Here is a 72,089-nt window from a genome sequence, read left to right as displayed (position 1 = left end):
GATCGCCGGCGGCCTTTTAGGCTGGAACGGCATTCTTGTTTTCGATGGTGCTAAAGGGCATCTGAAGGCTGTTGGAATGGATGGTGCCAAGGCATTTGCCTGGGTTGGAGCCTGCATCCGATCGACACTGACAATTCCTATGATCCCCCATCCTAGTGGAGATTTGATGGCCACTGGGTCGTCTACAGGGCCGTTGACTGACTCGGAGAAGAGAAAGGTGCGGGGGGCATTATTTCCCAGCAAGAGTAGGATATCAGCCTCCAGATCTAGAGTGGGGAAGTGATGAGCCAGGTGCTGTAGGTGAGGCATGCTACTTATGACCTCAGGTGTTGCTGACTACGGTCGTTCGGCACCCCATTGCATTCAAACACGGGCAGCAGTGGAAACTGAGAACTTCTATCTAATGACTCTTTTCAGAGTCCAGTAGCTCTCCACCCCGCCATGCTTCTTGGTCCATGGCACGTTGATACAGTGAAGGGAAGTTCGTCCTGTTGCACCTCAAAGAGGTAGAAGAATGCAGGTCTGGCCAGAGTGCAGGTGCTTTGAGTGTCTATTCACACATACATTTTCATGGCATCTTCAGGGCGTCCTTGAGGGTACACTTTGGCTAAACAGATGGGAAGACACAAACGAGGGCATGGTGAGTCAGTGCACAGTGCTATGCAGTTGACACTCATCCTTGGTTTTGGTTGCGGTTTGGCAATCTGCCGAGGAGCCCTGCATGCTTCTGTGTTATGTTGAGGCTCCTTGTTTGAAGGAGGGCTACAAGATCTCTGCAGTGGCGGCTCGGAGTCTGGATGCAAGGCGATCGGGTGCTGGTCACTATTGCATAAATTGCATTGCACCTTGGCTGTGCAGTACTTGGACAGGTGTTTGGATTCGCACTTGTAGCAGTATTGGTACTCCCTTAGCAACTCTTTTCATTGGGTCAGTGATTTTGCTGCAAACCCAGTGCAGCTGTTCAGTGAGTGACGAGTGTGGTGCACAGGACAAAACTGTATTCTCCTTGTGTTCAGAGATCTAAATTGGGTTGTATCTGATGAGTCCTCTCCCCAACTGTGAGTGGAGGAGTCGATGTCAGTTTTATGGACAACCATGAAGGGTCTTTCTCTGGTAATGTGCATAGGGCCTGAGTGTGATATAGGGTTGCTGTTGTATCTTCTGTCATTAGGACTAACAGCTCTGAGTCCATGGGCCTGGTGTGTGTTGCAGACTGTTGCCTGGTGACACAAATTCTTCAAGAAGTGTGAAGAGTATAAAGCAGTGGTGACTCTTGGCCATGAAGGTGTCAGACAACTGGAGCCACTTTTCAAGTAGCACTTGTGGAAGTTTTCAAACAATTTTGTTCTGCGTGTCAACATGATCGAGACAGACGAGTCCCAGTAAGTTGGGATCCCATTGTGCCATTCTCAGCTGGACAAGTATGTTAGCGAGGTCTATGATCCGGTGAGGTTTGTCAATAGGAATTTTAGGAAAACTGTTGAGGCTATCCAAGAGTGTTGCTTCTATGTCCTTGAAAGCACCAGTTCGTCAAGCCTTTTCCATGATAACCATAGGGCAGTGGCCGGGTCATGTAAGTGGGATGCACAAAGTGCCCTTGGTATGTCAGCAGACTGCGGCCCTAGCTATGCTATCAAGTGTCCGATTATTTCATCAGGGTTCAGGCATGTTGCCTGAATGGGGAGCAGGAAAACTTTCTTCCATACTAGATACTCGCCACCTGGCTTGTCAGAGAATTTGCGAACTCCGTTGGCATGCAAATTTAGCTTTCCACTCTGAACAGCCAAGTTTCTCCAGTAATCTTCAGCATTTGCTGAGTTGGGAAGAGGTATTGACATAGAGGGTTCTTTCCCTAGATTCTTGTAGGGTGGGTTAGGATTGTAAGTCAACAACGGGTTGTAGTCTTTCTCCCAGTACTTACAGAGGATGTCATTCTCCCATACTGAGGATGATGGTCGAGTGTCATGCTGCTGTGTAGGCTAGGCGTGGTTACCTTGTGGTGCCTGGGAGATGGATTGGTGTTGAGGTTGTGGCAGGAATGCTGCTGCTTGTGGATTGAGTGTGGCAGTTGTCGTTGATGGCATGTCGACTCATTGAGAAGTCGTTGTAAGCACTGGTGGGCTAAGTTGCTCAGCCAGCAGGGTATGAGACGTTGGAGCAGTGTTGTTGATTCTGGGAAGAGAATCTTGGACCTTAGTACGTACAACATCAGTTAGGGAAGTTTGCTGTTGGTGAGAAGTGAATCTCATACTTTAGGTTGTACAACGTCAGTTCTTTAACTGACATGTAGAGTCTGTGGTTTAGATTCATCCCTGTGCTTCCCTGGTTGTGGGAGACTGTTAGGCAACTGAAGTGGTTCCATCTGCTCGTTTTGAAGTGAGTGTTGCTCATTCATGTAGGCCTTGACCCGAGTATCTGGGCTCTCTTCTCCCAAGTTTTCGAGGTCGAAGTTGAGGGAGGCAGTGTTGGCTGCCTTCTGCCATGCTGTGGCCCGTGCTGTTTTCGCTGCCGTCTCTCTTTGTCGTTCAAGTAACTCCACTTGGGCCTGAGCTTTGGCTATTGCTGCTTGTTGATTGGCCTGAGCTTTGGCCATTTCTGCCTGTTGATTGGCCATTTCAGCCTTCTGCCGTATACGTAAATCTGTCTTAATACGTAAATCTTCCTCTGCTGCTGCAGCTTCAACTTGGGCTTCTACAGCTCATTTGGCATAACTTGCTGCTTTGGAGGCCTTAGATGCACCGCTACAATGGGATAATGATCTGGAAGGATATTGAGAGCCGGCAGCAGAGAATTGGTGTGAGACACTAGAACCTGCCTGCAATCTAGCCTATTTGGGATGGAGGGAAGAGGCTTTCTTTGAGTGGTGGGAAGAAGCTGCTTGTGATTGAAGACCTCTGTCGGATGTGGTCTTCTCCCTTGGTAGTTGGTTCTCCTGTAGCGCATCGAGGAGCACGGCCTGGAGGGAGTTCTTCTCTTTCCAGATGCAGTCTTCGTGTTCTTTGTTTGCCTCCTTGAAGCATTGAATGTGTTCTTGGAGTTCTGGTTCTTCCAGGTTCGACTGTATGTACTTAAGCTTACTTTCACTGTCCCTCCACCATGTGAGATGCTCCTGTAACTTCTTCTGCATTAGGAAGAGCCTCTTGAGGGGCAACTTGCTTTTGGGTGTGTCACAGATCTTGACCAGCTCTTTCCATGCATTTGCATGATGGAGATACTGCCTTTCCCAATCCTCTCTGAAGCGTGTCACCGTGGGTGAGGTAAGCTTCCTATGTTGTCTGAGGTCCTAGGCCTTCTGAGGTATTGCGTCTTCTCCTGAGGGTTGTTTTGCAAGGCACTAATGACGTCCACAATTTGGCTAAATCAACATTTATTAACTAGTAACTATTAACTGTACAAGTAACCGTAAGAATAACTGTAACCGTGGTAACCGCAATAGACATTACTGTTGCGAGTTGGCTGGCAAGCATGAGCAATTAACCGATGCAGTCTGACAGCTCACTTTTATATGACTTGCTGTCATACTGTTCAGCCAATGGGAATGGACTTCAGTTCCTGCTCAGCTCTGCTGAACGTAACACCCCTTCCCGCCAGTCAAGTGCATTCATAGTCATTCAGATAGGCGGGGCGTTGTCTATTCCGGTTGGACCTATGCAACTCAGCTTGCCAGGTCATCTGAGAATGATGGCCTGCTGGGTTAACATACGATGATGGAAACATCGCTGGACCCCTCCCCTCTGCTGACTCGGAGTCAGATGGAGGAACTTCTAAAGGTAGGTCTTCTCTCCTTGGCGTGTCGGCCACTTTGAGTTCGCATTGCTGTGTATTAGCTGACTTGCTGTCAGATGGGTCCTCTGATAACTCAGCCCAATGCCTCCTTATCTGGTCTACATGTCAGTGCCAAACTCGGCCATCCAACTGAGTTATTTTATAAGATTTTGGGCCGGTAACTGCCTCTATTTTCCCTGGCAGCCACAATGGATTACCTACAAAATTCCGCGCATAAACCAAATCCCTCACTTGGAAAACTCTAACACCACTAAAAGAATTTAAGGGAACATTTGGGGCAAAACTAGGGTGAAGTCTGTCCATATGATTCCTTAACTTTCGGCCCATTAATAACTCCGCTGGGGAACGATTGGTCACTGTGCTGGGAGTAACGTGTTGCATTAGCAGGTACTTTGCCAACTTAGAGTGCCAGTCCTCACCCTCTAATCATCCTAGCACTTCCTTGGTGGCCTTCACAGCCCTCTCGGCTTGACCATTAGATGCCGGGTGATAAGAAGTGACAAGAGCATGCCTTAAGCCCCAGCGTACCAAGAATAACTCAAAGTTCACTGCTGTAAACTGTGGGCTGTTATCTGACACTAAGATGTCGGGAAAACCATGGGTTGCAAAAAGGCGATCTAACGCCTTGATGATCATCTCTGATGTGGTAGACTTCATGAGGACCAACTCTACCCCCTTCGAATATGAGTCCGCAATGATAAGGAAGGTGTGACCTTGAAACGAGCCAGCCAGGTCAATATGGACCCTGACTCATGGTGACTTAGCAGACTCCCATTCCCCGGAAGTAGCTGCTGGAGGTGCCACTCTAGACATTTGGCATGTATGACATGCCCTAACTCTTGTGGTAATATCAGAGTCTATGCCAGGCCACCAAACATAGCTCCGAGCTAAAGCCTTTCATACGGGATATTCCTGGATGGCCCTCGTGCAAGCTGTTTAAAATCTTAGGTCTGAGGATATTGGGAACTATTACTCTACCTCCCCACAGTAGGCAGCCATGTTGGGTGGATAATTCATGCTGCTTTGCTCTGAATGGCATAAATGGGGCATCTACAGCCTGCTCTGGCCACCCCCTTATCACCCAGTGTAATACCTGTAAGAGAATAATATCATTAGAGGAGGCTTTTGTGACATCTGCAGCCGTAATAGGTAATTGATGATTGTCAATTAGTAGTATAGACGAGGAAGGGGCAGGGTCTATAATTTTGTCTGGCAAAGGGCAATGCCTCAATTCGTCCGCATGTCCTAGGTGCTTTCCGGCCCTGTATTGCAAGGTATAGGAGTATGCAGCCAAGAATAATGCCCAGTGGGTCATCCTATGGGACAAAATAGGGGGACTTTGTTGGTCGCCAGCCAGGATACTCAGGAGAGGTTTGTGGACCGCTATTAAATGGAAGTGATGGCCATAGAAGAATTCGTGGAATCGTTTAACAGAGGCAAGAGCTGCCAAAGCTTCCTTATCTATTTGTGAGTAATTTCTTTCTGTTGCTGATGTAGTCCTTGAAAAATAAGCTATAGGGGCTTCCAGTTCACTAGGCAATATGTGAGCTAAGACAGAACCTATACCATAAGGAGATGCATCGCAACATAAGATCAAAGGCAATTGGTTATTAAATTGCATCAATATACTGTCAGAAGAAAGCATCGCTTTGATAGCGTCAAAAGAATCCTGTTGTGATTTGCCCCATGACCATTTAGCTTGACAGTCTAATAATCTGTGAAGTGGTTCTGCAATAGAAGCCTTGTGCAGAAGAAATATAGAAATTAGAGGCATAGAAATTTAGGAGACCTAGAAAGGCCTGCAGCTCCTTTGTGTTGGTAGGAACAGGTACTTTTTTATGGCTGTAACTTTAGAGACTGTAGGGTGAATTCCTTGGGCATCAATGCGATATCCTAGGAAGTCCACTTGGGAAACACCAAATTTGTATTTATCTCTTTTTAATTTGAGTTCTGAGTTCTTGAAGCAAGTGAGGACTTATCTAAGGCATTGCAGAAGGTCTTGTTTGTTTTGTGCTGAAATGATGACATCATCAAAGTATGGTATAACGCCAGGGATACCTTGCAGCAATCGTTCCATAAGGCATTGGAATATACCAGGAGCCACAGATACCCCAAACTGCAAACGTTTACACTTAAACACTTCCCTATGTGTTACAGTGGTTTGGGCCAGAGCAGTTTTTTCAGTGACTGGCAGCTGTTGATATGCTTGAGCCATGTCAAGCTTAGCAAATATGGTGCCCTTTTCCATTGAATGGAGATGTTGAATTACAGGCACAGGATAAGCGTTAGTGTGCAAGGCCTTATTTAATGTGCTCTTATAGTCCGCACATAATCTGATAGAGCCATCATGTTTAAGAGGGGTCACTATAGGGGTTTCCCATAGTACATAATCTACAGGCTCCAGGACCCCTTGGGATATCAACTCATCAATTTCTGCATCTGTGATTGTGGTGTTCTCTTTCTAGATTTGCAGACTCTGGATATATGGCTTTTTGCTGGCAATTTAAACAAATAGTGTTTCTAAACTGGCAGACAGGTCTTAAGTGATTACCCCCACAACTTAAACAAACGATCTGTGTTGTAGGGAGCTGTTGTGGTTTGCTCCTTGGGTTCCAGCCTTTTTGTTGCTGCAATTGTTGGCAATTGGAGAGGTGATTAACATCTTCATCATAATCTAATAATTCAACAGGAGCAAACTCTTCAAAATGAACAGTAGCATTTGGTTTAGCCCCTGGATTGCTAATTGTACCTTGGATCTCACCCGCAGAGAGATTGGACATCTCAGCAGCTTGAGCCTCTTCAATTTTTTTAAAGTGGACCTAGGCTTGGGCTGAAGAAGCTGTCAAAGTTTGTCATTTTTGTCTTTTTTTCCAACTTCAGGCTTCCGGTGGGATGAAAAGGGTTCTGTGAAGGAAGCTCTGGCTTCTGGCACTTTATTTGCAGGAGCTCCCATCCTTTCTGGGCCACTTCATGTTCCCCCAACCCCCCTCAAATGTTAAACAAAAGAGAAAACCAGGAACTTTTGGGTTCCATGCATCACAAAGATGACTGGGATGTTAATTCAAACAAAATGTCACCACCAAACCAAGGTTGTCTACCCTGCTGCTCTATATTAATGTTTTTCAAACTTCAACTTCCAGAATCAGCATTTTGAGGATTGAACTCCGCACATCTTAAAGTCGCCAAGTTTGAAAAACTTGGTTCTATGTAGTTGGGTAAGTAGCTTATTTGACCTCAGTGGGAGCATCAACATGGAGCATAATATATTGCAGGAACATGTTGACAGAACAGAACCAAAGGAATGCAGTGAGATGAAAGTCATAGCAATACAGGTAGTCTTCAATCTACGAGCACAATTGGAACTGGAACATCCATGGCTAAGCAAGACGGCCATTAAGTGAGTCATGCACATTTCATGACCTTTTTGCTGTAGTTGTTAAGTGAGTCGCCATGGCTGTTAAATACATCACATGGCCTTAAACAAATTCAGCTTTCCCCATTGACTTGTGTAAGAAGCTGGCTAGGAAGTTTGCAAATAGCAATTACATGACCCCAGGATGCTGCAACCATGAGCTGTGGTAGCGCAGTGGTTAGAATGCAGTATTGCAGGCTACTTCGGCTGGCTGCTGGCTGCCGGAAGTTTGGCAGGTTCAAGATTGACTCAGCCTTCCATCCTTCTGAGGTCAGTAAAATGAGATCCAGATCATTGGGGACAATATGTTGACTCTGTAAACTACTCAGAGAGAGCTGTAAAGCACTGTGAAGCAGTATATAAGTTAAGTGCTATTGCTATTGTAAATATATACTGGTTGCCAAATTTTGATCATGTGATTGGGAAAATGCTACAATGATTGTAAGCGTGAAGATCAGTTGTAAGTTATTTTTTCCAGCACCATCATAATTTCAAATTGTTGCTAAACTAATGGCTGTAAGACAAGAACTATCTGTACCATATCCTAAAACCATTTCTCACAGTGGTGGCACAGTAATTAAAATGCAGTATTGCAGGGTGATTTTTGATCCTGACCAGCTCAGAATAGACTTAGCCTTCCATCCTCCCCAAGTCAGTAAAATGAGGATTCAGATTATTGGAGGACAACATGCTGACATTGTAAACTTCTTAAAGAGTGATGTAGAGTACCATAAAGTGATATATATCTAAGTGTTATTGCTATCAATATCATATCTAAGACTGGGATGAAATATTCTGTCACAGAGGCACCTGGTTTTGCATATGTGTTTGCATGCATGGATGTAGGTGTGAAAGGAGTCAGTCTGATAAAAGCAGAAATGTATTGTTGCATTGCAAGCCTTGCCGCTTTTGCATGTGTGGTATAACACCATACAACTGAAAGAGGCAGAATTTGCAAACCAAGAACACAGCACTGTTTTTGTCATTTTGGCCAAACGCAGCAGGAGTTTGCAGATATATTCCTGCTCCTATGTGACTGCATCTCATGATGTTGCCTTCATCTCATCTTCAGCCCACAAGAGAGACAGGTTTAAACTGTCCTGAGCTGTATTAAAATCATGTTTTGCCCCTTAAGCCAAAGGCAACTCTTGGCCCTTCCAAAGTATGTAAAATCGAATGTACTTTGCTGATGATTGTGTTGTATTGCAGCCAACTGACTCATGGGGTGAGAGGAGAGATTGGTACCTACCAGTGAATAAATAGGCATTCTCCCATCCCTCAGCTCCTAGCAGTTCTCTGCTATTGTTCTTATTTCCCCTCCTGGCAGAAAAAAACTCCCTGCCACCTGCCAAACAAGTGTTTGATGGTTATGGAGGGGGCTGCCAGGTGTTGGGAAAAGCCATCTCTTCCCCTTTAGCATATAACTCCCCTAGGCTGTCAAACAGATGCTTAGTAAACTGTGGGGAGATGTGGGGCTTTAAGAGTGGGTTTAGGTTTTGGGCAGGCAGCCCCTCCTGCATCGATGCACAGAGAGAAACAGGTGAGGGGGTAGGTCAGCTGCCTGTCAAAACTCAGCCTCTGGGAAGCAAAAGGCAGAAGGTGGACCAATTGTTTTGTTTACTGTGGCCTGTACATTGGAAATCAGGACGCCGCCATTGAGGGGCAAGACAAAAGAGGTCAACAGCTCCAGGCAAAGAAGCCAGTGTAATTTCATGCTGAAATTCAAAAAAATTCAAGGATAGATGGTGAGCAATTTAACTCCACCTTCCAACCAAAACTGAAAGGCTTTAGAAGTCATGTTACGTTCCTATTACTTGATCTGTTCCTTTCCGCAGGAGATTCCGCAATGCTTCCAGAACAGCTCTGCAGCTCTGTGATCCCACCATACTGGCCAAGTTTGAGAGTTTGGGGGTTGAGCTGTGGTGTATTACACCAAAGAAGTCATCTGCCCTTTTTTTTTTTTTTTTTGCTATAGGGAACCTCTGCAGAACTTGTGGGGTGTTTGTTCCCCATTGTGTGTCTGTTTGTGTGTGTGTGTGTGTGTGTGTGTGTGTGTGTTGGTTTCTCTGGCTTCTAAGTTTTAATGCTGGAGTAAATTCTTTAAGGAGAATGAGAGCTTGACTTCACTGAAATGGATTAGATTTTGATTGTTCTCTTCTGCCGGGGAAGAGTGGATATGCAAACGACAGATGAAGCACAGTAAAAATGAAACATGCCCTAGCAACTGAAATAGCACCAGTTCAAAAGTGTTTGAAGCTGTGCAAGGAAGGAACCCCAGGAGGAAGGAGGCAAATTTAGAGCTCATGGAGTGGAGTTCCTGAGATATTCCGGTATTTCAAAAAGGAGGGGGTCAATTTATTTTCCAAAACACCGGAGGACAGGACAAGAAACAATGGATGGAAACGAATCAAGGAGAGAAGCAATTAAGGAGAAACTTTCTCACAGTGAGGACAATTAACCAGTGGAACCAGAGGTAGCATTCAGCTGGTTCTGACCAGTTCTGGAGAACTGGTAGCAGAAATTTTGAGTAGTTTGGAGAACCAACAAATGCCACCTCTAACCTAACCCCAACCCATTTATTCTCTGCCTCCTGAATCCCAGCTGATTGGCTGGGTCTTCTTTTGTTGACCTGCACAGGAGATTCAGCTAGAAAGCAGATTAGTGGGGTAGGGAGGGAATGGAGATTTTGCAGTATCCTTCCCCAGCCACACCTACCAAGCCATACCATGCCCACCAAGCCACACCCACAGAACTGGTAGTAAAAAATGTTGAATCCCATCAGAGTGGGACAGTTTGCCTTCAGAAGTAATGGGTGCTTCATCACTGGAGGTTTTCAAGAAGAGACCGGACAATCATTTGTTTGAAATGGTATAGGGTCTCCTGCTTGAGCAGGGGGTTAGACTAGAAGACCTCAAAGGCCCCTTCCAGCTCTATTCTGATTGATCTGAAATGTCACCCAGGATTAGATCCCTTATGGGGAACGATTTTGTCCACAAATGCAATTGTCTTGAGTTAGGATTGGGATTTCTAAGGTTCTCAGGAAAATATTTGGGGGTTCCTTGGTGCTCTCTGAGCTTGGTTATTTTCCTACAGGTGTTTCATTACCCAACCTGGTAACATCATCAGTGCTACTTAGTGTTATCTGGTTGGGTAATTAAATGTCTGCAAGAAAACAAGCAAGCTGACAGCATCAAGGATCCCACAGGTTAATCCTGAGCTACATCTATTCTCTTAGGACAGTGCTTGTTGGGAAGCTGTGTAAGGCACAAGTCATTTTCCATGGATCTCAGGAGTACTGAGAGGTTTAGGAAAGTAATAACCAGGTTGTCCACAAATTTTAGGACTGTCATCAAATTATCTGTTGCAGATGGACTGTCTCTTGCTTAATCTAACAGGGAGAGGAGTGACATTAGCCTCCATCGACATCTGTCTGTATGAAAGGAAGTGTTTCTGGGCTGAAAACTTGAAAAGTTTTGAATGGCAAAACATTGAGCTGAATCAAACGGCTTGCCTCAAAAGATTTAAAGCCCCAGTGAATTGATTGGATTTATCCCCGTCGTCACTTTTGTTACTTTCTTCAATTGATTGGCCTACTCAAAAAGCCGCCAAGGAAAAGGCTGGTCTCTTGGGTGATTCTTCTCCAGAAAAATCCCCAATATGTTTTTTATTTTTTATTTTTTTATTTGTCAATTGCCTACAAGATAATAGGTATAAGTAAAAACATAGTTATGAATACATGGATACATATAAGAAAAATAAGGAAAAATAGAGGAGGAGGAGGAGGAAGAGAGGAAGCAGAAAGGGAACTGGCACTAAATCCAGGGCAGGCGTTACCTAGGTGTCCAACGCCCACATGCCAATGATGGCAAGAAAATTATCCTTTCAATGAAACTTCCTGCTAAGACTTGCCCACTTTACTTCTCGCTATAGGATCTGCTTGCTGTGTGCAGAATTTTCTCATGATGAAAAGAAATGGGAGGAGGGGCTTGTGTTCCCCGCAGAGGCAAAAAGAGCTATGCCCAACACCATCCCTGGGATTGCTTCCCACTCCTGTCCCTATGTAGCTCCTTGTGCCAGCATGGCGTAGAGAAAAGTAGGTAGTGAAAAAGAAAAGGGGCCCTGTTGGTTACCGCGGCACTCCCCATCCCCATGGCAACCAGATGATATTCCTCACACTGGGAAACATCAGCTAATTGAGCCCAATTCCCAGCCCCCTTCCTCCAGGCCGGATAAACTTAGGAATGGGGTTGAAGAGGAAGAGTGGAAGGAACAGGCAGCCATAAAGCAGGAATGCCTTGCCTGGCATCACCATGTGGCTGTTTCTCGGTGGGGGCGGCTGTTTATATGCAGGAAGAATGTCATGAAATGCGATTCTGGGCCTTTCCTGTCTAGGAGAGATGGCTGAAGGCCAGGATTAACAAGAAAAAAGGAGCTGAAAGGAGAAAAAACATACAGAAATCTTTGGGAAGGAGAAAAGTGCAAGGGCAGAACAGAGATGGTTAGGCTGCAGCCATTCCTCCTCTAGCATCTCAGATAATTAAATCTGAGCATTTAATATATAAATATACAGATATTGGTGTTTTTGCCAAGGTTACCACCCTATGGCCTTCAGAGATGATGATGATGATGACGACAATGACGATGATAACGTTGGAAAAAGTGCAAAAAAGATCATTTTAAGATGATTAAAGGTCTGGAGATTAAAACATATGAAGAACGGTTAAAGGAACTGGGTATGGCCAGTCTAGAGAAAAGAAGGACTGTGATGACAGGATAGCCATATTCTAATATTTGAGGGGCTGCCACAAAGTAGATGGGGTCAACTTATTTTTCAAAGCACCGGAAGGCAAGACAAGAAACAATAGTTGAAAATTAATCAAGGAGAGAAGCAACCTGGAATTAAGTAGAAACTTCCTTGCAATGAGAACAATTAACCAGGGGAACAGCTTTGTCTTCAGAAATTGTGGGTGCTTCATCACTGAAGGCTTTTAAGAGACTGGACAACCACTTGTCTGGAGGGGTCTCCTCCTTGAGCAGGGGGTTGGACTAGAAGATCTCCAAGGTCTCATTCAGCTCTATTTTGATTGATTGATGATGATGATACCCATTCAGTCGTGTCTGACTCTTGGTGATTCTGTGGGCCAGGTCTCTCCACATCTTCCAATCTGGCACTACTTTTTAATTTTTCTATGCTCTGGCTGGTGTCAGCTTTGATGGTGTCCAGCCACTGTGTTGTTGGATGGGCTAGTTTCCCTTTACTGCTAACTCTCACAACATAATTGTTTTCTTCAGTGAACTCCCCCTCGTGACATGGACAAAGAAATTGAGACCCTCTGGGATCGTTTCAGGCAAAACCTCTGGGTATGGCTGTTCTTCAAGAAAGAGCTTAGGAAAATTAGTAATAGATCTCTAATTCTCTCTCTCTCTCCCTCTCTTACACAAACACACACACACACACCACACATATACACATATACCCTCCACACACAGCTCTTTATCCAGTCTAGCAAGAGAAGCAGACTCCCATCAGCTTAAGGCAAGGAGCCAAGCCACCTCTGTGAACATCAGGTGCCCTTTTACCTTCCAAGCTGGTATTCTCCTGAGGCCAGGCTCTTAAGCGACTGATTTTCTGCATCTCAAGTTTCCTCTGAAATGCCAGGGATGCCAAGTGCGCACAGCCTCTTTTCTACAGCCCTGTGGCACAGTCTCCATTTTTAACAAATGCTCAGAAACCACCAGGGTGATGCTGCTGTTTGAATTCAGCTGTGACTGGAAAACCGAATAGTTTGAATAGCAGGAGCCTTGGTCAAATTTGCTGCATTTGCAGACATAGGACCAATATATGAAGAACAGAGGCCTGCCACATCTGTACTGTGACCCACTTTGTGATGCACAATCCTACACCAAGATGCTTGCAATCTAATGCAACTTTCACCTTGTCTTTTACCTGGCTCCCATAGGTAGGTGATAGGGGAAGAATGTATATATAACCTTCTTCAAAATCCTGGTGAATTTGACATTTCAAAGGAATAGATGCTGCACGAACGAAGGATATGTTGTCCGCTAGATTTTGTAAAGAGATACCCAGTCAGGATAATTATAGAAAAGGGGAGGAGGGAAATGTTGACATTGAAATGGGCCAGCTGTAACAAGTGATTAAGACAAACAATTGTGCTAGTATGAATAACTTGACAGCAAACATACTATATAGCCATGTTATTTCTCTATGTTATTGTTTGGTCTCTGAATTGCTTAAGGACATGTTTACTACTACCCACTGATTCTATGTCAGCGGAGTTTTTAAAAAGAAGTCCTTTTTGTTTTACACCCTTTCTTTTGATTTATTCTCCCGTAACACCTGAGGGCAGGACAAGAAGCAGTGGGTGGAAGCATGTCAGAGGGAGATTCAACGTGGAACTAAGGAGGAATGTCCTGACACTAAGAACAATTAATCAATGGAACAGTTTGTCTCTTGGAGTTATGGATGCTCGATTGCTGGAGGTTTCAAGAAAAGATTGAGCAACCATTCCTTCAAGTTGGTAAAAACACTCCTGCTTTGGGTAAGGGGTTGTAATAAAGCCATCCAGGGTCCCTTTATTTATCTATATTTCATATTTCTTAACCATCCATCTCCCTTCCAGCTCTATGATTCTATGATGCTTTCAGCCACTGTTTTCTAATCTCAGCCACTTTAAGATGGATGGTTTCAATGCTGGCTAGGGAATTCTGGGAATCGAAGTGGCTATCTTACAGTGGCTGAAGTTGAGAAACAAAGCTTTAAATAAAGTAAGGGTCAAGTGAGGATTTGTGTACGAATGTGGGCTTTCAAGTCATCTTGACTCCAAGTGATAGTCTAAACAAACAACATTTTTCAGATATGATTTGCCACAGCTTTCTTCAGAAAGAGTGACCCTCATCTAGTTTCATGACTAAAGCAGGACTAGAACTCATGATCTCCGGTTGCTACCTCAAGTCCTTTAATCGTCACACCAAACCATTGAATACAGGTAGTCCTTGATCTACAACCATTCATTTAGTGACCAAAGTTACAACAGCACCGACAAAAGTGACTTACGATACTCACACTTAACAACTGCCACAGCATCCCTAGCTTGTGTGATCGAAATTCGGATGCTTGGCCACTGCCATCATTTATGACATTTGAAGCATCCCAAGGTCATGTGAAGGTCACCACCTGAAGCCTTCCCAGATGAAATCTCACAAGAAAAGCCAATGGGGGAAGCTGAGTTCCTTTAATGACTGATTCAACAGCTGCCTTTTTTAGTACACGGAAATTCGGATCCCAATTTTGGTCATAGGTCAAGGACTACCTGTAATCAGGTAGAACTTATGAGACCCTGTATGATACAGTGGTTAAGTTGGTGGACTAGAAGCTTGGAAATCCAGGATATATTTCATTCTCAGGCCCAGAAACCCAGAGGCAATCTCTGAATCAGTGAATCCTTCTCTCTGATGAGGTTTTGTATATATAGGTAGTCTTCGACTAAAGTCTAAAGACAGTTGTTAAGTGAGTTTGCTGCATTTTACGACCTTTCTTGTCAAAGTTGTTAAGTGAATCACTGCAGTTGTTAAATTAGCAACACTGTTGTTAAGTGAATCTGGCTTCCCCGTTGACTTTGCTTGTGAGAAGGTCACAAAAGGGGATCACGTGACCCCAGGGCACTGCAACCATCATAAATATGAGCCAATTACAAAGCATCCGTGTTTGGATCACATGACCATGGGGATGCTGCAATAGTTGTGTGAAAAACAGTCATAAGTGATTCTTTTCAGTGCCATTGTAACTTCACATGGTCACTAAACAAACTGTTGTAAGTCAAGGCCTACCGATACCACTTTGAGCTCCCGAAGGAAAGGAAAGAGGTAAAAAATCTAACTGATAAATTAATCTATTTGTTATGTCAGTATAATAGCATTCAACCGTTCTTTCATGTTTTCTTTTTCAAAGGTAGGAGTCTTAGATTTGTCCGTACCGTTCCATCTGGATTCATGCAGGCTCACTCTAATTTGAAAATTAATCTTATCAAATATAAATATAATTTTATTAGTTCTCAGTCAAAAGGGATTTATCCTTCCCCCATCAGCCTGCTGAACGTAGGGATAGAATGTACTTTGGATAGGAAAGGGAGTGTCAGAAATAGAAAAAAAAAACAGGTAGTTTCATCCAGCACTGGTTCTGTTCCATCTCTCTTTACTCTCTGTGGGTCCCAGTGGATTCCTAGCAGATTCCAAGATAATGCAGCAGCCCCCCATAAACAATATGTTCCCATCCCTTCTCTCAAGGGAAGGTCACCCGGTGCTAGTCTGCAGTCACTTTCAACCTCTAATTCTCAAACCTACATATATGCATAAAGGACTGTGTCCGTGTAGGGGTGTATATGTTCGTGCGTCTTCCTGTATGTCTCGTGTGTGTAGGTGAACATTGGTGATTTTTTTTTTATACCTTTCTTTCGATTTATTCTCCCTAACACCTGAGGGCAGGACAAGAAGCAAAGAGTAGAAGCTGTGATTAATATTTATATGTATTTATATGTTAGTGTGTAGGTATATACATATGTATGTTTATAGCATATCTTTATGTGGGTTATGTATGTGTACAGTTTTGAGAGCAGGCAACAGAATTTCATTTTTAATGTGTGCCAAGTTCCACCGGAAAAAAAAAGAACAATAAAGATTATCTTATTTTTGGAACCAAGGACTGTCACCCTGTCTTGTGGTTTTATTAATTCAACGTACCAGTGTTGGCATGATCCTTCCCTCTCATTCTGATTTCATTTCTGGGTGCAGAAAAGTATCTGTCTGGGGAATTCTGGGAGAAGAAATCCACACATCTTAAAATTGCCAAGGTTGAGAAACACTGGCTCTGTGGCCATTTCAGACCAGTGCTGCATTAGATGCACCATCAGTCCGGATGTCCCTTCAACCCTTTCTTGAACCAAGAGCGATAACTCTGAGGATCATGTCTGGTTCTTCGTGGCAAGAGTTATTAGGATTGCATTTGCGCTTTGCGGCTTGATACGAGACTCCTGTAATGCAATTCATGCAACTACTGAAGCAATTATAGCACCAGGCTGCTGGCTAATTCAGGTCCTAACTCAATCAAGGTAATTGCTTATGTGCTGATAAATTTGTACTATATGAAATTTACAACTGCCAGAGATTCTACTGGGAACAATAATTAGTTTTCAATCATCTCTTTTCTCCGTGGGGACTATTTTAAAAAGCAGAAATAATAGTTGTGGAAAGCAGTGTTATTTCTACCTAATATTCTGAAAACTGGTAGATAAATTCTGTGGCTTCCTGATCACTTACCTGGGAGAGAGATACCTGGACCATACATCCTGATCTTTTCTCAGACTACAGGTGCCAACGTTTCTCTCCCTCCCCAGAAATGCACTGTGGTTACAATAATTGGCAGATCATTGAAATGCAACAGGTGAAGTCTCCCCATCATTGGCAGTTCTTCTCCTCTAGGTAACTGGTTCATATGACAAAACTGCTGTGATTGATATGAAATCTTTTCCTCTAAAGCTGAACCAGTAATTGAAATGTAATTGAAAACCATTATTCCGTATCATGCTCAATCAGACAATATCACATGCCCTCTGTTTATTTTCTTCTCAAGGCTAAACTTTCCTCATTCCTTCTTGCTTCCTTACTAAGATCTATTTCTAGTCCTCTGATTATCCTTGCTGCTTTACTTTTTCCATATAATTTAAGTGATTTTGATTTTGGTTTTCCTGATACCCTCTCTGTTGTTCTAGGCCAGGGCTGTCAAACTACTGGTCCGCAGGCCAGATGCACCATGCACTAGCCATGCCAGGCCCGGTTTAGTGAAGGGGGGAAAAGTCCCGATACATCACATGATGGCACCATGATGATGTGAGTTTGACACTCCTGTTCTAGGCTATATATGCTGTTTCTTGGAGATATGGTCAATTTTGCATGTGTCTTTTTTTGTGTCCTTAAAAAAATAACAACTAGTGATGATATTGTTTTTTTTTTTTGGATTCTTTGTTAACTATGTTTCCCAATTAAAACTGGTTGCAACTGAGCTTTTAACACCTGTTTTTTAAGGAACTCCCTCACATTCCCCTGCCAAGGAATTAAAATCATTTTTAAAAGTCTAAAATATGTATTCAATTCATTCCCTAGTCCCTTCAGATCAAGTATTTCCAAACTATGTCATTACTTTCATCATTATTCCTGTGACTACCACTTGGTAGTACTAACTAAGCTTTTCTTAGTTGCTGAATCTTCTTTCCGAAAGTTGTCAGCAAGGCAAGTTAAAACTTTCCTGGAAGACCCATACTTAGCAAAGATTATTTTCCTAACATAATTTAATTTCTTCTTAAGAAATTAAAGTCCCCATCTTCAGCCCTTGCCTTCTACCAGGATGAACACAATGGTTAGGAGAAAAAGAATCTGACTTTACATTGGCTAGGCAAGTAAAGAGTCTACGACTTTGCTTCATGCCTTCTAACCCAAGGAGCTACTCAACTGATGTTGACAACTTCCCCGGGACTAAAAGCTAAAGAACAGTAGCATCCAGCCTCTTTGTTGACAACTGAGATACAACCCCTGCAATAAAAAAAATATCAAGCAATAAATCCACCTGGTCAAAACACCACTATCTCCCTGTTAAAAAAACAACTTGGTGAAATACTGATGTGGGCACAGGAGAACAGGAATTGTTACATTTCTCCCAGCTTCATAGAATTGTAGCATTGCAAGGAAGACTTCTGTTGATCTGCAACTGAACTAGAAGTAAATTGGTTCAGCTGCCCAAGGGCAGTGATGTCAAAGAATCCCAGGGGAGCAGATCCAACTTGCAACACCGTTGAAGTCCCTTGTAGGCATGATCCTACAGAGTCCCAAAGATGCTTTTTTCAAGAGGCAATTGGACTTTCTGATTTTTCTTTGAAGATATTTCACTTCTCATCCAAGAAACGTTTTCAGTTCTGGCTGGATGGTGGGGAATGGAAGGATGAATGCAAATGAATGCTGGTCAGAGGTGGTATTCAGCAGATTCTGACCAGTTCTGGAGAACCGGTAGTGGATATTTTGAGTAGTTCGGAGAACTGGAAAATGCCACCTCTGAGTGGAGATTTTACAATATCCTTCCCCTGCCATGCCCAGCAAGTCATGACCACAGAACCAGTAGTAAAAAAAAAATGGAATCCCACCACTGATGCTGGTCATTTGCATTATTTTAGCGATTTCATTAAGGTCACCTGGAGGTTTATTTTATCATGGTCACCTGAGTGGTGCAAATTGGTGGGGACCCTTCTTCTCCAGGTGACCTTAACAACCCACTAAAAGAATGCAAATGACCAGCTGTCTGCAAGGAGTATGACCCTTCCATTCCTCACCATTCAGTCAGAGCTGAAGAAATTTCTTGGATGAGAAGTGAAACATCTTCAAAGAAAAACCAGAAAGTCCAATTGCCTCTCAAAAAAAGCACTTTTGGGACAACCATGACTGGGATGGTTGGATGCCTGATGATAGGGTGACTGAGAATCTCCATAGACCATACAGAGGTTACAAAATAGCTGCCATCATTGGGACCCAAAAAGTAGAGATGTGGGGGCGCAGAGGTTAGAATGCAGCACTGCAGGTTAACTCACTGCTCACTCCAGCAGTTCAATTCTGAGTGTCTCAAAGTTGACTCAGCCTTCCATCATTCCAAAGTAGGTAAAATAAGACCCCAGATTGTGAGGGGAGGGCAAACGAATGACTCTGTAAATAATTTAAAGAGGTCTGTAAAGCACTGTAAAGTGCTATAAAGCACTGTGAAGTGGTATATAAATCTAAGTGCTATTGTTATATATGCAAGATAGCACAGATTTCATACCGTCAATTCTTCCCCCATGGTTTTGGCAGATATTGAAAAATTCCTTCTACAAATACAATCTAGTGAAATATCTGGTGATGCAATGAGGCTCCATCACTGAATTTGCCACTGGCTCTTTTGTCTTTTGAAATGCAATCATCTCCTTACTTTTGTAACATTTATGCAACATAACCTTCCAATATTCATCATTCTTCTTCCTTCCAGATTCTCTCACACAGTGGTGGGGAACCACGGTCCTTTTATGACTTGTGGACTTCCAACTCATTGAGTTGTCCACAAATCATGAAAGGGTCATGGTTTCCCACCCCTGCTCTAGCTCAATATAAGCATCTTCTCATTGTCTACGGAGCTTCTCAATTATCCAGTTCATGGTTGTTCCCCAGATGCTTCTCATCCAAGAAGCATCTTCAGTTCTGAACTGAATAGAACTGAAGAAGCTTCTTGGATAAGAAGCTAAATGTTTTCAAAGAAATCCAGTTATCTTTTGAAAAGCACCTCGGGGGCACCCTTCTTGGCGTGGCACCGATATTATGCAGTGGCTGCTCCCAGGAAACTTGCCTATTCTCAGCTCTTATTAAAATTTAACGGCAACCTTATTAACTCTACTTATGCTGAAGTTTATTTATTCTTGCAATTGATGACTCTTTTTCGTTGGATGATTAATAAGCCATTAGTCAATGTTGTTCTTATGAACTGTATCAGTGAAAATGGAGGAGACATATAGATTCTGTTCCGAATGACAGATAGTTATTTTTATCTATAAGATGATTTTGGGTGCATTGTAAAAAGGTAGCGTGTAAATTCATTTAAAAAATTCGTATTGTTAAATATGAAGCTATATAAAATAGTAAGCCACTGCAAAATGAAGATGAATGATTTTGTTATTTTAATATATTAGTTTCCTTAGGTTCTCATCTCCTTCCACTTTCAGTATAAACACTCCATCTTTACTTAAGGAGATATTCATAGCTCTACCATTTCTTTCAATACTTTTTTATTACATTGAACCTACCATTTCTGATTTCCTAACTCCATCAGTCACAGCAAAACCCTGTTCTTTTGAATTATTTATAGCACATTTGGGGTGGTTTAGTTTATGAATTTTAGAGATTTATTATTTGCTTTTCAAGAAAGCTCAAAATGACAGCAAAACCCTCCCAAAATATCGGGAGGGGGGGGGTAAGCAATGTAAGACAGCAACCCAAAAAAGATTGGCAGAAACAAATACAAAACAGTATAAAATCAATCAGCAGAGGAAATAAAACACCATCTGCTTTAAAAGTCTGGGAAAATTACAGAAGAAAAAAAACTTTGCTGGCATCAAAATTACATTAAAATAGGTGCCAGTTAGTCAGTGACAATCAATATGGACGCAACACCCTTGCTTTTTCAAATTTTGGAGCAAAAGGAAATTTGTGCATGCAGAAATTTACAAGAAAAGCTAAGTCATGCTTTTGTGTGTGTGTTCTTGTAAAAGAGGAGGTTAAAAAAGACACCAGAATGCAAACTGTTTCACTCTTTTTTCTCAAATGCAAGTGCTGCTTTTTGGGCGTGCAAGAATACATGGGAATCATTCATCAGATCATCCATAGTCAGACGGGAAAGTCCTCGAAAAACCAGTATTTTCAAGGGTTAGGATTATTTCGAGAAAAGTCCAAGCAGCCAGGTATGTTAACTAAAACTCCAGGTTTCCTGGATGTCTTGCAGCAAACTTTTCTTTTTTCTATACTTTCACAGAGTAGAGACAAGGGAGGAGAGGGGGGGGGGGAAGAGCTGAAACGTGGATATATTGGGTCTTCTTTGACTGACAGCTATCCCTGTCCAATCCTAGGCTTTTACATCTTTTTTTCTTTGCCCCATCTTCTGCTGGATGTTCACCGGTTTTGTTAATGAATGCTCTTCCCACTCACCCTTCTCCACTCCTTCGGGACTTGAAAGCAGTTCAGAGGAAGACACGCAGGTTTGAGTGAGGGGCTGCAGTTCCCGTCGAGTGCGTTTCCTTCACCAATCAAAACACCTCGCTTGCCTGCCATCCATCCAATGGAATTCCTCGGGCATCTTCTTTAATTCATCCCTTGCATTTCCTTTTCAGAGTGAAATTTCGTTTTTTTAATAGAAAGCACCGGCTTTGGAAGTGGGGCATTTCCCCCCTCCTCATTAAAGTAAAACGATTCCTTCTTGAAGGTGGAGAGGAACATCTAACATTTCTGGTGCTTCCCCTTGAAATCAAACAGCACTCAGGGGCTGCAGAGAAGAAAAAAAATCCTACACTACAGGGGAAGTATTTTGAATGGGATTCTTTTTTAACAGATCAAGCAAGGTAAGGTTTTGATTGCTACTCCATACTACTGGGCAACAATATCTTTGATAACCCGGGTTAGGTGTTCTGGGTGTGTCAAAACAGTGTAAGAGAAGGAGACTCCAGAAAGTTAGGTGTAGAAGTATTGGTGGGATGGTGTTACATATCAAGAGTGCCTTCAGATTTGATGATGTATGCTTGCATGTGTCAAAGTTACAAGCAGGTGTCCCCCCCAGAATTTGGGCACACTTATGTGTCTTTGGCACAAAAGGCTATCATTTCGCCTTTGATTTTACTGTCTTTCTGATTAGCAATGTATTTACACAATCAGAACAATGCGCTGTCTCAGTCCTTTTTAAAAAAGAGAATTTGGGAAGAGGAAGGGGGATTATTCAGTCTGTGCTAAAAAGGAGCTGACTATTGCTTTCGGCACCTATTCTAATGCAGCTACACCCCAGTTTGGTGTATAAGGCAAATTCAGTTGTGGGGGAATTTGAATCAGAGCCGTGACAATGCTGTTGGGATGGTGTAATAGGATGGGATTCCTGATCTAATGTGTATGATGGGACAGTTGTCATTCTGGGGATATTAGCTTTGCATAAGATTATGTCAATATAATCTTAGGGGGATTTGAGAGGGGGCTGGCTGTGAAATTAATATTTTTCTATCCACTTGTTCATATTTAATTCTCAGTCGAGCATGATTGTGTATGTTTGTTCTCCTTATTTATGCCATTGATCTAGGTAGGTCAATTATTAGATATGCAAATGTGTGAGAGAGGCTTTTTTTTTTTTTTTTGCTGCTTGGGGCTTTTGTAATGTATCCGTATGTCTGTGTAAGAGAGTGTGTTGTATTGCTGCAGTTCTGGGCATGTGCCAGTTCCTTTGTGTGGGTATGCATATCAAATCATAAACTGTGCATTACACTTCCTGCTGCTTTGTATCCGCAGCAGCTTGTGTGTGTGACAGGTTGTGAATGTGTTACTTTGTATACTTGTGTGCCTTTCTAATATATTTGAGAGTGAGGCAGTTTCAAAAGATTGATACCTGTCCTTTTCACACATGAGAATTTCTGATTATTGTACAAATCTTCCTTACGCAGAGTCACACTCGCTGTTTCTCACATATATGCTGAATGATGATATAAGATGATCTTATATTTCACAGACTGGCAAAACCAGCACAAATTAAACCACAGAACTGTTACCTTTTATTTCTATCTCCTCACTCCCTCCACTTTGCAACTATCCAGCAGAAAATGGGTGCTAGAAATGAATTTGAAACATACACATGAAAGCAACCATTCATGGCTATTGCTTAATAAGCTTTCATCTACTGAAGCCTGTTTCCTGAGTCTCCATTTGAAAAGGGTTGAGTATGCATATGCATAGACTCTGAATGTATTCTCACGTGTGAATGTACATGTGTGTATGTGTACGTCTAGTTATGTTTGTGCTTCAGGCACTAAGATTCCTAGATAATTGCTGTGGGACTATGGGATGGATTGCACAGGTGGGCGTTTGGGCATGTGTAAGAGTACAGTGCACGTGGCAGAAGTTTGTGCCGATCTGGGTGTTCAAAATGTTCGTGAGTGCATAACGATATACCTGAAGGAAAAGTGGGTATCCTCATGATTCTGCATGTTGAGGTAGATTCGTGCTGAGGTAAAAGCAGATTGGTTGTGTGTATGTGAACAAAGCAGCTAAGTAAACCCAGGACCCAGGAGCAGTGACAGATAGCAAAGATAGGCCATCCTTGTTCACAAAATTGTCCCAAGAGGTGGAGGTGTGTTGTGAGGAAAAGTTGTCAGGTGTACCCCAGGTAATTGTGGGAAAAGGGTATAAGAAGATGAAGGGAATGTGGAGAGTGAAGCCAAAATAAGATGTACGAGAAAGTAAGACAGTGTGGTAAAACAATAATATGGAACAGGTTTTGAAGAAAATACTATATTAGCTTCCAATAGCTACTAAAGAAGATTTGGGGATGAGGTGGTGTCCTGAAGGAAGCAGCCCATCAAACAGATAGTTTTCCTGTGCTTTCTCAAAGGATGTATATTCAACCCCCACCCCACCATCCCGCTTTTTAAAGGGTGATGCAGAAACCTCTTGTCTTTTGAAGTTCCCGTAATGGGTTTATGGAGGGAGAGATTGCTGGAATTGCGAAGAAAGGATGGTGAGAAGGGGGAGGAGAGAATGGACTCTGCAGTTTCCATGGCAATGTTGCCATGGAAACAGCAAGGCTGCCTGGATCAGCCTCTCAGATGAATGAGGACCACTTATAGGGGAAAAGAACAGGAGAAAATGGGGTGGTAAAGGAAAAAAATGAGTTACCCAGCTTTTTGGAAATGGCTACAGGGAATTTTGCAGTGAGTTTCTGGGATTTCTGAAGTTTTGGTCTAATTTCTGAGGTTCCATTGGTCAGCAGTGGGCTTGTGCATGTACTGATGGAATCAAACTTTTAACACATGATATTTTGGGATATTAGCTGCCTTGCCACTGGAAAAATATGGGTGAAAATAAAAATCTTAATGGCAGAATGTCCATCTAAGCATCAGACCCTAGTTGGTCATATGCATAGCGACCATTGGTCCTTCGTTATAAAGGACAGTTCTTTAATTATTTATTTTCTTGGTTTTGCTTTTGAATTTTCCTCTGTAAAGCAAAGTTATAAACATAAACAACTATTTTTTATCCTTATGAACCTCTCTCAGATTTGCCCCTTTTTCAAGTTTGTCTTTTATTTTTTCCAAGAAAATACGATCATTGTAGACATATGCCCAGTGTGATCTACAGCATTAGAACAGTTTGCAGGTCAATATTTCCAAGTTTATCAAATAAGAAATATTCCTGTGTTGTTCTTCTGGTCAGTTTACTTAAAATCATACAATGCAACAGCCTTTCACAAGATGAAGATTTCTCGAAGTATGTTTGAACTACAATTCCCAGAATTTCAATGTGTGTTCAGTGGGGATTCTTGGGCTCATTGCTACTCCAGCACATCTCTAAGGTATCAAAATTCCCTTAGCATTTATTTTGGAGTAGGCTTATGAAGAATCTTCTATACAGTTGTACTGATTCAGCTTACAATAGAGCTGTATGAGTAACTGTACCGTACATTCTTTTTAGCAAGAGTGGTGGAAGCAAAGATGTCTGAAATTGCTTGTTCTGATAATAAATTACTTCTCTTTTGTAACCCTAGCAGAAATAAATAGCTTGAGGTGTTTAATGTGCCAATATAAAGTACATCTGATACATGGGGCAATGAATCTCAGTTGGTTTGATTTGTAGCTTAACTAAAGTTTAGTTGATGAATAAGTGATAACTATTGATATTAATCAAGACTATTATTTCAGAATGCACTTTCATGTTTTTTTTAAAGCTCTGTTGTTTAAAGCTCTGTTTATGGTGGGTTTTTCTTTCTGTTTTAACAAAATTAAATGAAAAAACATTTTAAAAATAATCTTTCTTTTTTAAAAATAATCAAGTTTGTTTTTTAATTTTCACCCCTTCAATATTTTAAAATAAAAATATATCAAAATATTAGTATGAGTATAAATACAGTGAAAAATGCTATTATATTAAATATTGGCAGATTATAGAATAATTCAATATTGTATGTTTATATTTCATGTATTATGGAGACAACATGATTGAGAATATATAGGTAGCAGGAGTTAATAAGAAAGTATAAATTCAAAATCTAGATAGTAACCTGCTAGCCTGCTGCATTCCAGAAAAATTTTTTCTTGTGCTATAAGCATTTAATTGAAAGAGTACAGTTCTATTTTATACCTCCATGATTTTTTCTAGTATATTATTTGATACAGCCATCAAAATAAAGTGCATGTGTGCCTTGAATTAAATTCAGTGCTATTTGCTTACATGTTTCTATGTACCCCAAAATCAGCTAGAGTCGCATACAGTACAAATACATAATATGGTTTATTTGGTTTTGTGTCAACATGTTGTGTGAACTCAAGCACTGTGGTTTTTTTAACTATTATATCTTATTCCGAAACCCATAGGCAAATCATGACTTAACCAGATGTAAGCTCGCTCATTAACATTCGTTTAAAGACTTGGGCCATGTCATGAGCAGATGGATTCGGACTGTATTGACTGGAATAGGACTGTTGTGAGGGATATAATAAACTGATGGTACATCCTAATTATTTAATATGAAATCTTTATTCTCTTAGTCACTATGGTGCTATAAATCCAAATTTTCACCCCGAATATTTTAAGGGAAATATATAGAAACAGCAAAGATTCCAATCTGCCTATAAGTTCGGGAATGTAGAAATAGTGGTAGTTACTGTTAATTAATTAGCCTGAAACACCATAGTGTGTTATTATGAATTGATGTATCTGGTGGGAATCAGTTATTCTAAGGCTGAGAGAACTGTTCTGTAAACGTGAAATAAATGTCCCCAACTTTCACAAAGAAGAGAATAATTGATTTGAAAGGAAGGGAAGAAAAGACCTACTATTTAAACCCCATGATTGCATTATATATAGGCCTAATAGCTCTGTTCTGCAGTAGGCATTTATATGATTTCTTTCTCAGTGGAGCAATTTATCTAACTGCATTGAATTTGCAAAGCTTCTACTATTATCAAATGCAATTTTTGGGCAGTCGATATTTATTGCCTGGTGTGAAGTCTGACAGCTTCTCATTGTGCCTGTGAATTCTCCATTTTTCACATTGCACCTGGCTAATATGACTTGGAAATTGGAAGTGGGAATGAAATGCACTTTCCATGTAATAGCCACAAAAGTCTACTAGGCACACTTTAACTAGATGATGATAATTTCAGATTTGTAATGTACCCGTAATGCCTGAGTATAAGGCACCAATTCAATAGTGTTTTACAGGTCTAGTTAAACCATCCTTTCTCTTGTTAATACATCCCAGAAAGCCCTTATATATATATAAAAAGGAAAGGGACGTTCTCTCCTTGCCTTTTAAGCTCTCATTTGAATAACTCTGACTTTCAACCAGATGGAGAGGAAAAGATAGGCACCTGCTCTATCAAAGAAAAAGCACACAGTGAACTGCACAAAGGCAGACACATATTTCCACACACTCACACACACACACACACACACACACACACACACACACACACCACACCACACCACACAACACATGGCTATGTAGGAAAGGAAGTAAGGGAGGAAGTTAAATAAAGATCACATCATACATTGGAATGGACAGAACGTTGATATGTAAGACTGAATAAAAATTCATGCAATTAGAAAGTCTGGGACATATTGACTTTTTAAAAATCAAAAGTATTTGCAGAGAAATACAGGATGATGCAATGCTATCTTACTTGATATATGTAAAAAGTAAATGTGAAGTAAAAAGTAAAGGCATAGATACCATTCACAGAGTTGCAGGAAATGGCCATTTTTTCCCTCTCAAATGTCTACCAGAGTACTGATAGTAAAGAATATTTATAGCTCAGAACTGTGTTGAACTGCGTTGCAGGTCCTTGGTGCTCTCTGAGTTTGGTGGTTTTCTTGCAGACATTTCATTACCAAACTAGATAATATAATCAAAACTCCCACTTCTATCATTGCCACATTTGAGTGTCAAAGGCTTCAGAAAGCACACAAATGGGACAATGGATGATGTTACCCAGATTGGTAATGAAATGTCTGCAAGAAAACCAGCAAGCTCAGAGAGCACCAGAGACTCCACAGTCCACCAGAGTTTTAGGCCATTATAATCATAATCTCAGCTCTATGGTTTAGAAATCAGTACTGCTATACTCACACTGCAGAGACAAAATGCCAGCAAAAAAAAAAAAGGGGGGGGCCAGAGGAATTAGTTTTAAATCCTCATAATTGAAAGGAGAAATAATCCAAATTCTGTAAAAAAAGAATTATTCTGAAGAAATTGGACCAATAACTGATGCAAATTATCTGTATGAAGAACCTATGAATTATATCCAAAAGTGGTTCGAAGTTTTGGGTGCCCTTATTTATAAAGCTCTTAATGAGTGAGAAACTGATGTGGGATAAAATAAATAATATAAAAAATACCCAAGAGAAATCTAATTCTGAATGATATCACTACCCTTGTACTTCTAGTTTTTTGTGTCTCAAAAATGAAGTGCTACAAGTGCTTCATCTTAAATGTTACAACTGCCTCTTCATACAGTGTCACAAATGTGAGAATGAGATTCATTGTGAGTAAATTTAAATAACGGAATTCAGGTTTACAAGATACATTTTGAAGGACAAGAGCAGTCACATTTTTATTTATACAATGCCTAGCAATCTTAATCTGACTTTAGTCACCAAAAAATTTACTAAGCACCAATGTACATGCCGGTACATTAGATCTAAGGGCCAATTGAGGAAAGGTATTTCTTTATTTTGCCTGGTGGAATCTTATTAAGAAAAGAATAATAGAAAATAGCAGTAGAACTTTGCTGCAGTAGATCTGTGCCTCATATGTTAACATCTCCAAGGAGGACTGAGATCTCCTAAGTGAAAAGTTGCAAATCCACAACTAGCGTAGATAGTTGTGGACAGATTCTAACCAAGAATCTGACTCACTATAAAATAAATTCTTATGTTCATATATATAAATTCTTATGTATATATATATATATATATATATATATATATATATATATATATATATATATATATATATATATATACATACATACATACATACACACACACACACACACACACACACACACACACACACACTTCATGTTACTGTGCGTGATTGATTTAAAAGTCACTGGGATGAAATTACGATTTTTGGAAGTATGATATTCTTATTATCTCCACTAGACATAAGAATACAAAATTGCAAAAGTTTTGATTTTTTTTTCTCCCTTATGCAAGTTATATCAGGGTTAAACTATAATCCCATTAGATGTAGTGGTAGGACTTACTGCTCAGTAAACATATAACAGTATATGATCAATGGATCAATTCCATACACAGGTAATCCTCAACTGAACAACAGTTCGTTTAGTGACCGTTCAAAGTTACAGCGGCACTGAAAAATGTGATTTATGGCCATTTAAAGACCTATTTTAGGGGTTATAGCAGAAAACATCCCAACACTTCTCCTATTAATCAAAATCAGAAAATCATCACACTCCATTGTCTCTGTCCACCCTCAATTCAGTCCCCCAAAGCCATGTTTTCTACAGCTTCCTGAGAGTGTGAGAGCATGGTTCTTTTATTTTCTGGGAAGCCATTCCATAAGAGAAAACTTTCCATAAGATACTGTCCTTCAAATTCCCTCTCCTCACGCCTCCCAAGGAATAGAAATTACCAGCAACTCTGCAGGCATGTCTTGAGTAAAGAAATTCTGTTCGAAGTAAGCTGCAAAAAAACAAGTCTATATGTGAAGGTCCCATTGAACTCATTTATTTCTAATCATGCCTATACACAAGAACCTTCTTAACCAATGGCTATCTTGCAGCTAGGTAAGGGTCAACAGAATTTAAGGGAGATTGGTTTGCTTGTGGATACATAGGGATTCTAGGCTGATTCCTCTTTTAACTCCGCCCACAATTTCTGTCACTCCTTCTACATAAGCTAACTCAAAGGTAGCCAAGCCCCAATAGATCTTTAAAGGTTAACGCTGGTTTCTTGGACTGTACTCAGAATGCAAATGCCACAAACCGAAGTGTTCCTAGGCAAACTTCTTAAGACTGCATCTGGGATTGTTTGGCACATTCAGTACTGATGATTTCAGAATTATATCCCAGCATTTATTACTGGCTGATTGTGCTGTCCCAGCTAGTCTATGGGAATTGGATAGTTACTTAGGAATTATGAGCTGTCCCCTTAAAGGAATGCATCATGGTAAATGTAGTTAAAGGTATCCTGGGAAATGTAGTTCATGTCACCTGGCCACATCTTTAATCCCGATTGGTCACTAATTTAACCCTCCATGGGTAGGGGGAGGTTTCCTCACTCTTGCCTGAACACAGCCTCGTGGTAGCAGCTCTACCCCCTACCTCTATGACTATGGGATAGAAAGATTAACACCATGCAGCAGCTTCAATCATCATGGGGTTGAGGCCTGTTTCCTTTATCATCTTTTTACTGTTCTGTATCCTGTGCAGATGCAGATAGATAAACTCCACAAAACGTCAATAAAAAAGTACATTTATTGGTTCATCAGGTATCCTCATAACTCACATTTGTGACAAAGTTCTTCTTTAACAACCAATCCTTTTGCATATCTGCCTTGTAGTAAAGATGGTTATCTCCTAACCTATCTTGTAGCGATAGAAAGCAGATGCCATGAGAATTCAGGCAGAAGTGAGGAAAACTCCCCCAATCCATCGAGGGTCAAATTAGTGACCAATCAGGATTACAGATGTGGCCACGTGACATGAACTACATTTCCCAGGATACCTTTAACTACATTTACCATGATGCATTCCCTTAAGGGGACAGCTCATAATTTCTAAGTAACTATCCAATTCCCATAGACTGGCTGGGACAGCACACTGGTGCTGAACACTCCTGAAAAATCCTGAATCATGTCTCTGACAGACATTGGTTTCTGAAAGCAGGAGATGGTACTATGTCCATTCCTATCACCTCCCTTATGCTTGTGCGTGCTCGCGCACACACATTCACACACACACACACACACACACACACACACACGCACACACACACAGGCATTGCTTGCCAGGAGCCCTTCACAAGCCTGTTTTCTTGATAAAGGCAGTAAGGCCACACGAGCTAGCTACACTGCTAGGGAAACACGTGGGCAGCTATATCAAGGAAGCTCAGGGGGCTCAGTAATGTTAGAGATGTTCATTGTAAAATGCAAGCTTGTGATGTCATAGAATAGAATGTGAGATGATCACTCCTGGGTCTTTTGTGCCAGTGGGATGGGGGTAGGTCAATCAACCTTGTATGTGTTGTATTTTTGTTTTCCAGTTTAATCCAGGATTTTTTGCAGTGAAACTCTGAGAAGACTGCTGCAAGATTTTTGTTCCCTCCATAAAAACCTGACCTTTTCTGTAATGCCTTTGGCACAATCCTTTAGTTTTCAGCAGCTGCATCTAGAAGACAGTGTACAATGCTGGGTGCCTCATCTTGCAAAATGTATTGCAAAATTAGAAGAGGGGCAAATGAGGACAACTCTAGTCAAAAGGGGGAGGGGCATATTTATGTTGAGGAAAGGATGAAATATACAGGATTTTCTGGCGGAAGCACATATGTGCATCTTCAATACAATTTTACAAATTATTCTTGTGTGTTGCCAGTGTGACAAACCATAAGGTTCTTTTTCTCTCTTTGTTCTGTTGCTGTGGTGGAAAATATATTCTGGAGGACTGGTTCTCTCATTACGCTGAGCTAGAGTGGATGTAAAACATTTAAGATGAACATATTACAACTTTGTATATATGTAAATTTCCTTTGGCAAGATCCACATGTAAGCTACAGACTCTTAAGAGGTGGGAGCACCCAAATTAAATTTGATTGAAATTCCCTTACATCTCAGTCTGATTAAAATTAAATACCATCAATAATAACCACGGCTTGGAACTGTAATTAATAAATCCCCTATTCTGTCACATTAAAATTCACAATTGTTTAACTTTAGGAGATACTTGGGAGCTTCATCTATTTTTTATGGCCATGCATTGGTTGGATCCTCTGGGAATGTCCGTGTGCTAGAAATATTCGTTGTAGAATGGAAAGTTTGTGAAGTCATAAAATGAAATGTGAGCTTATCACTCCTGAGTCTTTTATGCCAGTGGGACAGGGATAGGGATGGGAATAGGCCGAACCTTGTAAGCCCTGTATTAACACTAACCAATAGCCAGAAATAAGTGATCCAGGGGAGAATAAAAGGACTACTACTTGCATGTGCTCCGTGTAAGCTGCTGATGGAAAAAAAAACCCTCTTTTTTATAAGCAAACTTGAAAATACTGTTGGCTACCACAATCATGAAGGGAAAATAGAGCCAGTTTGGTATCATGGTTAAGGTACTGGATTAGAAAAGAGGAGACTGTGAGTTCTAGTCTTGCTTTAGGTATGAAAGCCAACTGGGTGACTTTGGGCCAGTCACCAGGAGTTCTAGAATCATAGGGTTGGAAGGGACCTTGCCCAACTCTCCCCACCTCAAGGCAGGACCTTATACCATCCCAGTCACGTGGTTTTCCAGTCTAATCTTGAAAACTTCCAGTGATGGTGCACCCATAACCCCAGGGGGCAAGCTATTCCACTGATCAATTGCTCTTATTGTCAGAAATTTTTTCTTATTTCTAGCCTGGATCTGTCTTTGACAAGCTTCCACCCATTGTTTCTTGTACTGCCCTCTAGTGCCTTAGAGAATAAGTCAACCCCCTCGTCCTTGTGACAGCCCCTCGAGTATTGGAAGACATCTATTATGTTCTCTCTTAATCCTTCTTGTCAATAGGGTAGACATACCTAACTCCCTCACCCATTCATCCTAGGATTTAGCCTCCAGACACTTTGTCATCTTTGTTGTTTGTTCAACTCCCTCCTTAGGCAGGAAAGCCAGCTGGGTGCCTGTAAACTACTAGTCACTCCCTCTCAGCCCAACTCACCTTACAAGGTTATTATGGGGAACCTAGGAAGGGGAAAGAAGGAATATTAGATATGTTCACCACCTTGAGTTATTCATAGAAGTAATAAAGATGGAATACAAATAAATAAATAGGATTTTGCAGCTTCCATCTTTTAAGGAAAGTCGATTACTGTACTTATGAGCACCCCCACAAATGCTAAAGGAGTCAGGCAAAAAAAAAACACCCCACTTTGCCTTGAAAACTTCCTTTGTAACACAAATGTTTTCCCTTTTGAAAATAAATATTTTTTTTAACTTATTTGATTTTTTTTAGGTCACCAATCTCAAACATATGATTCTGGGTCCCTAACAGAGGATTAATAAAAAACCAAGTATTTTGAAATGATACTTTTCAGTGTGCAGCTTGATGGAGCCAAACAAAAATTGGTATCTACACATCTGGGGAGCTCAGAATTTTTAAGCAAATCTTCTGTTAACCTACTTTTTGAAGAGGCAATCATTTGGGGCAAGTAACTTAGTTTGGTTGGTAGGCTGGCCATTAAAAAGAGAGTTCCCATTTTCCTTAGCCATCACAAAAACCTAAAATCAATCAGTTATAGAATAATCTCCAAACATCTGGAACACTACTTGAATGCCACTGATATTGACCAAATCACCATCAGTCAATTGCAAAGGGCAGTTTTACTTGGAACAGCTTACATCCAGCAATCATATCTCTAATATCATCAAACAACATCTGCTTATCCCAAGTTCTTGAAAAGAGCTTGATATGTGGATAGAAATGTCAGATCCAGTCTAAACAACTTAAACATTCTTAACTGTTGTTGAAGAGTAACTAATTTAACAAAAGAACTTGAGCAGCCTTTCCTTCGGATAAAAGGAGTGACATTAGGAAGCTTTTGCATTTTGGGGGTGGGGTGAAGGGGCAAGTTAAGGATCAGCATTATAGCAATGTGAGTATTACTATTAGAGACAGTGTTCAATGGAAATTAGATACACATAATGTCAAGATTTCTATGTTTTTATGATAGTGTATCTTAGAAGGCACCAAGCTGGGGAAAACCAGATTGTGACAATGTTAGTTATTAGATATTAGCATTCCACTAGATATTTAATTTCTGAAATCAATAAAATAGTACATTGTCATTTACAAAGCTAGCAGCATTAGCCTATATTGTCTGTGTTAATTTTACACAATGCATATATATGAGGTATGGAGGTACAGATACACATTTGGATGCACACATACTTTCCAACATTTTCAAGATTGGCACCCGTTCAGCAGTGTGCTTATTTGTGCGTGGGTACAATTGAGATTGGATGTGTGTGTTAAATTTAACATCAGAGATGGATTATTCATGCCAATCGTGCAACTATTTACTAACAAGATGTTCAGAAGCAATAAAATAGTTTCGAAGTTAATAAAAGGATTGCTGTGGCACTCTGTGGTTTGGGGCTTGCTTTAATACTGTACCAAATATGAGTTGCTGAAGGCCACAGGGGAAGTGAGCAATGGCTTTTGAATCCTGCCTACTCTATGGGCTTCAGGGAGGTGGTTGACTATTGTCTTCTGTAAGAAATCAATAGAAAAGAGTAGCTAATGTTCTTTCTTCCTTTATGGCTTTGTTATTTACTGATAGGTAAACTGGAGGTTATAATTTTCTACACGTATCAGATCTCAGCTGCAAACATTTGGATGACTTTTAAGTGGTCTCAAAGTGGTCGAGAAAATTACTTCTTATGGCCATTTAGTGGTCACCCAGATTTTTGCCATCAAATGTGGGAACCCTAACCTTTTCCATATTCCACCTGTTTATTGATACGCTTTGCCAGAAAGAAGTAAAATAATCTTTGTTTTTATGGCATCCAAGTGTGGAAGTCCATGACCTCAGAAGACTATTAACTTTTCCTTTGGCATTATGATGTCCACAAAACCATTTTGTATTTTGGCAGCTTATATTATAACCAACCTTCTGATCTTTGATATTAATTCCAGCTCTTTCCCTTTAACTGATTTTAATCTGTGACTTCTGTAATTTAATTTCATCTTATCTTGCTTTTCTGTTCAACCAAGTATTCCAGAGGCCTAATTAAGCTAAGATTCAAAATAAAGAATAAAAAAGGAAGAGGGAAACAATTAAAATTAATAATAATTCATGAATCTTGGATGGTCTCCTAAAAGTTGCCATGTGTAATATATTTGTACAATGTACCTTATATAATAAACCCCAGAAGGTTTTTTTTTAGTTTTTTTCAATAGCCTAAAACCAATAATTTATAAAAAAATCAGTAGTTTAGTTTTTAAAAAAGGAAAAGCATTAGAACAAACATTCAAAATCTGTCCCAAAAGAGATGCTATCCAGAGGTGGTATTCAGCAGGTTCTGACCAGTTCTGGAGAACCGGTAGTAGAAATTTTGAGTAGTTCGGAGAACCAGCAAGTACCACCTTTGACTGGAGATTTTACACTATCCTTCCCTTGCCACGCCCACCAAGCCACGCCCACCGAACTGGTAGTAAAAAAAATTGAATCCCACCACTGATGCTATCTGACAGATTTTAGAAGAACCATCCTCAGTTCTCCCCAATATAAAGAAAATTCTCCTTTTCAAAAGGAATTTACATCTTAAATTTTAATAAGCCCTTGGTTAAAACAATCTTTGTTGTTGTTTCTAAAACTATTCAATTTTAATAAAGTGTGCTGATTAATGAGAAGTATCTTCCTAGCTGATCATTTTAAAAGAATTGTAGCTCCAGAGTACAATTTAATTTAATTTACTTTAATTAAAATAACAAATAGTTTTAATTATTTTCTCCAGATTAAACTGGATGCACGTCCTGTTAAAATCATAGGTACAATGGAAAGCTGTCATATCAAGTTTGACTATTAATGCACCAAGTTCAGTATTGTCTGTAAATTATCTGATGCAATGGATGTATGGATGTGAAAATAATGTCTCAATTATCAAGATAGCTGTGTTTGTTGTGAGAATTGCAAATTATGCACCAATAGTTTAAAAAAATGCAGGAACTAATCCAAGCAATTGCTAGGAATTAAACTGCCTGACTAAAAGACATACCCCCAAACACCCCCCCAAAAGCATTTTTCTGGTATCTTTACTGAAATGGATAGAAATGGAAATGGATAGAGAAATATTAATATGTGCCTATGTTGATAGGACAGTCATGGTTCGTGTTAATCTATGGCAAGTAATGCACGTCAGAAGATTAAAAACCAACAACAATTGCGTGTACGAGTGTGTTTCTGTCCATTAGGGTATATACAATGACAGTTGACTATATAAAAGTAAGTTGAATGCACAGGGAATGGGATAATTAAGAAACACGTGTGGCATAACAAGAAGCAATAGTGTCAAGAATGAATAGCGCTAAATGAATGTGAACTGAATACAAGAGTGAATGACCATTATGAAAAAAAGTACTTTTGAGTTTTTCATATACTGCAGAGAGTATGAATGGAAGATCAAGTTGCAAAGCAAACTCATGAATGGGTTGAGAGCAATGAGAAGACAAAAAAAGACGTGGCAGGGATGAGTTAATGAGACCTTCAGAACGAACAAGGAGTTTAGAGAACAAAAGGCAATGTAAAGCATGAGGTAGATGAACATAGTAGAAATAAGGATTGCTTTTCAAGCATAGAAAAGTACTTGCGTGTGTGTTTGTGTGTGCATGTACTTATATGCGTAGGTGTGTTTAATTCTTCTACACTACCCAGAGTTACCTGGGTAAGATGGGCAACTATTTAAGATGTACAACTAAAAAAGTTAATAAAATGAAGAATTAAGTGCTGTTGGTGTAAATTTCTTCCCTCCTTCCCTCCCTCCCTCCCTTTTTACACTGAAAAGGAACAATGTTATGCTATTTATGTGACACTAGAAATTGCCCTTGTTCTATCATTTTTTTCACCCCTGTCAGGAGATACAGGGGTCGTTTATATATAAAACTCGACTGACATAGGAACTGAGGCTCTATCAAGTCCTAATAAGGTAGCTCTGGATACTCTACCATAAAAATGTATCTACTCATCCATTCCTGATATCAATCCTGATAACTTGAACTCCAGGAAGATATTCGTGAAGAGTGTCCAAGCACTCAGGTAGCAACTGTGCCTCTAAAAGTACAGTTCATTTGAAAGGATCGTGTTGCAGTAAAATACAGCAATTAAAAAATGCAATCAAGAATTTTTATGGATGTATCCATACACTTTTGGCTTTTGATTTCAGTGAAGAACAAATGAAAAAATATGGACGCAATGTTACATTAATATAAGCTAAGGCAATGTCTCTCAACTTTGACCATTTTAAAGAAGTATGGACTTCAACTCCCAGAATTCCTCAGCCAATATGCTGGCTGGGGAATTTTGGGAGTTGAGGCCTACGCTTCTTAAAATGGCTAAAGTTGATAAGCATTGTGCGTGGGCTGAGGTGAGGAGAAAATGAGAAGGGGGCTGGCTCCAATAGATCTGCTGCCCTAGTTGCCTCAAAGACCTAAATGGGCTCTACTTAAAAGCCTAGAAAATGTTTGTGTGGGAGATATAAGAGAAACTCTGGGGAAAACTGGAAATGTAGTTCTTTGGCTAGAGGGGGAAAATGAGATGCTGGTAAGATTTCAATTCTGATCTTAATCCCCAGCACATTGCTAAGATTCCACTTTGCTGCCGCATGCAGTGTTTCATTATTTGTGGCAGCCTTTCTCCTCAGTTAAAAGCCAGGAAACCGTTTATGCTTTCAGCTAAAGATATATTTGATAACCATAATGACCAATGACAAGCTGGTTTCCAATTGCAGCTCAAAAAAAAAATCACCTTAGCCATAATTGGGCATGTAAAATGTCAGATTATGTCAGGTCATGTAATATTAGTTCAGTATTCCTGTGACACCTACAATATTGTGCACCCATTTCTTTACTCATTCAAAAGGCCAGCACATTTGTGGTTCCATGAATAAATGGATGTGTTTCATTTCTGCACTTAACTCTCCTTTTTCTCTCTCTCTGGTGGAGCTTATAGTATGGAGCAAATTGCTGATGGCATTCAAGCAAACTCTTTGCTCAATAAAAGTTGGTGTGTTTGTGTGTGTGTGTGTGTGTGTGTGTGCGCGCGCACAAAAGGAGTCTTTTTTTACCAGACAATATAAAGAGATGCTGAGATTCTAAAATGAATGCAGAGAAGAGCAAGGAAGATGATAAGGGGACTGGAGCAGTGGTGGAATTCAAAGGTTTTTTTTTACTACCGGTTCTGTGGGCATGACTTGGTGGGCATGGCAGGGGAAGGATACTGTAAAACCTCCATTCCCACCCCACTCCAGTGGAAGGTTACTGCAAAATCCTATTCCCTCCCTATCCCACCAACCTGCTTTCCAGCTCCTTTCTCCTGCGCAGGGCAACAAAAGAGGAGCCAGCCGATCAGCTGGGACTCAATGGGAGGCAGAGAATAGATGCGGGCAGGGCCAATCAGAGCTGGTATTTGCTGGTTCTCCAAAGTACTCAAAATTTCCACTGCCAGTTCACCAGAACTGGTCTGAATACCTGCTGAATACCACCTCTGGACTGGAGGCTAAAATATATGAAGAATGGTTGCAGGAATTGGGTATGTCTAATTTAATGAAAAGAAGGGCTGGGGTGACATGATAGCAGTGATCCAATATTTGAGGGGCTTTCACAAAGAAGAGGGGGTCAACTTATTCTCCAAAGCACCTGAAAGCAGAATAAGAAGCAATGAATGGAAACTAATCAAGGAGATAACCAACCTAAAACTGAGAAATTTCTTGACAGAACAATTAATCAGTGGAACAGCCTGCCTCCAGAAGTTGTGGATGTTCCACCATTGGAGGTTTTTAAGAAGAAATTGGAGGCTTCTGAAGTCCCTTCCCACTCTGTTGTTCTGTTAGAATGTTATATATATATAACTACAAAGTAAACGTCTAAACTGAATATATTAGGAGATGGGGCCCTTGGTTGCTCTTTGAGCTTGCAGCTTTCTTGCAGACATTAAATTATCTGTTTTACTCTTAGCTTGTTTGTCTGTATTGGTAATTCATTGATCAGGGTAAACCACAGCCTAATCAGGCAACCACCAAGATCACTCCCACCAACACTGACAGGGAAAGCCACTTTGTATATAAACAGGGACTAAACCCTACTCCTTTGTAACACTGATGATGTTATTTATGTGGGTAATGAAATGTCTGCCAGAAAACAGCCAAGCTCAGAGAGAACCAAGGAGCCACACTCTGTGAACTGCTAGGGAGGGGCCATCTTAATCCACTTCCTACTTACCAGACCGCCCAGGCTCTGCTGCCTCTTTGTCCTCTTGAAAGCAGCCCTCCTTTCTGGGACGCCAGACTACCTTCCATCATCTATCTATCTATCTATCTATCTATCTATCTATCTATCTATCTATCTATCTATCTATCTATCTATCTATCCCTGTTTATATTCCTGTTTGCCTGCCTTTCTCTCTGTCTGTCTGTCTTTCTATCTATCTATCTATCTATCTATCTATCTATCTATCTATCTATCTATCTATCTATCTATCTATCTAGTCAAGCATGTTTTAGATAATAGATATAATTGGAAACATGATTAAGAGTACATGAAATGGGTACAAATAACAGGGGACATTAGGACAAGGATGGTAGGCACGTTGGTGCTTTTATGCACACCCCTTTATATGATGGTGTACTGTAGTTAAGATGTCATTTGATTATGTGACTCCAGAAAAGCATCCTGCTTTTATCTGAGACAAAGCTGTTTGCCCAGGCCTCCTATTTCCCGGAAGAGATTCTGTATATACAGTTGCATTAATCAGGGTGGTAAAATGAAAAGAATTGGAGAGCGGGAACCAAAATTCACTTCTCCAGGTGGTATAAAATGTCAAGGAGATTGCACTGATTCGTATTTTCTTCTTGAATGAAGGAGATTGAGAAAGCATAGAAATTTATAATGTCTTGGAATAATCAGTTTGAACAAGAATTACGGGGATATTATCTTGAACCTTCTCTCGGCCTCTTAAGCTTGATTTGACATGTATTTCGGCCAGTTGATGTATCTCAGTCAAAGCAACTGAATAAATGACTTGAAAAGCAGCTGGCAAAATGACATTATCCAACATTAAGGACTGTAAGAGAGCTACAAATACTTTCTTAGAAAAGGAAGGAAAAACACAATATATTGATTCTTATTGTTCAGAATGGATGATACTTAGTGATTATGACGTATGTACATCGTGTGTGTGTAGTATTTATAAACAAAGGTTTGAAGATGATTGAATTGACTTGATGATTGAAATGATAAAGAAAACCATATTCATCAAGGCATTTATGAAATAACATCTAGTCTATAATCAAATAGCTTGTAAAGAGGGGGATGATTTAATAGCTTTTCTGTTTTCGAAAATGAATTCTAATTTATCTTTTTTTAAAAAAATGCTTTAACGAGGTGATTTTATTTAAATTAATAATAAATTTTATTCACTTATTTAAAATATCCTGAGCTTCTCTGGGAGCATGAGTGGTAAAGAAACATTTAAATTAAAACTTTGTTTTATTCTGGTGAGCAAGCTTATTTCTTTCTTATTGAAGAATTCGAATTTGAATTGTAATATATTCATTATAGCTTTATTGACCACCTTGAGGACTACTTTAAGTGGAAAGATAGCAAGAGAAATTAATACATTCCACTTCTAATAGAATCTCCCAATGAAATAGACACTATTAGATTCAGATGCTGTTCAGAAATGCAAATAACTACACTTCTGCTTCATGCTATATGGATTTTTAAAAACGGTGATTTGCTGAATAAGCCTCAGTAGCTTGATTTACCTTGATTCATGCTGGCTCAGGAATTCTGGGTGTTGATGTCCACAAGTCATAAGAGGGCCATGGATCCTCACCCCTGTCTTATACCATAAGTCATAGCAACTGAATTCAGACATCATGCTAAGATTAAAGCAAATAAACCATGTTGTGCAAAGAGCATAAAATATTCAATTATTATGGAATTTGCTACTGAGAGTTGCTATCCTGATTGTGAGTTGAGTTCAGCCATTCCAAAATGATGCAGTTCAGATTTGTTAAACCAGAATTGTCATCCTTGATGATATCAGGTTGCGGGAACCTAGCATTCATTTTAAGAGATATTGATTTGGAAAATTTCATGAGGGAGAAGCTTATCATCATCAGTTGCTCCTGATAACTCTCTCATAGCTTTCTCCAACCTGATGCCCTCTGATATGCCCTTTGTGAAGGTTGAGTCCTGATATTTTTGGAAGACACCAGAGAAGGCTAACCTGTGCTATTGGTACAGGTAATCCTTGACTTACAACTGTTGGTTTACTCACCTTTCAAAATTACAACAGCACTGAAAAATGTGACTTATGACCATTTTATGCAGTTAAAACCTTTGCAGCCTCCCCAGGATCATATGATCAACATTCAAATGTTTGGTAACTGGTTCATATTTATGACCGTTGCTGTGTGTCCCAAGGTCATGTGATTACCTTTAGTGACCTTCTGACAAACAAAGAAATGGGGAAGCCAAATTCATTTCACAACTGTAGCAAGAAAATGGGGCAAAACTCGCTTAACAAATGTCTCATTTAATAACAGAAGTTTTGGGCTCAATTGTTGTTGTAAGTTTGAGGTCTACTTGTATCACACTGAAGAGCATTTTGCATTCATTCCACCAGGCTTTTCTTAATACTCCTTCCTTTTTCTTTATAGGGTTTGCTTCTCTTTTATAAACTTTCTACAAGGTCCACCAAGTTGGCCAGCCTGGCTTGAGCTTCTCAGCCCCCTACTTTCCCCCCATCATGCATCAGTTGCTGACGGTCATGCTCTATGCATTCCTTGAAGCCTTGGCTGGGCACACGGCCTTAGCTGTAGTTCAGGCACCACATTATACAAACCAGAGTTGGGGACTGCCCAGCCTCCTAGCCCATCTGAAGCGCTTGACCTCACCAAACTCTAACTCAACCACGAGCACAAGCAGCAGAGTCCGGCCCTCTGAAACATGCCAAGGCTACTACGATGTCATGGGGCAATATGATGCGGCCTTCAACTGTACCACAGGAGGTTACCGGTTCTGCTGTGGCACCTGCCAGTACCGCTTCTGCTGTGACGATCGATCCAGGAGGCTGGAGCAAGGGAAGTGCCGTGACAGCCCCCAGTGGTTTGCAACCACCATTGCTGGCACAGCCACAAATGGGCCCGATGTACCCAATGGGAGCAAGCAGCAGAGCAACAGTACCGTGTATGTCATCTGCGGCGTCATCAGCTTCACCTTAGCTGTGGGAGTCGGGATCAAGTTCTTTTTCAGCAAAGCCTCCAGGAGACCCCACGGGAGAGAGCTCAATGTGCCCAGGTAAGGATACAAGCTGCAGAGAGGGACCCAGAAGTATTCTTATTCATTGATGGAGGGTTAGATACTACCCTTTAGTTGCTTCCAAATCTAAAGGGTCTCCAGATTAAGGTTCAATGGTATTTTTACTTGCTGCTAAATCTAAGTACAAATGGAAACCAGCCTATTGCAAGACAGCCTATTTGTCTAATTTAGGGAGACCAATACTTCCCACTTGAATTACCAGCAGCTTTTTAAGATGTAAGAAAGTGTCTCTTTCACCACATACTATTCAGTTACTTGGACTTGAGACAGTTGACCTTCAACGTTGTGCTCTGTCCCAAAGCTGTATTCTCTTCCACAAACCAAGAATTTGTAATGGGATATGAGAATGACTTTGAGGAACAGGTAGAAGAGCTGCAGCCCAGGCAACAGTCAGATAAAAGAAATCTGAGTCCAAAGCAGGAATGGAATTTGAGGAAACATCTCAGAGATGACCCTCTTAGTTTTCTTTGGGGTAAAGGCAGGGAAGGTGAAAATAAATTCAGTAGCAAGATTCTCTTACCATCAATGTAGAATAAAATTAATTTTAGCATTCACAACTTTGATGTCTGTCAGGTCTATTTTAAAGGGCTGAATCAATTTTGCACTCTTGCCTTTATCCTAAAACAGGGGCATCCAATCTTGGGAACTTTAAGACTTATGGACTTCAACTTCCAAAATTTTTTAACTATCATGGGTAATTCTGGAAGTTGAAGTCCACAAGTCTTAAAGTTCCCAAGATTGGATGCCCCTGTCCTAAAGAGAATTAGAAAGGATCAAGTTAGTGATGCTTTCTCAAATTCCTTTCTGACTCTTCTTTGGGAATAGATATCTCTTTCCTGACCATTGCCTTGTCTGTAGCTCTTCTTCCTACTCAAGGCAATTCTCACAGTCCATTGCAAAATTTAGTTACCTATTCCTGGCTGCATTTTGTTTTCATTTCATATGAGTAAAACGAAAGCATGCCTCTTTTAGAAATGTGTAGGCTTATCAATATTAAAACAATTACAATGGAGGGAGCTAATTCTTCTCTCACCACTACCAACCCTTTTTCAGCAAAGATTTGCTTCCAATGTGCACCAGACTTGGATAGGTGAATTATAGATGGGTGCTTCATATTTTATTGTGCCCCACCTGCCTTCATTTATATGGAAATGTTGGTTGAGATCCATACATTATTGAATTAACACATATTCTGAATTACCACAATAAATTGAATCATAACCTAACCATGAAACCATAGGTTAAACCATGAAAAATCAAAAACAAACTCCAATCAAAGTTAAAATAGTTGAGCAAAAGTTCTGGAAATGCAGTTGCTGGTGAAAGAGATTGAATGAACTGGCCAAGCTGGGTTCCCATCAACACCAAAGTCTACCAAGATCAAGTGTTTCTTAATCTTGGCAGCTTTAAGATATGTGGGCTTCAGCATCCAGAATTCCCCAGCCAGCTGGTTTCAGGCTGGCTGGGGAATTCTGGGAGTTGAAGTCTGCATGTCTACAAGCAGGGTTGAAAGAACTAGTATGTTCTAGAGCAAAAACCGATATTCTTGAGATGCATTGAATTATAAATGGTATCATCCCATGTAGCTGTAAATGAAGTTGCAACAGAATGTACCTATATAAGTGGAGAATTGAGGAATATATATACAGTACATTCTAATGATTACACTCATTGTAGGTGAGAGCAAAGCCAACAATTTTTTTTGCAAACTGAATGGGCTTGCTAGAAAATTCCCCAGAACCTTGTGTGAAGTTCTGTACTACAATATAAAGAGTGATGAAAGTGTCAAGTACCAAGACAAAATTGATAATTAAAATTCTGAACAATAGACAAGCAGATCTATGCTACAATGGGATTGGATGAATTATTTCTTTGTATTCATTTGAAGTCTTCCAGAGGATAGAGAACAAGTTGCTGTCTCCTTCTGTAGGACAGTATCAAAGAATTGTGCAGCAGGTATCCAAATGCAGTCAGAGACGCTGACCTGAACTTATAGTTTGATATAAATAAACCTATTTTACATCAATATATGCAGCAAACTAGATAGTCAGGCACATCACATCATGAGGTAAATTGTCAGATAAATCACAGAACAGCATACAGTGAAGAAAAAGGCAGGGGAAAAAAAAAGGAAATTCCCCCTTTACACCCAGCAACCAATCAGAATGTAGACTGCCTCATGCAGGAGCCTGCACTCTCTAACCAATCAACTACCACTGTGTGTCCTGGCCCATTATCCACTTTACTGTTCCAGCTATTAAATTTAATATCTTAACAGACAGTTCTTCACTTTTGAAGCTGTTCACTTTCCGTCATCTTCTTTTGTCCTCCAGGAGACAATGTTCTGCTTGCAGAACATGTCTCCTATACAGGCAGTCAGGGGTGGGATTCTACCAGTACGCACCTATTCACTAGAACCGGTTGTTAACATTCTAAGCAGTTCGGAGAACCAGTTGGTAGAAGAAATTACTGGCCTAATCCTGTAAGGAAGGCAGGAAGGAAACATTCTGGTGTTGCTTATAAAAACTGCCTCTCCGTTAACCCTTATTACATTCTTGGCAGGACTAGACTTCCTGTCTCTGGAACATCTCCGGAGATTTTTTCCCCTCCTTTGCTGGTACTTTGCTTGTGTGGAGTGACCATTCAAAGTTACAATGGCTCTGAAAAAAGCGACTTATGACCATTTTTCACACTTACGACTGTTGCAGCATCCCCACAGTCATGAGAGGCCAGGGGAGGAGATGTGTGCATCGATGTGAGTGATATTGAGTTGGCCACACCCAGCCAATAACATGACCACCAAGCCATGTCCACCCGGTCACATGACCACCAAGTCACATGCACCATCTAAGCCACGCCCACAGAACAGGTTGATAAAAATTTGAATCCTACCCCGGTTGAAAGGTTAAAGCAGCAGATACAGATAATCTTTGATTTACAACTATTTGTTTAGCCTCCATTTAAAGTTACAACAGGACTGAAAAAAGTGACTTATATTCCTTCTCTTGCCAACCCCCAGGGACGGACAGAGAGAGAAAGAGAGAGAGAGGGAGGGAGGAAAGAGAGAGAGGCAAGAGAGGGGAGAGGGGGAAAGAGAGAGAGATAGACAAGAGAGAGAGGGAGGGAGGGAAAGAGAGAGAGGCAAGAGAGGGGGAGGGGGGGAAAGAGAGAGATAGACAAGAGAGAGAGGGAGGGAAAGAGAGAGAGAGAGAGAAGAGACAGAGAGAAATGAGAGAGGGATAGAGGGAGAAAGAAAGAAAAAAGGAGAAAAAAAGAGATGAGAAAGAGAGAGGGAGAAAGAAAGAGACACACAGAGAGATACCTGTTTAAAAGAAAATAGAAAAATGGCTCTTTGAGTGTTTAAGGTTGCAGATCCTGGGTTAGGCAAACACCATGGTCATTAAGTGAAGCTTGTGGTCATTAAGCAAACACTGGTTATTTAGCAAGTCCATTTTCCCCAATGGGCATTTTTAACTGGAAACCAGAGGGAATTGTTGGAAACTGGCAAAAACATATAAAACCTCAGTTACAAGACTGTGTGGGATGTTGTAACTTGTCATAAGTGTGTGTGTGAGTGTGTGTGTGTGGGTATGTGTGCATGCATGGCTGTCAAAATCCCCAAAACAGGTAAAGTAGCTCTGGGAAGGTCAGTGTAAATTAGAACACTTGCTAAGCAATTGGCCATTAAGCGAGGATCACTTATATTTGGTTTGCCAGTCACATGGCCTACCTAGCCACGTCCACCCCAGTTACATGACCCACTAGCCACGCCCAGTCAGTCACATGACCACCAGGTCACTCCCACCCAGTCACATCACCACCAGGCCATGCCCACAAATTAGGCCACACCCACAGAACCGATTGCTAAGAATTTTGAATCCCACCCTTGCAGGTAGTCCTTGATTTACTGCAATTGAGCCCAAAATTTATCTTGCTAAGTAAAACATTTAAGTGTCCAATTTTATGACTTTTCTTGCCAAAGCTGTCAAGTGAATTGTTGCATTTGTTAAGTTGGTAGCACAGTTGTTAAGTGAATCTGGCTTCCCCACTGACTTTACTTTTCAAAAGGTCACAAAAGGGGATCAGATGACCCCCCACAGGACACGGCAGCCGTCATAAATATGAGTCAGTTGCCAAGCAATTAAATTTTGATTATATGACCATACGGATGCTGCAACAGTCAAAAGTGTGAAAAATGGTCAAAAGTCACTTTTTTCAGTACCTTTGAATGGTCACTAAATCAACTGTTGTAAGTCGAGGACTACCTTTATCTTTGACCAAAAACATGGCCATTCTTTAGAGCTATTCGAATGTGCCTATCGCTTTTTTTCATGGGATGCTTGGGACTGGACACAGTACTAGACATAGAAGGGCTTAGATCTTCAACTTGTTTCCTTTTAAAGCTCCCTTTAATATGCATTTTTGATACAAAACCATTTTGCTACGCTCCTTCCACAACTTAGTGTTCCTTAGTTTATTTAAGTCCATGATTTTATGCTGCATCCCATTTAGAGTGGAAATATGAAAGGCATGTATTTGGAGAGTTTTGGTCAAACAATTTCCCCATCAACATGCAGCATGCATGTTCCAGGTTCCTCAACAGAACCCATGTGTACACATTATGATTTCCCTTCCATGAACATTTGCCTTCTTTTTCCGGCCAGGGCTTTGGTTGACATTCTCAGGCATCAAGCAGGCACCACCTCATGTTCTGAGCGCAACAACAGTCTTGTGATGAACTCAAACTTTCAAGACAATGGTTCAGCTCGTCCTTCGAAGAATCTGTACAATGCAGTGAAACCTTCTAAAAGTAGCCATGGTAAGAGCATGATATGTGGGGCTGCTGGGTAAGAGAGTGACTTTCAAACTAGCCACTGAATTTCTGCCTTTATCAGGTAAGCACCTTGTCCAAAGGCGATTTTATAGTGAGGTACTTGTGAACTATTGTTTACTTTGCTGACCTCAGTGGGGGGCAGTGATTTGATGCTGTCACTGGGGTTGATCATTTTAAATATTGGGGAAGGGGCTTACTTCAGCAGCAAAAATAATGCTACAACGAATATCTTGCTTCTTCTATTTGCAAATAATAATAATTATTATTATCATCCTCCAGAACATGCTATGAAATTATATGGTATGATCTAAGAGTGAAGATGCATGCAATAAGGCAGTATTTTTTCAACGTTGGCAACTTGAAGATATGTGGACTTCAGTTCCCAGAAATGCTGACTGGGGAATTCTGGGCAGTTGAAGTTTACCCATCTTCAACTTGCCAAGACTGAGAAACGCTGTAATAAGGGATCTCAAACTCAGGCATAGTAAGGTAAACATCTTGGCCTTTGCTTCTTGGAAATCATTTTCAAATTCTCGATTAGGCTGCATAAGTACTGATAAAAATAATTTGCATCAGGAATAGTGTGAGTGATATAGCTTGTTTTCTAAACTAAGAAGAAGCTTTGAACTGGCTAATGGTCAAAAGGATTCTTTTTCCTTTTTATAACACTATAATCAATTTGGCTGTAATACCAAACCATGGTTTGTACAAACTGAGAAATATCCAAGAGTAGGTCATGATATTTGAACCAGCTCCATCTTGCACAGCATGGAAAAGCCATGAAACAAAGATGGAAAACACAGGTTTCAAGAAACATTCTCCCAAATGTTGGTTCACTGTTGAATCAAACATATCATCAAAGAAGTCAAAAAAAGTAAAAGTTTCATTGTTTGTTTGTAGACCTGGCACTACCATGGTTTGAAGTCTAAATTCTGATGAGAACAAATATTGGTTATTAAGATCCAAATGGAAGATCTTTTCAAACCTCTTTGGAAAAAAAAGTTAGATAAATGTTACTGGCAGCAGAAACGACAATATATCTACACAATGCAGTACACTTTACTAGAGCCATTGAGACAACTTCGTGCCAACTACCAGCACTCTCCTGCCCCCGTGTTTTGTCTCCATCCTATCTCCAGATCCTTCCCTCTGCAATTTCCCCCTAGGAGTACCTCGTGCTAAGTTCTGCAAGTTGGTGGTTGCAGCGTTTAAATTATATATGTATCAGCAGCAGGAACTAAGCTGCAAAAAACTCACGGGGAAACAGCCTGTTTGCCATGACAACCAATTCTAGCTGTCTGGCTGTCTTTGTGCTGGCTAAAACATTAATATTAGGGTAGTGAAGAGGAGGAGAGAACTGCATTCAGACACAGAATTGCTCCTTTCCCAGGTGAAAAGAAAAGGAAAGTGGGGTTTTCTGTTCAAGGACATTGCACTTTCTTCTCAGAGATGTTGAGTCTAGCCAGTGAATTTTGACCACAATCATTCTAATAGCAAACTCAGATAGTGAATGCAGACGACACTAACCCAAACAGAGCCACAGACAAATAACAACAGGAAGGGCATCAGCATGCATAGGAGACCCCAAGTTTTGTAGGAGATAGGAGTGGGTGAATGTAAAATCTGCTATCCAGGTGCTGAAAAACACCCTGATACTGTTCCTTGTTTTCTGTGTCTTTGTCTTCTGTTTGTCTAACCTATTTGAAAAATCACAGTAAGAGGAAAGGAATGAGAGCACCAGACAAGACATGGGAGTCACAGAAAGTTGTCCACTTTTTTTTCCTCTCCGCTAAGCTGCATACCTGTTATTGCTCTGTAAACAGTAGTGTTTAGCTATCTCTGGTGAAAAGAATTCACCAGTGATTTCTGCAGATCACATTCCTGCAGCACGTGCAATCTAGGAAAACAAGTTTCAAAAGGAGACCTAATAAGATAATTTCCCTTTGCAGAGAGTGTTCTGAGCACTGCCATGTTTGGACACAGACCAAAAGCTGCAAAGAGGAAGACCAAATGCATTTGGGTCCCCTCTGATTTAAAGCAGGCGGGATTGACACCCATATTACAGAGCTGATGCTTTGAAAAACCTGAATGAGATGACCTCTAGTGGCCACCTTCAGGAACATGCAGTGTGGCTCCATGCTTGCATCTCTTTTTTGCCTTGCAGATAACATGCATTACAATTACATCCATTTGAACGTCAACAGCCCTAAGCACCACACAGCCACTCTGGGTAAGTGTCCAGTGGTGTCTGATCCCTAGCTAGCGACTGATGCAAACAGAAAATGCAAAAAATGTTGGGAAAGTCCCATCAAATCACTGATTCATTATATACCTTTTCATACATTTATCATTCATTTACACCCAGAACTGTATTTGTATGTAAATGAACCTATATATTCTGGCGCTCCTTTTCAGCTAAAAAGTTCCCTAAAGTGTTATAAACATACACAGTTGTTTACAACCATCCCCTTACACCAATAGTGTATTTAGGAGTCCTCAATTTTCTGCAATTTATTGGAAGAATAGGAAATTATTGTTGGCTATTTGCTAAAATATGTTCAAAAATCTCCCTGTTCCAAATTATGATGGAAAAATTAGGGAAATTATAATGGTAATTTAGTGAAATGACATAAAAATAATTCAGTGATGTTGATTTTATAATTCAGGTAGTCCTTGAGTTACGACCATTCATTCAGCACTTGTTCAAATTTGGATGGTGCTGAAGGAAGGGACTTGCCATTGTCCTTGAAATTCAATAAGACTTTCTGATTTAGGGTAATGAAGGAAAAAATTTGGGAGGCGCTACGTTAAGGAGAGTTTATATGCTGGGTTTTTGCTTTCATATGCTGTTTTATTTTAAAAAGCAGGCTTAAGAATTCCCCTGGATCAAAAGGTGATTCTGAAATACGCAGTTTAATGCTCTTCCCTTTGTAATGGAGGTGGGTCACCAAATAGAGTAGGCAGAGTTGAATATGGATGTTGAGAATAGAAATCTGGTACAAATTGTAATGGGAAAAAAAATGACAAAATTGCAATATCACGATCCAAATCTCGGTCTTTTCTATTTGTGACCCAAGGCCAGATGCAAGTACTGTTTTATGTTGTGATCATCATGATCCTTGTTTGTCATTTCCCCTCTTTCGATTCTCACAGGCACCTGTGATTTGAAGCAGAAAGTTAAATCAGTTATCCAGTTTTGAGGGTTAACATCAAAAAACTTTTGAGAAGTTGAACTTAATTCCTGGAGACTAGACAGACATGTCCATGTTGTTTTAAGTAGAGCCTTTTTGGATCAAAGCCCTGGCTAACTGAGTCCTGAAGTCCTTTCTCCCAGTGGCTAACCAGCTGCACAAGGAAGTCCGCTAGTCTCCCAGTAGGTGGCCTCCAGAGGCAGTTCTACTGTCAACAAGGCAATTGATCCCCAGGACTTCCAGGAATTAGTCCAACCATTTCTGGAGGCTAATATTGGCTGCACCACATCTTGTGGCAGAAAATTCCAAGGTTGAATTGTATACAGTCAAAAACAAAAGGGGGACATAAGAATGAAATGTATGGTTTCGTACATTTAAATTAAATTATAATTATTTTAAAATTACCTAAAATAGAAATCAGGTCACCCCAAGACTACAACTAACATGCCCTTGGGTTTAAAAGCATGACATTGGGCTTCGTAAATCTGTTTACTTCCTTTGGCTCTAAATCGTTTTATTAAAACTTCAACCAAATGCTCATTAAGAGACGGCACTACAAAAATGGAAGAAAATACTATTTTAATAACAATCTTCCTCCAAATGCCCAATGACTGAGTGAGTGCCCCTATAACTACAAAGGAAGAAAAAAAAAGTTAAGGGTGTATGTGTATGTGTCTACCTTCCTTCACTCTGACAAATTCCTATTCAGACAGACACACACCCAATTATACACTTACGCATAGACACCCACACATGGCTGCATCATGAAATAAGATAAGCCAACACATATTAGGAGACAGGAAAAATGAGACAAGGAATATGCAAATTCCTTGGAAGTTGTCTATCTTCACTGACACCCATTCCTAAGGGTGGAAGTCTGATCAATTTCACATTATTGATTTGGTCCAAATGTGGACATTCAGAGGACCAAATTTGGTCTGCCTCTGCTGCCAACTGACTTATCTAAACCAAGCCATGTTTTAAGAAAGGAAACACCATGAAATGACATTACGGTGTAATTTAATATGGTTTAAAATACAAAGAATCTTCAGCCACTCACCCTACCAGGGGAAAATATATCCCAATAGCTGCCAAAAAATGTTAAGGTTGATCCTGACCAGCCAAAACTTGTTATAGCATGAAAAGGCCAGGGTTTTTTGTTGGTTTTTTTGGGGGGGTGGGGGTAAATTTTATTTGAGTTTTCACAAAAAGAAAGAAATACAAATAAAACATCTTTTTTGAAAGCAGCATAATCCCGGGTTACGTTTCTTCGTACAGACGCAAATGCTCTGTTCATGCTCATTTTTATATTCTATTTCATATCTTATTACTATTTTACATTTTCAACATGGCTTCTTCCCTCTTTTAATTTTCTCAGTTTAATTTTATTTATTTCATCTCAATTCAAATCATTATATTTATATTTTTTGTCTGTCCTGTTTCAATTGTCTATTATCTTTTCCCATTAAACAAAATTTCTCCTGTAGTTACTAATTGGAGTATGACGCCTTTATATCTTTCCCCTAAAGCTGGAGCACTTAATATAATACATAACTTCTATTCAGATTCTGCTTGGTACATTCTTAAACTACACACAGTATTCTTGGATAGAGAAAAAAAAAGAAAAAATTATAAATGTATATAATTAGGACAACATTCCATTCCAATTCAATTCTATCATTAATATTAATATTCATTAAAGTCTTAACATTTTTCACATTACTTTTCAATTAAATATCATAATTCTATGGGAACAATTATAAACTTTCCATAGTTAATTCCCCCCCTCCACTTATCTTTTATAAAACATTGACTAATTAAAATGTTCCCATTCCTTCCTAATTCAATTTTCTCATTTATTTTATTTCATTTACTTTATTCACAAGCATTTCACTAAATTACACCAACTATTTTATCCCTCATTCTAATCATATGTTGTTTCCAATTTTCTAAAGTTATATCTATTACAAATATAACAATACAATCTTATGTACCTGTACAGAATCCCTTTTTCAGTTAGATTTTCACCCATTATCCCTAAATAAGTCCAGTTTCTTTATATCTTGCTCTGGACCTTTGTAACTTCCTTTCCTTCTTCCCTCTCTTCTTCTCTCTCCCCTTTTTACTCCTTTGTCTCTCTACCTCTATTTCCCTCTTCTGTATTCCCCTTTTCTGTTGCTTTCCAGTATTATACTTATTTTTTGAATTATTTTTCTTTTCTTTGGTTGTTTTTTTAAGTCTTAAATTCTCCATCCTCTTTCCCCACTTTCCTTTTTCTTCCCCACATAGAGTTACTTGTTTATTAAAGATGGCTTCTTCTTTGTTCCAGTCTTCTTGTTTTGCTGTCTTTTCTTGTTGTTTCTCATAGTTCCAGATCTCCATTTCTAAGAATTGAAAAACTAAGCCAATAGAACCCTTCCCTTCTTGTGCATCTTCTTTGTACTTTTTAAGTTCTATTTTCAATTCATCCAAAAGTGATGCCATTGTAGAAATTTTTAAACAACCACCTGATTGATTTTAGTCATTCAAATATAATAACCAAAAATCCAAAAGTCACCAAGTAATCCAAATACACGCAAGCTGTTTCTCTTTGCTCTTTCTTTTTTTTTTTTCCACTTTCTCTTCCTGGGGTTACTATTTAGTTGCATAGTTTCAGTTAAAATGTATCTTTTAGAAGTCTTATTAAAAACTTTACTTTAGATTCTTTTAAAGTCCAGGCAGTCTCCTCCCTCTTCCAGATCTTGCCCTTATTCTTTTTCTCTCCCTTCCTGCTTATAGAAGAAAAAGTTTTTAATGTCCAGAAATTTTTATTGTCCCTTTGGCATTTAGTTATATTTTCAGCTTAATTGCCTATTGATACCAAAGCGGATTTTTCCAATTTCTTAGTCTCTTAGTTGTCAATATAAGGAAGGAGAGAGAGGGGGAAAAAAAGCCAAACCTTTCCCTTTTCACTTTCTTTCGCTGCTTCCGACTCTTCTTTGGGAACGATGTTATTTCTTGTAAAATTTAAATTCCAGGGTACCTTAGTTGTTGCTTTTTCAACTTAGCCCGGTCAGCCAAAACTTTCACTTCTTATCTTCCTCCTGCACGTTCTTTTCCGGTTGAGTTCTTCTTTGAGGTGGGCATTTCTGACCACCCCTCCTACCGCCTTCGGGAAAGGGAGTAATGGCCAGCTGAGGAGGAGAGATGCGGCTCTCCTCGACCCTGCTGGTGGTCTCTCCCCTCTTCACCACCTCTACAGGGTGGCTTAGCCCCGAAACCAGCCAGCTCGGGGTGCTCTAGCGGCAAGCCCAGGCAGAAACCATGCATGATCGCGGATTCCTGTCTGTCGTCGAAGATGTTCAAACCGGAAGTCCGAAAAGGCCAGTTTTGTATCACTGGAGCAGTGTTTTCTCAATTTTGGCAGCTTTAACTTGTGTGGACTTCAGCTCCCAGAATTCCCTAGCCAATGCTGCTGGGCACTGGGAGTTGAAGTCCACGCATCTTTGCCAAGGTTGAGAAAATGCTGCATTGGAGGCTATGTTCATCCAAAAGACCAGGTAGATGCTGGTACAAAACAAAAGGGGCAGAGTTGTGTGTAAACAAGGATCACATAATTTACTTCTTGCCTGCTACTCATGATAGTCACATGAAAAAACATGAAAAATTTTATATTCTGTTTTTGTAGCATTGGGAACTGAGTTACAATGGAGATATGAAGAACAAGAATTGCAATCAAACAGATTACAATGGACCTACTATGTAGGTCCAAAGTTGCAGAGCACCATTGTCAATATTACAATAGCTGAGAAATATTACAATTTATCTCCCTCCTCCGCAGCTCCTATTCAAATCCTGAACCACTGTTTGCTACAACTAGCAACTGTGGAGAAAAGAAAAATTTGAGTAGGAAATGGGTTTCAGGAATGATTAAACCCTCCTCCCATCCCTGTAGTACAGGCCTGTATCAAGGCTTCCTATCCTATGCCTTCTTTTTCAGTGGAAAAGGTGTGATGAATGCCAAAAACTGGACACAAATACTTAGGGTAATGTGTAGTTTGCCTTTCCTGGAGGGACACAGAACCTATTCTAGCTGGTTTCTGGGGTGATATGCAGAAACAGAGTAAACACTAAATAAGTGTAAATAGTACCAGGGTTTCCATCAGTAAGATAGATGTCAAAAAAGTGCAGATAAAACCACAACACATGTAAAAAGGGCTGGGGCTTTGATTGCATGGCTGTGTCAACTACCTTGATTTTTTACTCCCTCCTTATGCACAACCCTGGAATGACAGGACTGCACAATCCTATTTATGTCTCTCAGGAATAAGCCTCACTGAGTTGAATATTCAAAGCTACGTGGGTATGATAATAGAGCAGGGGCCTTAAATGTCACTAATCTTTTCAGGTATAATGGCAGTTGAGATGTCTTGATTGTTTCCATTTTAAGATGCTATCACCTTGTTGAAGCATCCTGCTAATAGGACATAGAATTATTTCTTAGAATATGCTGGTCTATAACCATAATAAAGATTTCGATTTGATTATTTCTCAGAAGTCGATAATTTGTGATCTTCCACAGCTTAGCTCCTAGCACCATTCTTCACGGCTGGTGATTCTGACCGAAGCTACTGTGAGTTTTAGTTTAGCTACATCTGGAAGCTGACATGTCCGGTGTAAAAAAGTGAGCTAGGCTTGAAGTCTGTAGTAAAGAGATGGAGTAAGAAACAACAAAAACAGAAATTACAATGGCTTTCAGAGGAAAGACGAGGTGGCACGAACAAAAACACAGAAGTTGGCTTGATAGAATGACCCTTCCTTCATGGCAGTTAGGTTACAGCTCAAGAATAGAAATTAATCCCAGGTCTGTCTTAAGGACATTGATCCTGGCAACCAAGTTGTTTTGGCAAAAGGGAAAATGAATCCATATCTCATGTAGCCAAATGCCAAGGCTGGAGGTTTCCTCTGCTCAAACAAAGCTTGTTTCATAGCAATGGTTTGTACTTGCTAAGCAAGGTGAGAAAACTTGAGCAGTTTGCTGCCTGACCTTTATGCCATATGGAGCTCATTCTTGCACAGCTTGTAGGATTGAGTGCTTCACACTGAGATGGCCTGGAAGGAATAGACTTCCTCTCTTGCAGTTGAGGTAGTGATTCAGTGACGGCACCGGATGAGACCCAGGGCTGGATTTTGCCAATGCCTTGGGGGTGCTTCTGGTGAAATTGGAGTTCGGGGTATATAGAACTTATTTTGGTTAATCTTTTGAAAACAAGATTGGACCAGCTAACCTTCAGATTATGGAAATAGTCCTCGACCTTTGACTGCAATTGAGTCCAAAATTTGTGTTGCTAAGTGAATTTTGTCCCGTTTTACAACCTTTCCTGCCACCACTGTTAAGTGAATCCCTGCAGTTGATAAGTCAGTAACACAATTAAGGGAGTCTGGTTTCCCGATTGGCTTTGCTTGTCAGAAGGTCTCAAAAGGGGATCATGTGACCTTGAGGCACAGCAACGGTCATAAATACAATAGAACCAGTTGCCAAGCATCTGAATTTTGATCATATGATCATGGGGATGCTACAGAGGTCATAACTGTGAAAAACAGTCATAAGCCACATTTTTTAGGGCCATTGTAATTTTGAACTATCACCAAACGAACTGTCGAGGATTACCTGTATCTTATTTTTAAACAAAGACCGGGGGGTTATAATTCGGTAGGTCTAAACCTGTCTTCCCAAATTTGATGCTCTCCAGGTATGTTCAACATTAACGTTCCATATCTCCAGCTAGCATTTTCAATATTTGTAAATAACATTCACCTATTTTACTGTCATTATCTTATTTTTCTGCCACCAGGTGAAATACTTAAAGCATTGGCACACAAGCAAGTATCTCCCATATATCCTAGCCTCGGCTTCTTTGATGTGCATTAGCCCAATGAAGGAAACTTGGTGTGTCTCTTTTTTGTCTCTACTTTCTATCGCAGGGGTGTCAAACTGGATTTCTTCGAGGGCCGGATCAGGATTGTAATTCTCCTCCATGGGTCGGTGAGGTGGGTGGGGAGAGAGACCGGATGGATGCCTCCTTGTCAGAAATTACTCCAAATAACAAAAACTTGGATCGGGAAAACACAGAGATTTTATTTGTAAGGTTAAATCAAAGCTGATAAAAGTTTTTTAAAAGCTGTTTGCAAAGAGCGGTAGGGTCTTAGCTTATCTCAACATGAGGTTTGAGCTAAGAACCACACCTTAAGATTTCAATACATTACGTTTTATAGTTTCTCTATCCCGACACCCCCATGCCCCTCCTACATCGGATCCAGTGACTGAGCACAGCTAATCCGAAACGCCTTATGCAGACCACGTCATCTCCTTCAACACCTCCCAATGACTACCCATCACATATTTTGCCAACATGGCTTTTTCTTATCTTACTTGTCATTAAGGAATGTCCCTTCAGCAGGGCCTCTTTCTAACGGTCCGACAACAAATATTTATTCCTAACACCCCACTTGTTACATATTAATGTTACATTCAGCCCATCTTCTTAGAACAACATAATGATTATATGCATTTCTAACATATTCACCTATGCAAAGTAAAAGTCTGGTAAACTTAAGCAGATGCTTTGAAAAACAAAATCTAACTTCAATTGTTCAAGGAAGTTAAGGTAATGTTTATCTTCTCCTATTGTCCCCCTAATTGATCCCTTTGGTCTTTTGTTATATCAAATGTGTGTGTGAATTGCTTTGACAGTTTGAGATACCTACCAATTCCTGGAGGAAATAGGGGTGGCATTACTTGATACAGGAGGATTAATTGATTGCAGGTACATGTTTAACAATGAGTAAATGCATTAGAAAATATATTTACAACAGGATTACATCAAGATAGCAAATTTCTATAGAGCAACTGTCTTCCTAATGCTATAGTATACTATTCTCTTCACCTACATTTTATTTTTGAATTTTCTTATTTCAAATATCCTGCAGCACCCTACCAGCCAAAACGGGGTGCGGGGGGGCACATGCAACCTTCCCCGCACTCTGTTTTGGTCAGAAGAGGCACTGCGGGCCAGTCCTTTAATACCCCGCAGGCTGGATGTGGCTCAGGGGTCTTGAGTTTGACACCCATGTTCTATCGGAATTTTTCTGAATCTGTGCTGTGCTGTTTGTGTCCTTCCTATAACCTGTTGCTGTTTGATAAGTGGGCTTTGTTCACTTTGTTACTTATGACCCTTTCTTGAAATTATGACCATTGCACCACCCCCATAGAAACGAAATGTGGTAGCAATTTGACTGAATGGCAATCTACTCACATTTATGATGGTTGCAACATCTTGAGGCCACATGATTGCAACTTGTTAGCTTGCTTCCAACAAACAGATCATTGGGGAAACCTGATACTCTTAGCGACCATGTGGTTCATTTAATGACCTCATTATTTGCTTAACGACTGCAGTAAAAATAGTTGTAAATTCAGATCCATTGATTCGGTGACTGAGGTTCCAGTCCCAGTTGTGGCTGGAAGTCGAGGACTATCTATAAACAAATCTGCAGTAGTTTTCCACAAATCAGTTTTTGCAAGCTTATTCAAAACATTTGCTGTGTTCAGTGGAGTGTATGGGATCAAAGCCTTAATGAGGCATTTGCTCTATTTTCTGATAGCCTATTAATAATTTCTTTTTGAAACACTGTTATAATAAAAATAAAAGCAAATGAACGGAAGGTTAAGAGTCTTTGAGCAAAGTGGGATCACAAGGTATATTGAAAGATAATGTCAGTAATGCTGAGCTTGGATTCAAAAGTATTTCAAGACAAAAGGGGTTATAAGTTTTTTAAAGATGCTCTGTTGCTTTTTCCCTGTTTCCTTCTTCAATATATATATATATATATATATATTTGCTAGAGTCAATACTGCTGCCAACAAAATCAATAGGCTTATGATGTCACTGGCTTCATCCATGCAGTCAAGTTCTCATTTGGGTCATCAATGAGATAAACATTTCTGGTAGTTGACTCTGGATCATCCTCAACTTATCACATCCATTTACTGACTGTTCAAAGTTACAACAGTACTGAAAAAAGTGACATGACCATTTTTTACTCTTAGACCAGGAATGGAACAACTTGCCACTGCCAACTTGTTGCAGTCAACTTGCCATGGCCAATTCACTGCAGGAGAACTCGGTGTGGGACAATTTAGCAATTTATTTAATTATTTAAAATAAATAAAATTTATTTTAATTTTTGCCATTCACATTTCATTCCGTCCCTCCTTTTGCGTTCTTTCTTTAGTTATTCTATTCCACCATTTCTTTGGTATTAGTGTAACTCTTGTCCCACAGCAAGATGTCCTGCAGTGAGTTGGCCATGGTGAATTGTCATAGAACCCTTACAACACATTGCAGCATCCCCATGGTCACATGATCAAGATTTGGATGATTGGCACCTGGCATGTATTTATGACGGTTGTAGTATCTTGTGCTCACAACGAGCAAAATCAATGGGGAAGCCAGATTCACTTAACAACCGTGTTACGAATTTATCAACTGCAGTGATTCACTTAACAACTGTGCCAATAAAGGTTGTAAAATGGAGTAAAACTCAGTTAACAACTGCCTTGCTTAGCAGTGGAAATTTTGGACTCGGTTGTGGTTGTAAGCCGAGGACTACCTGTAATTAATTGGTAATTTATTGGTCATTTTCATGTACTTTTCTTGGCAACACTGCAGAAGGGTTTTTTTTCCAACTTCCAGTCTGTTATTTTGGTTCCCTATCCAAGTATGAACCGTTTCGGTTTTTTTTAAACACGGCATCTAACAGCAGGCATTTTGCAATGATTATTTACTAATTAACAAGCCTAACTGCTAATTATATGATTAATGTCACAGCACTTTTGAATTTAGGAGCTGAAGAGCTGAACAAATCTCCTCTTCTCTCTCCCCCAAGACCCATCCTTTCCTAGGAGAAGAGGATTCCATTTACTTATAGGCTACTTTCATGTTGTGGCTGGAATTGGGAACAAGGTGAAGAATAGATGGGTGAAAAAGTGGATAAGGTCTGGGGAGAGAGAAGGGGATGTGTTCATTTATTGGAAGGATAGATGACCTTTGAGGCTGTTAAAGCTGTGCCCTGAAACACAAAGAAAATGGTTCTAAAGGACTAATGCAGGCTTGCTCATCCTAACAGAAATAGTTCAGTGAAAAATATTTTTTAACATGGCTGCTGAGACATTTATAATGAATCACAAAGTTGGAATCATAAATGAAGACCAGTCGGTAATGAAAGGGGACAAGCAATTTCTCATGCTGAAGAAAAAAATCAGTTACTAAGAATCCACCAGAGGGGACTAGAAAATAGGTAATTAAAAAACAGTTGGCAATGCTGAATTGAGTATGAAAACAGCTGATTTAAAAGGAAAGTTTCACAGCTAGTGCTGAAGAGCCCTGGCACGCTGCACCCCTTGCTAATTTCCCTGGTGGCAAAAGTTATATTAAGTTTTGATTAAAAGCTCCCCTTGAAAGGCCTGTGAATCAAAGCTCTCCTATGGATCAAACTGTCAGATTAGTTCATTGGACCAAATTGAGCTGGTGTTTTTGGATCAATTCAAAGAAATGGAGGATTTATGCTATTGCATGTTCCCTTTTATTAAAGTAAACAGCCGAAGCAGTTTGCTGATTTGAATTGCCCAGTCAACTCACCTCTTTGAATCAAATTGCACATTGGGATGAAGAACATTTGGAAGCTACAGCTGGTGCTTTTGGAAGCTACAATGGGCAATTTTGGGGCTCCTAGAATGACCCCAATAACAGCACTTCTCTGCGAGATGCATTAATTACCAGTCTGCTTCTGAATGCAATTTAAGCAGGCTTGGGCTGTTACCAGTTTGTTGGTTTGGGCGAACTAGTTGTTAACTTTATGGCCAGTTCGGTGAACTGGCAAACCCCACCGCTGGCTGGCCCCGCCCACTGCCCTCCCAGGAGTCCCTGCACAGTCCATTTTGGATCACAGGTAAGTGCAGGGCCCATGCGGATGCTCAGGGAGGGTGAAAAACGGGCCTCCAGAGAGCCTTCGGAGCCAGGGAAGGGCGAAAATGTCCCTCCCGCAGTCTGATTTTGCTCCCAGGGTGGTGCAGGAGGCCGACTAGGCCATGCCCATCATGGTCATGCCCACCCAGCAACCAGGCAGACAACCAGTTAAATTTTTTGAAGGCCACCCCTCAGGGGTGGGATTCAGATTCCTTAACAATTGGTTCTGTGGGCATGGCATAATTTGTGGATGTGACTTGTGGTCATGTGACTGGGTGGGTGTGGCTTGGTGGTCACGTGATAGTAGTGTAATAAAAAATTTCATTTATGTATTTATGTTTTTAGTATCTCTTCTACTTTTATGATTAATAAAAACAAAACCTATACTAAAAAATTATTAAAAATTAATTTTAAATATTTTTAGCACAGGCTTTGTTTTTATTAATCATAAAAGCAGAACAGATATTAAAATAAATAAATGCATAAATAAAAATTATTTTACTATTATTGTTACATGTTAATACTTCTTTTGTTTCTCCTTTGCTTTTTCCTATTAGGAAAAACATAAGTGTCAACATGTAACAATAACAGTAGTGTAACAAAAAATCATTTATGTATTTATTTATGTTTTTAGTATCTGTTCTATTTTTATGATTAATAAAAACAAAACAGATACTAAAAAAATAAAGAAATACATAAAGAAATTAAAAAAGCAACTTACCAAACATTAGGCAGGCAAGTTGGCTGGCCAGCTACACTGGGCTCCTTGGTCAGAACTAGTCTTTGGAGCTTGCTGCAGTGAGGACGGCTGGGCGGCCCGGGATTTGGCACTCAATCAGGGCTAGTGGCGGCAGCGGCAGGAGGAGGTAGGCAACTGGCAGGGCTTGCTGTTTGCCTCCTTGCTCACCAATCGGTGATGGAAGGCCAGGCAGCAACGGTACGGTGGGCCATGGGTGGGAGAAGATGGCAGCCAAGCAAAGATGGCCAAAGATGGCAGCTCGGCGAGGCAGGTAGGAAGGGCGGCTGGGCAGCCTGGGAGTCGGCACTTGACTGGGGCTAGCAGCGGTGGTGGCAGGAGGAGGTAGGCAATCGGTGGTGGAAGGCCAGGCAGCAACAGTGCGGTGGGTCGTAAGGGGAAGATGGCAGCCAGGTAAGGCAGACAGTGTTGGCGAGGGTGGCTTGGCAGTCCAGGAGTCGTTGGGACTCAACCAGGACTGGTGGTGGTGGCAGGTAGACGACCGGGGCTTGCTTGGAGGTCTCGCTTATCAATCCACATCTTCAGCAATAAAAGCCGGGCGAGGCAGGCAGGCTGGGTGAGGCTGGGTAAGTGAGGCTGGGCGGGTGAGGGCAGCTGGTGGTGGTGGTGACCGGAGCTTGCAGAGTCTTCACTCACACAATCGCTGCCTGCCTGCCTGGCACTGCTGCTGTTGCTGCAAGCCATTGATGGTGGTGGGTGGGAAAAGACAGGAAGCAATGTAGTGTACATGCACTATAAGGAGTGACTGAGCAGGGTGGAATGGGGCGGGCGGGGGGAGAATGCCGTTAACGATTGTTGTGCATGCGCACGATGTCACGCATGTGCGATAAGGACTGACTGGGCAGGGAACGGAGGAGCGGGTGGAGAGGGGCAGAGCCAGCCAGAGGCTGAACCGGTGTAAACTGGTAGAATCCCACCCCTGCCACCCCTGAATTCAAGGTGTTGCTGATCAACGTTAAAGCCCTTCATGGCATGAGTTCAGGTTGCTGGAGGAACCATCTCACCCCATGGTATTGGCCCATACCACTTGGGCCAGCAAAGGACACATGGTGATGTGGGCCCCATCAGCCTGATTATTTCAGCTGGTGGGGTCCAGGAGGAGGCCCTCCTCTGCTGTCGCTCCTGTCCTCTGGAACATCTTGCCACCTAATGTGAAATTGGCCTCAACCCTCCTATCCTTTCGTAGAGGGCTAAAGACATGGTTCTGCCAATTGGCCTGGGGCCCCAATGAGGAAACCTCACAGTGGAGGTGGTTGATCGGGTAACAACATATCTACCCACTCAGCCTCGCCCTCCCTGTGTGCCCTTAGGTTTTAAGGTAGATTTTAATTATTTAGTTTATTGAAAAAGATTAAACTATAAAATGCCAACATATTTAAAAACAAACAGACAAAACCCACAACAAAGAAGACATTAACAAAAATTGTTGTAAAAAGAAACAACATATATACACATAACATCTTTCGTAATTGAATGCTGATTGGTATAGTACAACAATTTTGGTTTCCCACCCCTTGCAAAACCATTTTATGTTTTAATTGTAAATATATAGACATATTTTTATGACTGTAAGCCGCCCAGAGTTATTCTATGAAAAGATGGGCAGCCATTAAATTTTATAAGTTAAAAAAAATAGGTTTTACGCATGCTATCTCCAATTTGAAGTGGGTTTTGGGTGTTTTGCATACCTCAATGAGATATCCTTGGACGATCTACATGGAGACCATGAGAATGGAACAGAATGTGAAAACTGCCATCTGGATTCTGCGTCAGAGCAGAATGAAGAAATGACTTCCATTCCAGACTCAAGGGCTAGTGTGAAAGCAAGTAAAGTAAAATGCAGCAAAAATCAAGTCTACGTAGACTAACAGATTTTTTTCTCTAATTTCTCTGCTCCCTTAAAAGACTGGCACATGAATGATACCCCAAGCCATTCCTCAACCAAATACAATACCCTCAGCTGCTCTCGTTCATTTCATAATCTCTCCCATCTGCCTCCATCCTACGAGTCAGCCATCAAGTCAGAACTCAACCGTTACTCCTCACTCAAACGATTGGGTAAGTTGCATTATTTACAAAAGGAACTGAGGAGTAGTTTTTTTTATAGAAGGTGACAAACCTTCTTGCAAGACTATTCCTTGGGATTAGTAGCTATTAATAAGTGATGTAACATATTTCTTCTCACTTATGTACTTGTTTCAAAATCTCAGTCTTTGACTTCTATTCCTTAGGTCCTACCTTTCCAGAGTTTTAGAATTTTAGCACCTGAGCCTTAAATTGCCACATTGAAATTCTCCAGATAGTTTGTGTGATTTTTCTGGCCTTTTGTGTAGAAGGAGAGTGTAATTTATCATGCCAGAGGGCATTCTGACCAAGATACATATTAGAAATTGTTCCATTCAGATATAAGTGAAAGGGCGTTTGTGTGTAACATGGATGTGTGTTTCTTTTTTCATAGCAAAAGAACTATAAATGAAAAATACTCTCTATCACACACACCCATGCCTAGTATATTTCTTTGTGATCCATTGTTTCAAGCGACTTTCTCCTCATTCTTCCTGTGGTAGTGATGGAACCCAGAAAAATGAAGTGAACAAGGAAAATAGTTTTATGTCTTTGACTTTTCAGTGAGAGCTGCGTTTGAGGAGATCTTGACCTCTGAATTAAGGCATCCTAGTCATTGTTTTAACTTTCTATAGCGCTCCGTAAAAATCTACATTTGGTGCTCTAGAGTATTATGGGATGTTTCCAAAGAGAGCACTGAACTACCACCAGTTAACTTGCAACTGTCAACCTGCTGGTATATGAGAATGAGTCGATTGGATGAATAATAGTACATGCAGTAAGTCCTACAAAGATTTCTATTCACCAGATTGCTATTAGTTTACCGATCTTTCTATATCAATGGAACAATCCAGTAGATAAATACATACTGCATTCCAATCACATTTAATGTGGCCAGCTAGTATAATCCCTTTTAGACCTAAGCTGTAGGATGGAGGAATACTTCTAAAGTACTGCAATACAATGTAAGGCTCCAGAAATACAAGTAATTCCCAAAAACCTTAGATGCATTTTTTAGAGATCTCTAGCAACTGTTATCAAACTGCAATTAGTAAGACAGAAAACAGAAATTATGAAATGATTTCATTTTCATTTTGTTTTACTATAAAATGAAATCAAATCCACATTTGATCTAACCACTGCTTTTTGCATTGTAGTTTCTGGCACAGCATTTAAAAGCCAAGTGGGACCTTCAGCCCAGAAGACACGGCAGACATCTGCTTCCTAAAGGGATCTATACCTTTGGGATTGTTCCTTCTGAGAGAAGGCAATCTTGCTATAATCTGAGAAAGAATAAAAAGAGAGCCATTGACAGGATATTGTATTCTATTCATGCTCCTTAAAATGGAAGACATGACAGTTCTGCACTAGACATAAGCTAACTATCTATGTCTCTAATGTTCCTTTCTCCTATTTTTAAATCTCACCTGTCCATCTCCCCATCATCCACTGACATCTCACTTTTTCTCCATATTTCTCAGCAGCGGAGAAGGACTTGGATGAATTCTATGCCAAGCGGAGGCACCTTGCTGAGTTGACTCGAGGGACGCTGCCCTTACATGCCATGAAAATGAACTACGATAGGGATAGCTACTCTGAGAAGTCACACAATCCACGGCGGGTCATGTCACAGGAACACATCCTTTCAGATGGTGGAAATGGAGGGGGAAGCTACCGCCCATCACATTATGACTACACCATTCCAAGAGAGCGTGTCATATCTCACGAGCGCCTTCTCTCCCGGGAAAACTTGCATTCTCAGGAGCATTTGCTTTCTCCAGAGCGTCTCCATCAACACACAGGTCCCTTCCAGGAGATGCACCTGGGCCATCAGAAGGCTCTTTCTCAGACCAATGTCTGTGCCAGTAGCACTCCCATGCTTGACCACCATCACATGATGATGAAAAACTCTCATCCCACGTCCAACAATTCCCCCAAGGCAACTGCTCCTTGGGAGACCAGCAGCAGTAGTAGTAACCAGGCAGCTGCTACCCGGCGCCAAGGTTTTGCATCTAAGAGGCAAAGTACCATTGATCAAGTCCAATTTATCCCGGGGCATCACCCAACCCAACACCTTCCTACTGGCAGCAAGAATGAGGTCACGGTGTGAATTGTCCCTTTTCCCCAACTCAGGTTGATTGGACTTTCCAAGGCCATATTTCTCTCCCTTTTTCTGATCCACCCCACCCTTTATTTGGTGCTCACTATCTTTTCTTGGGGTTCCCCCCCCTTGTTTTTAGTCTTGTAGCCTCCATCTTGGTTGATGTCAAGTCCTAGCCTGGTCTTTGCTAATGGCACTATCACAGTCTTCACTGGCTTTTGATTGGGTCCATTTGACCTGCCAGGTCCTGACAATCTTTGATGATGTTATTGGCTGCTGATATTTAATAATATCAGCATTACAGCTCATGTTAAGATGGGAGTATATCAAGGCCTGCTTGGTTTCATAGAAGGCATCAGTTGTGCAGTATTAGTCAATTTTTGAAGATGTCAAAATTAGTTGGGTTCATACAATTAATACTGCTACTATAACTTCCTGTGTCTATTGATGTTATTGCTGTTCAGGTTTGATGACATCAAGGCTGAATTGATTTTTATTGATCAGGCCTATGGATCCTTCCAAAGCCATGAAGATAGCTTTGCATAAGATCAGTTACTAGGCCCCATCAACCTTTGATTACAATATTAGTTTTGTCCATCAACATTTGATGGCATCATTGCTCTGGGTCTTGTCTCAGATTTTTGAAGACTAAAGACATCACTTGTGGATTTATGAGGTTGGCATCCTTTGCCTCTTACAATTCTAAGCGCTGTGAACATTGCCAATCTTTGTGGATGCTCAATTGACCAAGTGACACCATCAACGCCATCAATGGTGTCAACACTGTGGATTCTATCAGCTGCAATTCATATAAGCGCTGTGGGTCGTGTTGACCTTTGATGCCCTCACCATCAACCTCTGATGGTATCAACACTGTGGACTTTTGATGACATCAACACTGTCTGACTTATCAGTGGTAGGTGTTATTGGAGAAAGAGATTTGTTACTGTACTGGTTATGATAGAATACTGTAGGGTGTCTCATGTAGGTTCTATAGGGTGATGGGCAAAATCAGTCATGTTGATGTTGGAAGAGGCCATATCAACATTTCATGATAGTACTGCCAATCTTGATAACTAAGAATCCTATCAAGGTTCCAGTGCCTGTCACATCTTGATGATTTCAGCACAATGGACTCAGCCAATAGCTACAGATTTCAAAGTAGCCAGACTTGGCAACGATGTTGACTTTTAGTGATTTCATCACTGTACACCTCACTCATCATTGTTGACATCGCTGACTGTTTTTCAGCTCATCCACTTTGCATGAAGCCATTTCTATGGGGCTTCATCTTTTCGAGCTGGTTAACAACTTGGACCTGGTTCATATCAGCACTTTTATTGGAGACACCTGCCCTTAGTGGTGTACAGATGAAGGTTATTATGATCTTCTGATGATCTAGCTATCACTTTGCTCATACAGGGGTAAAGTGAATAGATGAGACCCTTCCACCTCTTCCTCTTCCTTCCAGATGTGCTGAAAGAAGGGAACGGTGGCCAACTTATCCTGTTGCCTCCAGTAACAAGTCTGGTCAGTGCTGAAGGTAAAGGAACTGGAGTATCACATAATACACAGCCCTTTGCCACTCTCATTCTATCCTTGTGTTGTAACGTGTCCATAACTCTAATGATAAAGACGTAGGGCACAATCAAGTCCACCCATTCTGCTGTACATATCTTTATATATTGCTTGCATTCCATTGATTTTTGTAGTGCTTTTTATTTACCTTCCCATTACAGGGGATGTCCATCCATATTGAATTTGTGAGTGTAGTTTTTTAAAAACTCTAGTATTTCAAATGCGATCATTACAAATAAACTTCATTGTAACCTACCTGCTTTCTTTCCAACTGTGCATCCTCTGTGATGCTCAGAATGCTTTAAAAAAAACCTTTATACATTACATATTTTGAATGGTCTGTTCTTTTTTTTTAAGCAAACAAAGATGTAAAAAGTATGGCAAACATCCAGTGGGCCACAGTGTTTCTTTAAAAGTAAAAATGGGGAAGATAATAATGATTTTTAAAAATAAAATCTTCCCCTAACCTTAAATTAGCCCTTTGAAATATATATTTTATTTTGTGGATAATTTTGATAAAAGAATGCTTGCTTGGTTGAAATTTTGCTTTCAGCCATTACTACTTTCTTTAGTTTAAAGTAAATATTCATATTCAGGCTTTTCTTAAGCAGATCTTGGGCAGACAATGAGATCTGAATTTTAAATAATAGTTTAATCATCATTGTACTTCTCATATGTATTTCTAATGCAAGAGAAAAGTACATAAGAATTTGTAGGTTGATTACTGTCCAGTGCTGGGAATTATTCTTTGCCATATTGAAAACAGAGGCTACTTCAGATGTATCACTGAACCATATTTCAGCAATATTAGCCTATGTGGCTCTATAATTATCAACCTTTCTTCAGTTCCATTCATTCCCTTCAGGACAGCTGGTATAATAATCCCAGACTTGTTTGCTTCTCTTTGAGATTAACCATAGTTTGCCATATTTTCAAAGCAGAGTAACAAACTATCGAGTTGCAAACAACCCAATTGCAGATCATAGTTTATTTGTATTTTCACTCACTAGAGTTTAATGCTTATGTGGCATAATAAATTCAGGCTTAATTGTTAACTGTAATAGTGGCATAGATCACACCTAAATCAAGAGTGGCCAAACAAGGTGATTATGTACAAAGCAGAGAAACTAGGTAATTTGCTTTGCCAAAGGAAGAGAAAGATAGAAAGAATGGAATAGATAAGAGAACAATAGTTGTCTTTTTCTTATAATGCTACATTTTGATGTAATGTTATGGTGTATGCAACCATCATTTAAATCTTCTCATTTCCCCTCCCTTGTGAAAGGAATGAGTGTGCAGTACAAACATGGCTTCTTCAAAATCTTGGAAAAATATTTTTAAGTGTATAAGTCTGGTATAAGGGAGAATGATTTTTTGATGTAATTCCCCTCTCCAAACCCCCATTACAGGTAGTCCTTGATTTACAACCATTAGTTTAGTGACCTTTTTGAAGTTACAATGGCACTGGAAAAGAAATGACACGATCAGTTTTCATACGTATGACCTTTGCAGCATCCCCATGGTCATGTGATCAATGGTCATGGGGCAGTTGACAATTGGCTTGTATTTATGACTGTTGCACTATTCCATGATCATGTGATCACAATTTGTAACCTTGCCAGCAGGCTTCTGATGAGCAAAGTTAATGGGGGAAGCCAGATTTGCTTAACAACCTCATGATTCATTTAGCAGCTTAAATTACTCGCTTAACAACTGTGACAAAAATGGGGCAAAACTCAGTTAACAACTGCCTTGCTTACTGTAGAAAGTGAAATTTTGGATTCAGTTGTGGTCGTAAATTGAGGACTGCCTGTACTTCTCTTAGTGTTGATTAAGACTGCCAAACTAAGAGGGGGAGAGGAAACAAACTTTGATATATTGAATGTATATTTATTCATGTGCTCCCCTAAACCATTGATGTTGTTTTTGTGAAAAAAAATTTTTGCTAAAAAGTGTCCAAAGTAAATAAGTCCAAAACCTTGTCAGGATTTGAAGGAAGGCTATCTAGAAGGCCTGGAAAACATCATTATTTCATAGTCCATTCATTTCTTAAATGTAAATTGATTTTGTTTGTTTGTTCCAGGGCTTTATTTTTATCACTTTATAATCTTCACCAACATGTCTTCAATCTTTAATAGTATTTTAATGCTGTCTCTTTTAACTTGTAGGAGTTAGGGAACCTTGTCCATTTTGAAATAATCTATACTGTTGGTCCCTATTTTCCCACCCACTACCTCCTTCCCTGATGGATTTTGTACATACAACAGGATCAATCTATAATATGGGGTGCTTTAATTTACCTTCTCTTCTTCCTCAGAGGAACCAGATTATGAGCTTGCTATTGTCTAAAGCAAACATGGGGAACGATGGTTGCTTTATGACTTGTGGACTTCAACTCTCAGAATTCCTGGCCCAGGAATTGTGGCATTTGAAGTCCACAAATCAAAAAAGGGCCATTGTTCCCCACCTCTGGTCTAAAGCCATCTATGCTCATTCCTGCCTCATTCTTTCCTTCCCCATCCTGCATTCCTCCTTTCCTCTTCCCAAACTCAAATCAAGGGCTAATGACCCCCATTTTCACCCCTTTCTTTTGGGGGGCGCTGGTGGGTTATTACATTTTTCATTTCTGAACTTCTTAATGCAAAACCTTGAGGGAGTAATGGAGGACCTAATTTGCTAAAAGAAACAGAGAAGTTTTCAAATTTGACTTTGGGGATTCTGGAATAATGCTTTAGACAGATATGCAGAACTCCTTTCATCCTTGGGCCAATTTGCACGATTTTCCAATATTAAAAGTGGAGCAGAATTAAAACAATCTTAAGTATTTAGCAAATTGCTATGTTTTCATTGGCCAAGGTTCTTCTTAATCAAGAAAGTTTGAGAGTGGAAGGATACTCATTAATGTCAATTAAAACTTTCTTCTTTAATTCAATCTGTCTTATTGCTTCCTGATAAATGCTTTGAAGGGATCAGGAATGAATAGTCCATTAATTTCCTCTTAAATAGCTTATCTTAATAGATCATTATTATTTCCTTTCTGTATTTATCCAGTGCATGTCTGAAGGGACCAAAAATGCCTTTAATTATGGATTCCTTGTCATTGTTTTTGGATTGAACTGCCCATATTTCTCTTTCTTAAAAAGACGACAACAACCAGATAATAATGAGAGGAAACCAGTATTTAAAACTTCATATAAATGACTGATGAATCCTAGTTTCAAAATCTCCAGATCTATCTTCATTCTTATTTAAAACTGATCATCTATCATATAAATTGAACTAATGGGGTTGTCATTTGATGTGTCATAGAAACCCAACCCTCTGGAATGATTTGTGGGCTAACATGTTGTGAACACAGCTTAAGCTGTTGTTTAGGATGAAGCTTGGATCTGCCAGAATAAGAAAAGTAATTAAAATGTTGAATTAGGATTGGAGGGGACCAGGCTCCATTGTCTAGCCAGTCATGTAACTCACTAAATAACCTTGAGCTAGTCACTGTTGCTTAGTCTAACCTACCTTTTTAGTTTTCATGAAATTAAAATGAAGACGAGGAAAGATTATTCTAGCTTCCTTGGTTTGGGATTGCTTAATTTGTGCAGGAGCTGAAAGTTGTGATTTGTATCTTAATAAGTAAGTACAGTCCACACAGGCTTGGTTAGTTTATCATTCATTGCAATCTGGTACTCTCGGGCCTACTTCTGCTTTATTTTCAGAAGAATGCATATTTGCATTCTGATCTCTTGCTCTAGTTTTTCTGGTGTAGACTGACCTCTGCCATCCTACCACCTCCTCAGAATATGGATTGCATGCCTAGGATAGTGAGACAGATGAAGAACATGGGGCACCTTTTGTCTGTGATAGGTTCTTGTATGGAAGGGTTGAATGACTGAAGACGATTCCAAAAAGGACATTTGAAGCTCTCTAATCTTACACGTCTAAGAATATTGCTGGCTCAGTCACAGTCTAACTGAAGTTGTACCAGAATCCCACCCCCCCCCCCCCGAACAGCTATAGAACTGACGTATTTTAGTGGGCCATTCTTACATTGATCAAATAATCGCATCTGCTGGCTTTTCTCTCTTCTACAGAGTTTCAGACACCTTGATACTGTTTTCAGTGTGTTGGGTAGACAGAAAGAGGGATTGTCTTCAGGTTAGCTTGGGACACAGACAGAGCACTAGAAACTAGCATCATGAAATTTTCATGAAGAATGGCTTTAGTAATGAGGTATCAGTCAGTCATATCTGGAGAGTTTAAACCATGGAAATTCCCCTTTACCTATGGATAAGGACATGAGAGAACATTTGCTAGTTTTAGTTTAAGAAGCCATAAGATAAAAGCCTGAAATGAGCATATGTATGAATTGGGTTTCAGCATCTCAAAAGTTCTTAAATCAAACTTTTTCCCCAGTGTTTTGTTTCTGTGGTTTATTTTAAAAAATGTCTTTCTAAATTTTTCATGCATCACTAGGGCATTTGATCCATTAAAATATGAATGAATCAGATAATCCCAAAGGTGCTTTTTGAAGAGGCAACTGCATTTTCTTTGTTTTTCCTTGAAGACATTTCACTTCTCATCAAAAAACAGTTTTTCACTTCCTGAAGTAATTTCTTGGATGACAAGTGAAACATTGTCAAGGAAAAATAAAGAAAGTCCAGTTGTTTCTTCAAAAAGCATCTTTGGGACAACCATGAAATAGATGACTGAGAACCTCCATAGATACTCCTTTCTGATAATATCTCTATTTAAATCCATCCTCTGAATTCTAGCTCTGTTTGAGTACCAAAATTCTGTTAAGAAGCCATTTGCAGAATTGCTCTTCCCAAAAGATAAAACATGGAAGAGACAAATAAGGGGAGTAGAATCTTGTATGTGAGAAAGAATGTGGGATTTAGTTAGGATATGTCTGTTGGATAAAAGTTATTATCAGGAAAAAAATGAATATGCGAAGGAGGTTGACTGGTTTTGTTGTGGGAATGTATGGGGAAAAGTTATTTTTTTCTCTTTAAGGAACATGTGACAGAAATTTGTAAAAGGGGACATGTTATATTTTCTTTTACTGAAAATAAAATGAATTACTAAATATGATTTCTTTTCATGTTGGTTGAATGAAGCAAGGATGGCTTTGTCCCCAAAACTAATTTATGTCTCACTCCTTCCATGGCTTCTAGTATTATTTCATGATTTGGGATGAAAATCAAAAATATATTCTAAAGAACACCCACTGTAGTTGAGATTACACACTGAGAAATCTGTTATCCTTTTGAAACCTCTCCCTTAAAGGCATTTTTTCCCTCAGTTTCCCTTACATTTCTTTTAAAGCTGAATTACTGAATTGGTTTCCCTTTCTGCAAATAGGTTGGAAATTTTATATTTGTAAACGTGTTGATTTTTGCATGTACCGGGAATTTTGATCCTTCCTCCTTCTAGAAATGAGTCCATTGCTATAAAATTGGGGTGGCATTTTAATTTAATCCTTCTTCAGATGGATACTTCTTTGCACTAAAATGGATTTGGGCAACTGAGAGCCAGTCTGGGATAATAACTAAAGATGCTGGGATACAAACTGGGAAGGAATGAATTGCAGGCCTCCTTTAGATAGAAAGGTTTGCTGGATAACTTGGTCTTTCTCAGCCCACCTCACTTCACAGGGTTCTGATTTTAGAGAATACAGAGATATAAGCATTAGATTTGTATGTTATCCTGAGTTCAGCAAAGAAGAATAAAGGCAGGATAAAAAAAATCGAATAAATAAATGTTTTTGATAGTTATGTACAGTGGATAAACTTCTAACAGCCCCTTCTGGGTTGCTTTTCTTCTTGGCATGCATATTCAATAGCTGTCATTTGATTACATTTGTTATTTTTATTAGGTTTGGGTTCTTTGTAGATGAAAAAGAAGAATCATGTAATATATATGTATTGAACAGCATCTAAGAATCATTGGTGTCTCTTTCTCTTGGGCATCATTTAACAAAGGACTAAAATTAGCCACATGCATGATCATACCAGTAAACCAGATGGAAGCTAAGTAGACATAACCATATAGATTATAGATGGTTGGGAGGTGATGGTGAATCCAGTAAGCTTGTGATTCCATAGGTGGATTTAACTATTTGTTTAGCACTCTCTTCAACTCCCAAATTCTCCACTTCATCTTTTGCCTTCCTGAAGGTCATGTCTGTCCAGAAAAGTTGAGATTACAATAAGGGGCATGCTGGCA

General features: G+C 40.2%; 1 protein-coding gene across 1 annotated transcript; it reads left to right on the top strand.

Moving 5' to 3' along the window:
- The first annotated feature begins 20,965 nt into the window (after positions 1-20,965).
- Positions 20,966-64,535, top strand: SHISA7 (shisa family member 7). Its single transcript, XM_087918187.1, has 5 exons — positions 20,966-21,393; positions 40,675-41,314; positions 46,000-46,154; positions 62,030-62,182; positions 63,670-64,535. Exons 2-5 carry the CDS (start codon positions 40,764-40,766, stop codon positions 64,296-64,298), a joined length of 1,488 nt encoding a protein of 495 aa, XP_087774313.1. The 5' UTR covers positions 20,966-21,393; positions 40,675-40,763; the 3' UTR covers positions 64,299-64,535.
- Positions 64,536-72,089: the final 7,554 nt, after the last annotated feature.

This window comes from Pseudonaja textilis, chromosome Z, assembly GCF_049901715.1.
Source record: "Pseudonaja textilis isolate UNSWEBS1 chromosome Z, rPseTex1.2, whole genome shotgun sequence".
NCBI classification, from domain to species: domain Eukaryota; kingdom Metazoa; phylum Chordata; class Lepidosauria; order Squamata; family Elapidae; genus Pseudonaja; species Pseudonaja textilis.
This window is presented reverse-complemented; position numbering and strand designations above follow the sequence as displayed.

Bases quoted from the DNA above. Each gene is read 5' to 3' on its own strand.
- SHISA7 (XM_087918187.1), top strand. From the start codon at position 40,764: ATGCATCAGTTGCTGACGGTCATGCTCTATGCATTCCTTGAAGCCTTG. The intron at 46,155-62,029 runs GTAAGAGCATGA...CTCCCTTAAAAG, and splicing joins ACCTTCTAAAAGTAGCCATG to ACTGGCACATGAATGATACC. The intron at 62,183-63,669 runs GTAAGTTGCATT...CATATTTCTCAG, and splicing joins CTCCTCACTCAAACGATTGG to CAGCGGAGAAGGACTTGGAT.